The 70490-nt window shown below is 48.0% G+C and overlaps 3 protein-coding genes across 6 annotated transcripts in view; 1 reads left to right on the top strand and 2 right to left on the bottom strand.

Moving 5' to 3' along the window:
• Window positions 1-2961, bottom strand: part of LOC111156080 (hydroxyacylglutathione hydrolase) — a 15845-nt gene extending 12884 nt beyond the window's left edge. The window contains exons 1-3 of one of the 3 annotated variants that reach the window (XM_022516677.1): window positions 2611-2694; window positions 2263-2398; window positions 1-91 (exon numbers count right to left, since the gene is read on the bottom strand). The exon at window positions 1-91 is cut by the window's left edge and continues 85 nt beyond it. In XM_022516677.1, the coding sequence (XP_022372385.1) occupies window positions 1-20 (20 nt within the window). In that variant the 5' untranslated portion in view covers window positions 21-91; window positions 2263-2398; window positions 2611-2694. Of the gene's footprint in view, window positions 92-2262; window positions 2399-2610; window positions 2708-2918 lie in introns of those variants that run through there. The other 2 variants (XM_022516678.1, XM_022516676.1) reach the window with 2 other exon arrangements.
• Window positions 2962-3140: 179 nt separating this feature from the next.
• Window positions 3141-4217, top strand: LOC111156081 (fumarylacetoacetate hydrolase domain containing 1). The gene has a single exon (XM_022516679.1). The coding sequence runs from the start codon at window positions 3181-3183 to the stop codon at window positions 3844-3846; it is 666 nt and encodes a 221-aa protein (XP_022372387.1). The 5' UTR covers window positions 3141-3180; the 3' UTR covers window positions 3847-4217.
• Window positions 4218-12922: 8705 nt separating this feature from the next.
• On the bottom strand, window positions 12923-38939 carry LOC111156172 (meiosis specific with OB domains). Of its 2 annotated transcripts, XM_022516876.1 has the most exons (13): window positions 38871-38939; window positions 36648-36705; window positions 34402-34533; window positions 32418-32490; window positions 29593-29788; window positions 27434-27534; window positions 26522-26574; window positions 26334-26429; window positions 21165-21266; window positions 19878-20031; window positions 17202-17385; window positions 16211-16297; window positions 12923-13272 (listed from the first exon to the last, which is right to left on the bottom strand). In XM_022516876.1, exons 1-13 carry the CDS (start codon window positions 38937-38939, stop codon window positions 13162-13164), a joined length of 1416 nt encoding a protein of 471 aa, XP_022372584.1. In that variant the 3' UTR covers window positions 12923-13161. The 2 variants fall into 2 exon arrangements, with proteins under 2 accessions (XP_022372584.1, XP_022372585.1); XM_022516877.1 differs by lacking the exon at window positions 16211-16297 and having other exon boundaries at window positions 13120-13272.
• Between the last annotated feature and the right edge of the window lie 31551 nt (window positions 38940-70490).

Genomic DNA, 70490 nt, shown 5'->3' with positions numbered 1-70490 from the left:
GGCAGTAACTCAACCTTCATGGTGCCCTGTTCCCCGGCCAAGCTCTTCCTTAAGTCCGTGTGATGGAGAAGGGCTCCCAGCAGGGCTGGGCCTGAAGACAAAGCTTCGGTCAGTGTCCATGGGAGGCCGCCCCAGGCTGAGGCTCAAAGACAAGCCCTCGGCCGGGAGGCCCAGGAGACCCCACGTGCTGGGGACCCAACATCCCGGGGAAAGGACTCGGCCAGCGGCAAAGTGTGAGGCTGGCCGCGACGGGTTTTCTGAGTTCCTTCGGGAAAGAAGAAAATATCCTAATTTACCACATCCGTAAGAAAAACACAGAAAATTCTTCACATGCATATTCACGGAAATCCCTTCTCACACCATGATCCTGATTTTCTTTTTCGCAAGCTCTCAGGGGACGGGGTGCTGGTTTGTGCCTGTGATTCAAACCACAGTCAAAAGTGACCAGTGCCAGTCCTGGGGTGTTCACACCCGACTCAGAAAGACCACGAAGAGAGGAACCCGGAGGGCGAGCGCCTCTGACCCTTCCTAAGTCTCCAGCCAGAGAAGAAAACAATATTCTCTTTCATAGGCAGGAACTCGAAATTTGGACCACGCACTAAACGACCAGGGCCTGACACATGGGAGAGGTGGCCACCTGCTCCAGATCCAAGTGCGCAGGACACAGAATCGCCATACAGTTGAGCCAAAGGACCCGGCAGGGTGTGTCAAGGGTGAGCAAGGGCCGAAGGCATCCCCGACTGAGAAGTCAGGGGCCAAGCCACTTCCAACAACGAAACTCCTCTTCGATCTAAAAATTCACAGAGGCCCAACAATACTTGTCTTGATGTGAAAGAGATGAACACCACGAAAGGTGACAGAAGACAGCCATGAAATTCTGGGGGAGGTGCCAGAATGAGGCCCTCTTCCAAAAGGCATCCAGAAAGCAGGCAGGACCCACTGACTGACAGACCACATCTCCAGGGGCCACCGAGGGCTGAATTCGACCTCATCTGCCACAGCCAGGGAAACTGTCAAGAATACACCGACATATCCAACTCCCCTTTCCCTGGACAACCAGTTGGGCATTTTCCAGGCCCATCTCCTCCCTCATACACGGCAAAACAAACATCTCTGTATGGCCAGGTTTCTGTGACTATCCACCCTCCCTAGGCCCCAGCACTACCCCAGCCCAGGAAGGACTACAGAGCGGAGTGCACCTACTGGGGTTGGGGGAGGGAGGAAAGCGGGATGGAAACAGGACTCTCCTGCGAGTCTGGGAGAGGAACACTGCCCAGGTGAGGGGGCTGTAACCGCAGCGTGTGCTCGGGCTCCTCCAGGTGCTCCGAAGGTTCTCCCAGAGAACCCGGGGAATCAGAGACTTCTGCAGGCACCCCCGAAAGCCGGCTTCCTTTTCCAAACATTACATGCCTGAGAAATGCTTCCAGTGCACCGCTTTGCAGTGTCATCTTTTGTAGGCGCAAAGGGCACGGAACAGCAGCCTATGGTCCCAGCCGAGACCTCAGACCCGTTTTGCTTGGTTTCTCTTGAACCGGGCCCGTCCTTCTACACCGTATCCCGAGGCTGGGACCGGGCTCCCATCTGAAACAGGTGGCCACAATCTTGCCAATTCCCTATAGTCCTACTCATGATCTCTGCCTGACTCTGGAAGCAAAAAAGGCTTAGCCCCGACACTCTGAGGAGTGTCCCCAAATGGAAAAAAGGACAGGCTCTTTCCTTAGTGACGGCAACACCTACCCACTCCAGAACACCGAGTGCTCTCAGTGAGATCTAAAACGGCCAAGGACAGCTTTGCCTCCCTCGCGACTGCTACGTGATCATGTCTCCAACTGCTAACCATCTCCCAAAGACTCGGGTCACCCTACTGCCCCTATTGCCACATTAGCCAGATAAGATATCAGGAAATAAAGAAAAAGAGATTTCAAAATCAAGGTCAAAATATTCCGACAAAGCAGGAGGTAACCCGCAGTGGGACAGGTATCTGGCAGCTGCAAGCGCAGGCCCTGGAAGCCCGCCAGCCCAACGCCGCTCCTTCTAGAGGGAGGGCCAGGGCCCCACAGTCCCCAGGACCCCGTCCTGCTGCAACCCCGGTACTGCCCGGGCCTCCTGCCCTTTGCACTTGTCAGCCGAAGCTCACAGGAGGAGATGGGCAGACAGGCCCCGAGGCGCACACACGCGGGGTCCGCCCGGCCGGGGAAGGGCGCCCCGGGAGGGCCGTGGGCTGACGTGGGCGCGGGGCTGCTACGGCGCGCGTCTCCTTACCGGGCACAAATCCGCCAGCAACCCCCAGCCGACCAGTGACCCCACTGTCTTCAGCCCCGCCAAATCTGACTCAAGTGCCGCGGGGCCTTTCCTCGACCCCAACCCGCGCGCCCGGACGCCGGCGAGGGTTACAAGCCTGTGTCGACAGAAAACAGCGTCAGCCCGCGGCGGCCCGGCGACTCCCGACCGCCCCCAGCGCCGCCGGACCCTTCGCGGGGGCGCGGTCCAACCGCCGCCACCGGGTCACGACGCGGGTGGGCCCCGGGCCCCCCCAGCAGGCCGGGCCCCGCGCCCCCGGCGCCTGTCAGGCGCGCCCCTCCGCGCCGCGGCCGGCGCCGGCCCACCTACCCAGGCCGCGGCGGGCGCAGGCGGCTCCCAGCGCGGCGAGGCTCCGGCGGCCGAGCAGCCCGCGGCCCAGCACCATGACCCGGGACGGCTGGGCGGCGGCGGCGGCGGAGGCGCGAGGGGCGGGCGGGCCGCACACGCCGGCGGCGCGCCGCGGCCAATCGGCACCCGTCGCCCCGCCCTCCAGCCAACCAGCGCACGCCTAGCGCCCCCGCCCCAGACCTCGGCCAATCAGCGCCCGCGTCCAAACCCGTGCCGGCTGCCAGCCGGGCCTCCGCGGACCCGAGTGCCAGAGGGGAGCCGGGAGATACCTGCGGCGGCCGCGGCCGGAGGGCAGCGTCAGTCCTTCCGCCGCTCTCCAGGCACCAGGCTCGTGCCCCGAGGCAGCTGCTGGACAGCGGCTCCCAGGAGTTGAGGCGCCGCGACTGCCGAGCACCCGGTAGGGCGCAGAGCGGCGCGGGCCGTCGCGGACCGGACAGCGCTGCGAGGTAGTTCGTTCTCTCCGGGGCGCCGTCGGCGTCAGGTGACTGGGCCGGGCGGGTCACGTGACTTCCAAGGGCGCCCGGCCGAGCCATGGCGGCGCCCAGGCCGCTGTCCCGCTTCTGGGAGTGGGGTAAGAACATCGTGTGCGTGGGCAGGAACTACGCGGACCACGCCAAGGAGATGCAGAGCGCCGTGCCGAGCGAGCCGCTGCTCTTCCTCAAGCCGTCCACCGCCTACGTGCCCGACGGCTCGGCCATCCTCATGCCGCCCTACAGCCGCAACCTGCACCACGAGCTCGAGCTGGGCGTCGTGATGGGCAGGCGCAGCCGCGCCGTCCCCGAGGCCGCGGCCATGGACTACGTGGCCGGCTATGCCCTGTGTCTGGACATGACCGCCAGAGACGTGCAGGACGAGTGCAAGAAGAAGGGCTTGCCCTGGACGCTGGCCAAGAGCTTCACGGCCTCCTGCCCGGTCAGTGCGTTCGTGCCCAAGGAGAGGATCCCGGACCCTCACAACCTGAAGCTCTGGCTCAGGGTCAACGGCGAACTCAGGCAGGAGGGTGAGACAGCCTCCATGATCTTTTCCATCCCCTACATCATCAGCTACGTTTCTAAAATAATGACCTTGGAAGAAGGAGATATTATCTTGACCGGGACCCCGAAGGGAGTCGGACCCGTGAAGGAAAACGATGAGATCCAGGCTGGCATACACGGGGTCGTTAGTATGAGATTTAAGGTGGAAAAGCCAGAGTACTGAGTCTGTGCAAAGCGCCCTGACTTACTAAGTTTCAGGAGAGAAGGGAGCTGGACAGAAGCAAGCAAAGGTTATTAAATGGGACAATCCTTTAAGAAGAAACTAATTCTTAAATATGATTTAATTGGATTGTTATGACTTAAGGAAAATGGACCCTTAAAGGAAAATGTGATCTAGAAAAGCTGGGCCAGAAATGGAAAGAAGATTGAGTGTATTTTAAGAAACGACCAAATTAAGTTTTTGTAATGCTTCCAAAGCAGATAATTTATCAAACCTAATGTTAAGAAGACTTTCCTTTCCTAAAACTGGAGTGGATAAGACTTTTCATTGGGGGGGTGCCTGGGTGGCTCAGTCCGTTAAGCATCTGTCTTCCTCTCAGGTCATGATCCCTGGGTCCTGGGATTGAGCCCCCAAGTCAAGCTCCCTGCTCAGCGGGAACTCTACTTTTCCCCTCTGCCCCTCCTCCTGGCTCATCCTTTATCTCTCAAATAAATATAAATCTTTTTTTTAAGTTTTTTAAGAAAAGACTTTTCATTGAGACATTCTGAGATCAGTAATTCAAAACTTAAAATATGCAAAAGAGGGGCACCTTGGTGACTCAGAGGGTTAAGCCTCTGCCTTTGGCTCAGGTCCTCAGGATCCTGGGGTCAAGCCCCGAATCAGGTTCTCCCCTCAGCGGGGAGCCTGCTTCACCCTCTCTCTCTGCCTCTCTGCCTACATGTGATCTCTCTCTCTCTCTGTCAAATAAATAAAATCTTTTAAAAAAATACGCAAAATATTTTGAAAATCATGTATCCTAAATTGATCACGATAATCATCAAGAGGTATTTGTAAAAATAAATATTTCCACATCACTTGCCCATACCAAGCCCACTGTATTAATTAGCAGAATTAATCTCCAGCACTCTTCAGTGCTTCTTTTGGAAATGTGGATAAACACTACTCCACACAATTTAAAATTGTATTTAATAAATGAATGATTAATGGCAACCTCACTCATTTGTACCATGGCCTGTAATATTATGAGTTTGGGAGATAATTTTGAAATGATTGTTTTCCAAATAAAAATGCTTTCTTTTATTTGGCCTGAAAGTTTACTTTTATCGCTTCATTAATGGCTAAGAGGCACACTTCCTCACCAAGGGGTTCAGACCTTGGTCACTGACCTTTGGCCTCTAGAGCACTGTGCTCTATTAACAGAGTTAATCAGCATCTCCACCTCCAACCAGAGATGAGGAAGCTGAATGGCCCCGGAGAGCTACTTTTGTTCCTACCTGCTCTCCGTGGACAAAAAGTCTTGGCAGGATGCATAGTGCCCGTGGTACGGTGGTATCCTTCAGGCAGGGGCTCCTGCTGAGATGTAAACAGAAGACATCTGCAGTCCCCTCGCAGAAAGCTGAGGACATCTAATTTAATAACTGGTCCCATTTACTGAGCCCTTCGTACTGCTAGGCACTGGGTCAAGAGCTTTCCGTGTATTATTCAACCTTACCAAAGCTGGGAGTTTGGTATTACTACCGTCCCGGTTAAACATGAACATGTAGATTTAGTATATGTGCTGCCGAAGCGAGCACTGAACAGGTAGATTTCGAGGCTAGCTAGCCTGGCTTTCTGGTCACTCAGCGGAGGAAAGAACCAAGTCACAACCCAGCTTTCTTAAGAGCAGAACATGAGGTCCTGGTGGCAACGCAGGCTGCATCCTGCAGGTAAATACGTAAGAATCAAACATGTAAGTATCAGGCAACCCCCACATCTAATTTATAATTTATTGTGAAGAAGTGCCAGGACTGGACCTGTTTATTAGATGTCATACTACCTTAACTTGTTTTATCTTCTAATCAAGTTTCTTATTTTAATTGCCTAAGCGCTATGTTTATTACAGAGGAGTTCAAGAGTATGAATAAGCAAAAACACCCAAAATTCCATTCACCCAGACACAGCCAAAGTGAAGCATTTAATGTGCCTTCTTCCAAATCTGTGGTTGTAATTGCAATTCTTAGAAGATCTGCCCATAACTCAATTTCCTAACCTTTCCTCAGTGTGTTGTGACTCTGTGGCGGTCGGCACATTGCTGCTGCACTATTTTCAGGGACTGCAAGATTCTGAAATGACTCTTCCATCATTGGCAAATGAAATGGTTTCTAGCCATTTGCTAGTAGAATCCGCATATCTGTAATTACTGCACTGGGCTATGTTCCCTGCGGCGGAAGAGCCGGCTGAAGGGTGCCCATAACTGAGCGTGTATTCGTCTAACCAGCAGACACGAGGTCCAGCTGGGACGAGTCCACCAAGCTGACGGACTTCTGAGTGAGCCAAAACGTGTGAGGCAGGAGCAGGTTCACAGCAGGCCCCTTGGGCAGCACAAACCAGCTCCCATGTAGCTCAGTGTTCTCCACGGTGGTGGCACGAGCTTTGGCACAAACAGGTGACAACAGCATTGCAGGTGTAGCACACAAAGTCCTTGGCTTCAAGAACAAAAATCAGAAACACCAATTCCCACAATTCCTGATCTTGTTAAAAATCACAGTAATCCTAGTGCCCAGGAGCCACATTTTCCCCCAACTTTTTATTCTGAATAAATTTAAACCTGCTAAGAAGTTGAAAGACTAATACAGTGAACTCCACGCACCCTTCAGTAATTGTTAACATTGGTTATGTTTCTTCTCTCTCACTTCACACTCGGTCTCTCTCCACACAGATACGCCTGAACACACTTGGGCTGGAAAACCAGACATGAGTTGCAGAAACACTCGACCCTTCCAGTATGCATCTCCTAAGGATAAGAACCTTCTCCTATATAGATACAATACCATTACCACACTTAAGAAAAAAATTCCATAATATATTAGTTCATGTAGACTGTATGGCTTCATGTGTTCTTCTGCACTTTTTTTTTAAGATATTATTTATTTATTTGGAAGACAGAGATTACAAGTAGGCAGAGAGGCAGGCAGAGAGAGAGAGGGAGGAGGAGGAAGCTGGCTCCCCGCTGAGCAGAAAGCCCGATGCAGGGCTCGATCCCAGGACCCTGGAATCATGACCTGAGCCGAAGGCAGAGGCTTTAACCCACTGAGCCACCCAGGCGTCCCTTCTGCACTTTTCTTTAATGTTCACTGAGCTTTTACAAAAAGTGAGTATACTACATCCAGTTAATATACTGTGAGCACCTTTCCAGGCCAGTAAATAAAGGTTTTCATAATCCTTTTTAATGCTGTGTCCTAGACTGAGTACCCCAGAGGCCAAGCCAAGGTGGGGTCCTTGTCCAGATGGATTACTGACGGAGCACTCTCAGGAGAAAAGTGCAGAGGAAGCAGAAAGGGCAGAGAGCCGACGGAGAAAGAGCGTGGTGGCCTCAGAGCTAGATATGAGCTTCAGTCCACTGACCATCCCAAGGGGAAGTCACTGTCGACATCTGCTCCCCACACCTCCCATAACTTCCCCCAGGTAACTGTCCCCCTCAGAGAAGCTGAGGGATAGTTGTGTGCCTGCAGGGTCAGGGGACCTGGGTGGGGCCCAACATTCCCCTATAGGCCGTACAGCTTTCAAACGCACAGCTTTCAAACGTTGTCCTGTCAGAAACAGTGACATAAGAGACTTCCTCCACTTACATCATGTGACGTTTGTTTTACTTCCCTAGGGAAAGGCATAGACGTGAAATCAGTTAAATGGTCTGCACTTTAAATTATGTATTTGCGGGGCACCTGGGTGGCTCAGTGGGTTAAGCCTCTGCCTTTGGTTCAGGTCATGATCCCGGGGTTCTGGGATCGAACCCCGTATCGGGCTCTCTGCTTTGCGGGGAGCCTGCTTCCCCACCCACCTCTGCCTGCCTCTCTGCCTACTTGTGATCTCTGTCAAATAAATAAATAAAATCTTAAATAAATAAATAAATAATTTGCCAATTTGCCATGGGAAAGTGACACACAAATTTGTACTTGACATGAGTGTGTAAAAATACCTTTTTATGCACACCATACCCAATGCTGGTATTATGGCTATAATCACTTTTTAAAAAGATTTATTTATTTTTAGAGAGAAAGAGAGCATGGGGTTGGGAAAGGGTGGAAGGAGAGGGAGAGACTCTCAAGCAGGCTCCCCGCTGAGCCTGGAGCCAGACAGGGCTCCGTCTCACAACCCTGAGATCAGGACCTGAGCCGAAACCAAGAATCAGACGCTTAAACAACCTGAGCCACCCAGGCTTCCCTATGGCTGTGGTCATTTTAATTTGCATTTCTTTCATTAATAGTGAGGCTAACATCTTTCAATATTTTTGTACTTAGTTATTGTTTTGATGAGACTATTGGGCACATCTGTGGTATTAATGTTGGTATAGTACCCTTGATTTCAGGTAAGTTTTATATTTCTTTTCAATATGATAAATTCAAATATGCTAAAAGCTTTCATATATTTTAAAGGGAAAGAGTAATTGTAACTATAACTCAACTATATGGGTGCCTGGCTGGCCCAGTTGGTAGAACACAGAACACTTTTTTTTACCCCAAGACTTATTTATTTATTTGAGAGCGAGAGAGAGAGACCATATGGGAGAGCATGGGGGAGAGGGGCAGGAGAAGAGGGAGAGAGAATCTCAAGCAGACCCTGTGCTGAGCGCTGAGCCCAACGCAGGCCTTGATCTCAAGATCCTAAGATCATGACCTGAACCAAAACCAGGAGTCGGACGCTCAACTGACTGAGCCACCGAGGGGCCCTGAGCACACAACTCTTAATCTTGGGGTCATGAGTTCAAGCCACACTTTGGGCGTGGAGTCTACTTAAAAAAAAAAAAAAAATCAACTATAGAAAAAAAAAATTAGACTAAAAAACCAGAATAGGATTCACACAACAAAAATATTGCCAGATATGAGTGGCAGTGAAACTGCTCTCCTTCAACATTTACAATAACATACTCCCTGATCATGTCCCGGCATGTGAGTCTAAGCCCTTGACATACATGCATGTGCTCAGTCCTGACAGTCACCAAGAGAAGTTGGTATTGTTATCCCTGTTTACAAAAGGAAACCCAGATGGAGAAGCTCAGAGCCAAAGACCATCCCGGAAGCAGCACATGGAGTGTGAGCCTCCAGTAATACCTGCTCACACAACCACCTCTATTTCAACTCCTGCAGCTGGGCCTTCAGGTCCCATCTGCAAAATGGGCAAACTAACAGTCCTTGTATGAACTGAGTATGAGGGGCCCCTGGGTGGCTCAGTCAGTTAAGCATCTGCCTTTGGCTCAGGTCATGATCCCAGTCCTGAGATCGAGCCCCATGTGGGGTGCCCTGCTCAGTGGGGAGTCTGTTTCTCCCTCTGCTCCTCCCCCTGCTTGTGCTCTCTCTGTCAAATAAATAAAATCTTCCAAAAAATAATAAAATCATAAATTGGGTACTGTAAGTGTCTATTACAGTGTCTGTCCCACGGAAAGCACTCAATTATGTTAGCTATTCATGTTATTATAGCAACTTAATGTCCAGAACTTATCCCAAGGAAATGACTTTTGGGACTTCATCAAGATCAAAAACTTCTGCACAGTAAAGGAAACAGTCAACAAAATGAAGAGGCAACCCACGGAATGGGAGAAGATATTCGCAAACGACACTATAGACAAAGGGCTGATACCCAGGATCTATAAAGAACTCCTCAAACTCAACACACACAACACAGATAATCATGTCAAAAAATTGGCAGAAGACATGAACAGACAATTCTCCAACGAAGACATACTAATGGCCAACAGACACATGAAAAATGTTCATCATCACTAGCCATCAGGGAAATTCAAATCAAAACCATAGTGAGATACCACCTTACACCAGTCAGAATGGCCACAATTAACAAGACCATAAACAATATGTGTTGGAGAGGATGTGGAGAAAGGGGAACCCTCTTACACTGTTGGTGGGAATGCAAGTTGGTGCAGCCACTTTGGAAAACAGTGTGCAGATTCTTTAAGAAATTAAAGATAGAGCTTCCGTGACCCTGCAATTGCACTATTGGGTATTTACCCCAAAGATACAGATGTAGTGAAAAGAAGGGCCACCTGTACCCCAATGTTCATAGCAGCAATGGCCACAGTTGCCAAACTGTGGAAAGAGCCAAGTTGCCCTTCAACAGGCGAATGGGTAAGGAAGATGTGGTCCACATATGCTATGGAGTATTATGCCTCCATCAGAAAGGATGAATACCCAACTTTTGTATCAATGTGGACAGGACCGGAGGAGATTATGCTGAATGAGATAAGTCAAGCAGGGGAAGTCAATTATCATATGGCTTCACTTACTTGTGGAGCATAAGGAATAACACGGAGGACATGGGGAGATGGAGAGAAGGGAGTTGGGGGAAATCGCAGGGAGAGAGGAACCATGAGAGACTGGGGACTCTGAGGAACTAACTGAGGGTTTTGGAGGGGAGCAGGGTGGGAGGTTGGGTGAGCCTGGTGGTGGGTATTATGGAGGGCACGGGTTGCATGGAGCACTGGGTATGCTGTATAAACAATGAATTCTGAAACACTGAAAAGAAATTTTAAAAAACGAATAAAAATTTTAAAAAAGAATGTGTACAAAAATTCAGCTACAGCTGTCATTTCCAATAGTAACAAATGGGGAACATCTTAAATGTCTAACAGCATTGGATTGATTACATTCACTACCCTACATTTATATAATGAATGAAATGATATATAGCCATTAAAGTTAGCTCGAATATTGAATCATGTAAAAAGGTTTATGACAAAGTATTAAGCGTAAACAGATATAGAGTGTCCTGTACTTGCAAACTGTACATTTTAACAAAGAAAGATGAATACATATGACAGGAAAGACACACAAAATTGAGGGCGCTTATAAGCACATGCTCACAGTAGCTGTAATTGGCCAATCACAAGAGCCAAAAGGTGAAGACAGCCCAGATGTCCACAGACAGAAGAGTGGGTGAACAAAGTGTTTGTCCATACGGCAGGAAAGTCCTCAACCACAAGGATGCACTGACAGCTGCTGTGACATGGGTGGACCTCAAACACGTCATGCCAGAGAAAGAAGCCACCACAGAAGGTCATGTCTCACATGAAGTACCCAGAGTCGTCAAGCTCATGGACATGAAGCAGCTCGGAGGTTAGCAGGGGCTGGAGAAGCGGAAATAGAGAGCGATTGTCTAACGGGGACAGAGTGTCAGTTTGGGAAGATGAAAAAGTTCTGGAGATGGATGTGGTGATGGTCGCACAACACTGTGAATGTATTTAAGGCCATTCAATTGTACACCTAAAAATGGTAAAATGATCAATTTTATGTGAAGCGTATCACATATTCTGCCATGTGCACAGCAAAATTAGGAAAGGAGAACCTTACCAAAAGCAACCACGAGTAGATTAGGAAGAATCATCCAGTCAGCACACTATTTACATAAAGCAAAGCAAACCTGCAGATGGGAAGATGCCAGGACAGGAAAAGCAGCTCCTGGAGGGCAGCGGCAAGCGGAGCTGCTGGACAGGAACTCGCACAGTTTGTAGTGATGGAGTGGGATGCTTCTTTCTTTATACCTCTGAGTGCGTGAATTCTGGCTAATCTACAGCCAGATTTTAGAAATCAACCAAAATTTGTCATCTTCATTTCATAAATGTGTGAGTTAATCTTGGGAAGCCCCTTTGATTCAGTGTGGCCTGACACCTAGCCCTGTAGATTCCTATGGTAGCAGATGAAATCAGCAATCGGGGGGCCCTCCAGGTACGCGCATGGGGTTTCCTTGGTTAAATGCTGGTGGACTGAGAGGTCACCAAGGTAGCAGTGAAGAGGCTGTTCAGAGCCCTCCACGGCACTGCTAGGGCCCATAGCTGTGGCTGGGGAACACTGGGTATGACATAAAAGCCTAATTTGAGAATGCCTATATTAGGCATCTGTATTATGCTGCTGAGGCCATCGGGCAACAGAGGCCCCCAGATGGCAGGAGCCCACACAGCTGGTACCAACACCTGTGGTCCAGGCATTGGTGCTTTGGGATCCGCTGGCAGAGGTCAGGGCACCAGGAGGTCTGGCACAGCCATTCCTGACACACACCACCCGGGCCAGATGTCCTCCCTGGTCTCCTCTGCTCTTGGACACCCGCTCTTGCTTAATCAGCAGAGAGTGTGAATGTGACGACCAGGCAGGCCCCCACTTCTCTCTCCTCTGCAGCCCGAACCCTCCCGCTCCACCACTCTGCCACCTTCCTTCTCTTCTGGAGTCACCTTGCTTAGCATACGCATACCCTGCCCCAGGGGAGAGGGAAAGGAAGCTCTTCATGGGGCGCACCCCCATCTGCACACGTAGGTCAAGTCCTGCCTTGCCTCACTCATTACCACAACCGGGACACACTAGGGTCCACTCATGCCCTCTGACACGGCTGCCGATGGTAAAAGCCAGAGACAACACTGCTGACACGTTTATCTCCCAACACCAGCTTTGTGAGAAAGAGTTTCAGATACTTACTTTTTGTTCTTTTCTCCTTTGGTGGGTGCTGGAAACGCCAAACCTGCCAGACTGTGGGCCAGCAGTGACTGCTGGTAAACCCGTGTCCTGCAGCCGGTGACTCGGAACGGTATGGGGCTGAGCACGGTGCTCCGGCATATAGCCAGGACCAGTGCAGCGCGGGGAGCCTGGGGCCGGCATCCTGTTGGAGCAGCCCTGCCCTTCCAGGTCCCAGACTGGCGACACTCCGAGATCTTTTGAGGCTGGTCTCCTCCCAGGTGATTCAGACTCACGCATCTCACCCCTGTCACCCTATGGCAGCCAGTCTTCACAAGCGCTGGGCGGCCGCATGTGTCATCAGAGAAGGCAAGGCTCAGAGAAGCTGTTCAGGGTTCAAAGCTGCTGCCCAGCACTGCCTGCAGCCTTGGGCTTCCGCTGTTCCAACCCTGAGCCACCAAGAAGCCCTTGCCTGTGTCCCAGCAGTTCCTGGAAGGCAGTCTCAGCCACCACCAAGCTCCAGAAAGGTCATTTTAGGAGGTTCTGATCTTTCCCCAGGAAAATAAAGACAAAGAGTAAATGGGCTTAAGAAATCACTGATATCTGTGGGGGAAGGTTAAACGTGTTTATTAATTCCCACACACATTTTCCAACTTGGGAAGAGAGGGCAAAATCAGCCAAAAGGCCTTCTAAGAAAGGAGCTGGGGTGGATGAGAGATTTTAAGACTTACCCCCTAACCAGCTCCAGAAGGATACATAATAACAATTTATAGAAACACTTTTACCACCTTTGAACAAAATACAATTTTATCCATAGTTTTCAAACTCATTTTCCACTCTCAAGAAAATGGAAACTCATATTCTTGTCCAGAGTTTGAAGTATCTTGTTTTAAACTTTTCCTTGCCCAGACAAGCTCCTACTTGCCTCAACAGGGTCTGCCAGCTTACATGAGAGCACACTAATTCTCAATCCGCCCCTCGCTCTGTGTGATAAAAAAAACTGTAGGGAGAAAAGAGAGAGACAGGAGTTAATTTTAAAAATCACTACATATATAAAGTTGAAAACCAGTGACCACAGAAGAGAATGCAGTAGAGAACCACGACGAGCTGTTCTGCAGGTATGAGTGTCAAGTCTAATGACCACTGTAAGACGAGGGAGAGAGTTCACATCGAGGGAGTTTGGGAGGGAAATGACATATCTGGCTCCTGACAGTAATTTTATAAAAACCTGTGTTATTTTTCTCATGACATTTCTCTTTGGTAGGGAAGTTGAAGTTTCAAATCCAATACATACAAAAGAAGGGTATAAAGTGTGTTCAAGGAGACGCTGGCCTAGGCTCCGCTGGAAGACCATGCCACTCTCACTCTCCCGGTCATGAGTTCAAGTCCTGCACTGGGTGTAGAGATGACTTAAATCAACAACTAAATAAGTTATATGTAAAAATAAAATGTGTTCAAACTAGTAGCTGTGACAGTGTTAACCTGTGGTAGTCACCTAAGTCTGACAGGCTCTGGGGATGTGATAATGCAGTTTGTTAAGAACAATGTCTTATTCTTGACATTTAACAAAGCACTTTCACCAATGTTTTATTTAATACAGTGGAAGGACACGTTAGTTGGCCATGCTAGTTTCAAAGACTAACAGGAAAACACAGATGAACGTCAGGAAACACCGAAAGGCTGAGGTGGGCGATGAGGATAAGCGAGCGTCTTTCAGCGGAGCACCCCCGCCCCTACAGTCAGGGTGACCTCATTCTGCAGGGCTCGGCCCCTGTCCTGGCCATGGCTGAGCTGTTCTCCACAGTACGTTGTAGAAAACAGTGATGCAAAGAGCAGTCCTACTCAGGGCAATCCAAAGGAATCCTGTCTGTGTGAAGACACAGTCAGCTCTCCCCGGGGAAGAGGCGGGTTTTGCTATCTACAGAGAACCCCAGTTCAGCACTTCTGTCAGCCTCTGCGTCTACTCTTTCAAATCTTTTTTGAATTCGTTTTTTAAGAACCCCTTCCTAGGGGCACCTGGGTGGCTCAGTGGGTTAAGCCTCTGCCTTTGGCTCAGGTCATGATCCCAAAGTCCTGGGATCGAGCCCCACGTCGGGCTCTCTGCTCAGCAGGGAGCCTGCTTCCCTTCCTCCCTCTGCCTACTTGTGATCTATCTAAGAAATAAATAAAATCTTTTTAAAAAATTCTATAAAAAATAAAACAATTGAAATTGTTAGATTATCATGATCTTTATTTTGTGATAGAATCCTTTTATATACGATTAAAATCTGTTCAATCTGACTTAAACACCTTTTAAACAAGTCCTTTGGAAAGGTACAATGTCCCCCTTTTTGAGAACAATTTCTTTTTATGTTTAGATCAAGTTAGGGAAACTATAAGGAACCTGCCATGGATTTAAACTGATCAAACTCATTAGCACTGGCACCACTTGTCTGGAGGGAAGCGAAATTGGTCAGAGATCTGAGCGTATTCCGCTCTGGGACAGACAGTACGCAGAGGGATCCATGCTAATGGCGGAAGAGATCCAGAATGTTCCTGCAATCCCCCTCCAGCCTAGTAATAAAGAGGCCTCAAACCAATGTGCTAGGAATTATCAGGGAGTCCATGGGTAACTCCATGTCTGCAACCCACTCAGACGTGCTTAAGGCCCCATGGAAAGCAGCGCTGGGAAGTGGGGACCGCGATTTCTGAGGCTTAGCTGGAGCGGGTATGGTGCTCCCCAAGACTATGCAGAGTACCCGAGAGATCACAACTATTTTTGTGATTATACCAAGATGCCGTTTGCCTTTCTCACTCTAGCTCTTGGGAAGAACACACCATGGTTCTCTAGAGGCTGTGGGCATGGGATGACATCACTGCTGACGGTTTATGGAATGTCAGCTCAGGAACAGGTTTTAAATTATTCTCAGTGTCACATTCTAGCGCAGTAAGTCCTGACAGATATAACTCTCTTGAGACTGATAGAAGGAGAGAGAGCGTAGGCTGTAGCCCATCTCACCTGTGACCTGGTGTAAGTAGCAACATTTCTGGATTCCATTTTCTGCATTTGCAAAACAAAGGAGTTTGTCTCCTCCCTTTTCACACCTTTGATCCGAAAGATTCTGTGACCCTCCCACGCTGAAGTGTTGTTAGTGCGGCTCCGACTAGAGATGCAGGATCACAGAGCTCCAAGGGTCGCAGAGGCTGATGAGTGGTAGAGCTGGGACTCAGACCCAGCCTGTCTCTCCCCTGCATCCAGGCATGTGACTCTGCCACCTGATGCTACTCATGGAGATGAGGAGCACTGCTCCATGGGCGTGACAGGGGCGGGACAGGGGTGGGGTACCAGCTTTGACTCTACAGCCCAGGGCCCTCGTTGGACAAAATATAACAGATATTGTCTTTGTTGGTCTTTTTCTTCCCCCCTCCCAAGATTTTATTTTTAAGTAATCTCTACACCGGGCGTGGGGCTTGAACTCACGACCTTGAGATCAAGAGTTACATGCTACCTGAGGGTTGCTGGAGGTTGGGGTGAGGGATAGGGTTAACTGGATGATGGACATTGGGGAGGGGATGTGTTGTGGTGAGCACTGGGGGTTACGTAAGACTGATGAATCACAGACCTGTACCCCTGAAACATATAAGATATTATATATTAATTGATTGCTTTTAAACTTTAAAAATTTTTTTAAAAAGAGTCACATGCTCCACCGAATGAGTCAGCCAGACGCCCATGTTGGTCTATTCTTTTGCTGTCATGTGGAATCCCTTTATAGTACACGAAACAAGCAAACAAACACCTAATTACTTGCATTGTTCCCACATTAGCCAGAGTCTTCTGCATATCTAGGACAGGACATTATTAAAAATAATAAATTCCCTAGTTTATTAGGTCATACTCCAGGATTTTCTTACTACTTGAACATATAGAATAATATAGTACTGTAAAATACACTAACTTTTAAATAAATTTTGCTTCTTTCCAGAAGAAATTGCCACTTCAGTGCTGTTTTCTGTTCATCCGTCATTGCAAGAAACTCATTTACCTGGTTAAAACAGACAAATATTTCCAAAATCCGTGTAAATAACTCCCCTTAACAATGTGAAACTTGGCTTTGTGCACTAAAATGGAATTTTGCTTTTAGTAATTACAGCTCAGTTGTCTTCATGGAAGCAATAAGGTCAGAAAGTCTCCAAGCTGAATCTCTGACACCAGTCAGGTGGCTCAGCCCAGAAAACTCCCCTTAAAAACCTGACATGGGGGGCGCCTGGGTGGCTCAGTGGGTTGAGCCTCTGCCTTCGGCTCGAGTCATGATCTCAGGGTCCTGGGATCGAGTCCCGCATCGGGCTCTCTGCTCGGCGGTGAGCCTGCTTCCCCCTCTCTCTTTGCCTGCCTCTCTGCCTACTTGTGATCTTTCTCTCTGTCAAATAAATAAATCTTTAAAAAAAAAAAAAAAACCTGACACGGGCGGGGCTGGGGGCTCATGGCAAACCGCACGAGCTGGCACTAATAGAAAAGCCGAGAGCCTGTCATCGCGCGCACACACCCTGACGGAGGACGGCATTGTGTGTGTTCTGACTCCCTGCGGGGTGACTTCCTCCAACAGCTGGTGAAGCATCCCCAGACCCTCCTTCTGCCTCAACACATCAGCATCTCCAATGTGCTCTGCACACTGTTACTCGACTATAGAAAACGTCTTCTTTCTGCCCCACGGTCAGCAGCCCCAGCCGCTGTCCCCGACAACAGTATCAGCTGTCATCTGAACACGCGACAAGCAATTATTTGTTCAGGGAAACAACGCGTGTTTAAATCAGGCTTGAGTTTCTTCCCCAGACCTCTTCATGAATGACGTAATTTCTACGAACTGTTCACCGAAATAACCTATCCTTGAGGGGAAGAGAACTCAATTTGGAATTATTTCAAAACATGTCTTCCTTTCTGTCACTTACGGTGCAGCCTAACGTCTCCTCAGCAACCCGTCCCGTGAGACTGCAGGCCTGGAGGGTACCTGTGTGGTCCGTGAGGTCAATCAGCAAGTGGAAGCTGAGAAAAACAGACCGAAATTCCAAAGAATTTTTGTTGCAAGCAGTACAAGTGCTGGATGCTTCATTTACAACATAACCACAGCCTGAGCTGAAAAGAAACAGAGACAAGGATAAAATGACCAACCTGATCCCCAGCAGAAGAACCACGCTCCCTTAAAAGTCTTAATCAGTTATATTGGGGACCTGGGTGGCCCAGTGGGTTAAAGCCTCTACCTTGGGCTCAGGTCATGATCTCGGGGTCCTGGGATCGAGCCCCGCATCGGGCTCACTGCTCAGCAGGAAATTTGCTTCCCCCTCTCTCTGCCTGCCTCTCTGCCTACTTGTGATCTCTCTCTCTCTGTCAAATAAATAAATAAAATCTTTAAAAAAAAAGTCTAAATCAGAGTAACTTCAGAGTGCCCAGCACAGTGCAGGATACCAGACAGGTATACGAAATAAGGAAGAGCACAACGTGCAATCAATCCCATTTTTACCGCCCTGCCTCCCACCCTGCCCCTGCTAAGGCTCCCTTCCTTTACCCCTTCCCAGCTCTAAACAGCATGAGCCCCACCCTTCTATCCTGTGCTGTCCTATTCCTCCCTACTGGGGGTAGGCCTGCCTGGTCTCCCCAGCTCAGGGCTTTGAGGGAAGAATCCTGTCTCGTGCCTAGAAAGCCCAAGTTCCACGAATACTCACTCCATGTTTCTGTGCTAGGCCTTGGGAACCTCAACAGAAAAATCCTAGGGAGGGTCAGGTTCACACCCAGAATGCTCTTGTTCTGCTAGTGACGCAATCTTCTCTCTCTAAACGGTGATGACACGCCATTCCCGGTTTTGAGGCAGGTCTTACTTTACTCAATTTGGACAGAAAGACTAGAGGGTGTGATCTGAAGATAGTGCTTTCCTGTCTGGGCTCAGATCACTTTTAAGGTAAATTTCAGATGTTTTTCCTCAGATATCAATATTAAAGACATAGGAAGAAATTAGGGAGACAATAAGTTTTTCAAAAGTTTTTGAAAAATGTTCTTCAAAAACTAAACACTTGATTTACACAGCAGCCTCCGCTTTGGTCTTTTTCAATTTTATTTTATTTTTTTTTATTAAAGATTTTATTTATTTAATTGACAGAGATCACAAGTAGGCAGAGAGGCAGGCAGAGAGAGAGGAGGGGAAGCAGGCTCCCTGCTGAGCAGAGAGCCCGATGTGGGGCTCGATCCCAGGACCCTGGGATCATGACCTGAGCCGAAGGCAGAGGCCCCAACCCACTGAGCCACCCAGGCGCCCCCTTTTTTTTTTTATTAAAGATTTTATTTATTTAATTGACAGAAATCACAAGTAGGCAGAGAGGCAGGCAGAGAGAGAGGAGGGGAGGTCTTTTTCAATTTTAATAGCAAATCATAAAATATCTTCAAAATCCATAGGTCAGTATCTTGACTATGGTGGTAGATACACAAACCCACACATGTGATAAAACCCTACAGAACCACACACACACACACACACACACACACACACACGTGCACGACTGCAGGTCAATGTGGTGAAATTTTTTGTTTTGTTTTGTTTTTAAAGATTTTATTTATTTATTTAACAGACAGAGATCACAAGTAGGCAGAGAGGCAGGCAGAGAGAGAGGGGGAAGCAGGCTCCCCGCGGAGCAGAGAGCCCGATGCGGGGCTCGATGCAGGGCTCGATCCCAGGACCCTGCGATCACGACCTGAGCCGAAGGCAGAGGCTTAACCCACTGAGCCACCCAGGTGCCCCTAAAAATAGTTGTTTTTAAATGCTGTCCCTTGCATTGCTATAGGACACAGTAACCAAAATAATATTCTAATATATTATAAAACAACAGTTTGTCATCTCACTTAAAACTTCCTGGAAGCAGGGGTGTCTGGGGGGCTCAGTCGGTTATGCTTCTACTTTCAACTCAGGTCATGATCCCAGGGTCCTGGGCTCAAGCCCCAGAGTGGACTCCCTGCTCAGCAGGGAGTCTGCTTCTGCCCTTCCCCCTCTCCCAGCTCATGCTCTCTCTCTCTTTCTCTCTCTCTCTATCTGTAATAAATAAACAAAATCTTAAAAAAAAATAGTTTCTGGCACCATTATATCTTCATATTTTAGGATTACAGAAACACAGCAAATCAAATTTTACTTTGAAAAGTAATTGTAACCTTTGAATCAACATAGTTTGCCTTGGAAACTTCAGTATGGGTTATTTATTTATACATTTATTTAAAATACATAACAACTGGGACGCCTGGGTGGCTCAGTCATTAAGCACCTGCCTTCGGCTCAGGTCATGATCCCAGAGTCCTGGGATCAGCCCACATAGGGCTCCCTGCTCAGCAGGAAGCCTGCTTCTCCCTCTCCCACTCCCCCTGCTTGTGTTCCCTCTCACTGTGTCTCTCTCTGTCAAATAAATAAATAAAAATCTTTGTAAAAATAAAAATTAAAAATTAAAAAAAAAAACAAAATTAAAAATAGCATACATAATAACTGTTATGTCAAAGAACAGCTTTAACTTTTATAGAGATTAACATTTACTAACAATAGTTGGTCTTTATTTCTTACAAGAAGCAGCTTGCTGACGACACGGGCTGCTCACCATTGGTGTCGAGCTACTGTCGTGGCGTCACCGTCAATATTCAGCGTAGAAATGTAAGCATAAAGAATGCCGTAGGAAGGGTCAGCCTTCCCTTCATTCTTCGAAGCTTTTACTTTTAATTGCTCAACTGTGTAGACATCAACTATTGTATTTACTGAAAATAAAAAGAAGTTATCACGGCTCTCTATATATTCTAAAAATTCCAAAGGATTATATCTAAATAGAAAAACTGTAAAGTTCAGGGCTGCCTGGGTGGCTCAGTCATTAAGCGTCTGTCTTTGGCTCAGGTCCTGATCACAGGGTCCTGGGATCAAGCCCCGCATCGGGCTTCCCGCTCTGGGGTAAGCCTGCTTCTCCTTCTCCCACTCCCCTTGCTTGTGTTCCCTCTCTCGCTGTGTCTCTCTCTGTCAAATAAATAAATAAAATCTTTAAAAAAATGAGAACATGTGGGACTCCTGGGTGGCTCAGTTGGTTAAGCAGCTGCCTTCGGCTCAGGTCATGATCCCAGTGTCCTGGGATCGAGTCCCACATCGGGCTCCTTGCTCAGCAGGGAGCCTGCTTCTCCCTCTGCCTCTGCCTGCCATTCTGTCTGCCTGTGCTTGCTCTCTCTCCCTCTCTCTCTCTCTGACAAATAAATAAATAAAATCTTTAAAAAAAATGAGAACATGTAATAGCTTCAGTTAAGTAACAGAAAAATTATTACATTTTCTGTATTAAGACTGATTATATAAATGGACATAACAACCAAAAATAATAAGCAAAAAAAGGGAAAGAATGAGAAATTTATTTCATTTTATGTCAATGGAGACTTTCTGGTCATCAGAAGATGCCATTAAAAGAGTGGGAAGGCAAGCCTCAGTGTGGGAGACAAAGGACTCATATCCAGAATATATAAATAATTCTTAAAAATCAGTAAGAAAAAGGCAGTCAGCTCAATTTTTTTTAACTTCTATTAGATTGGGAAAGGGTTATAGAAACCTCTGAAGATTATTTATTTATTTATCCCAGAGAAAGTGAGAGCGTGTGGGGGCAGAGGGAGGAGCAGAGAATCCTGAGCAGACTCCGTACTGAGTGCAGGGCGCCGCACAGGGCCCAATCCTACAACCCCAAGATCATGACCAAAGCCAAAACCAAGAGTCAACACCCAACTGACTGAGCCACCCAGGTGCCCCAAAACTTCTAAAAGTTTTAAATAACCTTTTAGAAAGTGGAAATATAGCAGTTACAGGAAAAGAATATGGTATCTTCTACTACATGAAACAAAAAAATAATTTAAAGGTCACTTACAATCTACGGATTCTCTCAAGTAACTGTCCATTTCAGCATCCAGAGGATTTGTTTCTTTATTTTCTCTTATAAAATTCAACAGGATGTTAGCTTCTGGGGTATCTTAAATAAAAGATGCATAATATAAGTGAAAAGCAACTGATTACTTTTTTTTTTTTAAAGATTTCTTTATTTGAGAGAGAGCACACATGTAAGCAGTGGGGAGGGGCAGAGGGAGAGAAAGAGAGTCCCAAGCAGACTCCCCGCTAAGTGCAGAGCCCAACACGGGGCTGCATCCGAGGACCCCAATCGTGACCTGAGCTGAAACGGAGAGTCGGCTGCTCAACTGACTGAGCCATCAAGACACCCCAAGATTTTATTTATTTATTTACGTACTTAGAGAGAGACTGTCAGCAGACTCCGCGTTGAGATGGAGCCAGAGGCAGGGCGTGACCTCATGACCCTGAGATTAAGACCTGAGCCGAAATCAAGAGTCAGACACTAGGCGCCCTCCAATATTATTTTTAATGGTAAAAGTGAAGACATATGAAAACACAGTCAAATAGAATATGATGCAGCCAATTAGCAATGTGACACGGTGGTCTACTAAACGAAGAGACACACACCAGCTACTGTTGAAGAGCAGCTTATAGAATGATGTGGTGTAATTTCCTTTCAATTGAAAAGGCATAAATATATACAGGAATGCAAAAGTACCTGGAAGAGAAACGATTCTCTTATAAGATGGTGAGATTATAGGGGCTTGTTGTTTTCCCTTTTTGCTATTACGTATTTTCTGAATTTTTTATGTATTTCTTTTTTAAGCAGGAAAAAAAATTTTTTAAGTGTATTAAAAAGCCTTGCTGCTTGCCTTAGGACACAAGTATTCTCAGGAACAGTCAGATGGTGTGCCCACAGGCAAGAACGTGATTTGGAAAAAGGGCCCCCACCTGACTCTGACATCCTTCAACCGCAAGCCCCCTCAGCCTCCAACACTTAGTGGCCTTTCAGCCTTCCCTCGCCTACTCCAACATTCTACAAACATGCTGCTGCTTGGACCCCTGGCCCCTTGGGTCGCTGACTCCTGGGGCAGAGGCAGGTGCTTCCTCCTCACTCGCATTTAACCCCGAGTCTAACCACTGTTCTTTCACATAACGAGACCAAAGCCCCTCGTGAGCAGGGGCCTCCTCTTCAGCTCGGTAGTTCCAGCAACTGTCCCTGGCCATCTACCCATCGCAGCCTGCCTTGTGCCAGGAAGGACGCATGTTATCTCAGTACTTAGCAAATAAAAGCCATTCAGCAGATATTGGTAAATTAATGAGTGAATGAACGACTGGATGCTTCTGAAACACTGGCGGGAGCGCTGCACACCAGGTAGGAGCCAGCGCTGCAGTGAAGCTGCAGAAATCGAAGCACCAGGCTTCCCTCAAGCACTGCTGTCAAGCACAGCCCTCCTGACGACAGGGCTATCCAGGGCTGCCTGATGGACACTCTCAGGGCAGAGGAAGCCCTAAGGGAAGCTAGGATGAAAGCTTAAGCCATTAGAGGTTTTTAGTTTGTACTTGGTGGGTGCAGACAAAGAAGCAACAAATAAGGCCGATTTAAAGAAGCACACTAAAATTCTCGCACCCTGGAACACCTGGGTGGCTCAGTCAGTTAGGCGTCTGCCTTCAGCTTTACACTCTTTGTAAAGTGCAACCCGCCCTGGACTGTGCTGACCCTGTTCCTCTTTTTCTTCTTCGGCTCAGGTCATGATCCCAGGGTCCTGGGATGGAGTCCCACATTAGGCTCCCTGCTCATGGGGAGCCTGCTTCTCCCTCTGCCTGTTGCTCCCCCTGCTTGTCCTTTCTTTCCACCCTCTTTCTCTAACAAATAAATAAATAAAATCTTTTTTTAAAAATTCACGCACACTTGTAAGCACTCTCCTTTGTCACTTTGAGAAGCAGGCACTTACTCTAGTGCTGTTGGCACTGCCCAAACACTTTGAGATTTCCCTTTCAGGCTGTGTTCAGAACCAAACAGGCAACATCCACTGAATATGTGTTTCATTAACTTAGCCCTGAGTTATTGATACAATTATCCTACCAAGCTTGATAACTTTTTCCAACAGACTTTTATTGTTTTTAAATTTATTTACTTGACAGATATCACAAGTAGTTAGAGCAGCAGAGAGAGAGGGGGAAGCACGCTCCCCATCAAGCAGAGAACCTGATACGGGGCTCAATCCCAGGACCCCGAGATCATGAACTGAGCCAAAGGTAGAGGCTTAACCCACTGAGCCACCCAGGCACCCCCCAAAAGACTTTTAGAATCTAACTTTCTTTTGGGGCACCTGGGTGGCTCAGTGGGTTAAGCCTCTGCCTTCGGCTCAGGTCATGATCTCAGGGTCCGGGGATCGAGTCCCGCATCGGGCTCTCTGCTCAGCGGAGAACCTGCTTCCTCCTCTGTCTCTCTCTCTGCCTGCCTCTCTGCCTACTTGTGATCTCTCTCTGTGAAATAAATAAATAAAATCTTTAAAAAAAAAAAAGAATCTAACTTTCTTTTAAAAATTATCCCAGGCCAAATTTACGCTCAGCAGATGGGGACTTTTAAATCATTGACATTACTCTATATAATACTATAAAACTGTTAATAAGTTATTAAAAATAATAAACCATTGTACACCCTTAAAAAAAAAAAAGGAATTGAAGAGTAGCATTCTTGTCCTAAATGTTGAGAACAGATTGTGGTTGTGTTACCATCAATTTATAACAAAGTAGCTAAAGCGATCCTTTCAGTGCTTAGAAAATGTCACTGCTCTGTTCCAAACTCTTTGCTACAGAATAAAAGCCAACATCCTTTCATTAGCCTTTAAGGCATTCTTGATACACAGGCTTCTCTTCTGACCTTGACCCCTCCTCCTGCCTGTGCTCCACACGCTCCAGCCACACTGGCCTCCTTGCTGTTCTGCCCTCACACAGGCACATGCCAACCACTGGGCCTTTGCACTGGCTGTTCCAGTACTAACAGCCTCACGCTCTTTCCTGTGGTTAACCCCCACTGCCTCAACACGTCTTGCTCAAATGTCACCTTCCCAAGGAGGCCTACCTGACCACCCTCTATAAAGTGCAACCCGCCCTGGACTCTGCTGATCCTGTTCCTCTTTTTCTCCTTCAGTATCATAATTCACAGATGTGTTATCTTTACCATTTATCATCTGTGTCTCTCCTGCTAGAATGTGAGCTTCATGTGCATGGAGATATCTATGTTTTGTCACTGGCCCCCAGGCCAATGCCCTGCACCCAGCACGTCCATGTCAAGTCACCTTCCATGATGCCACCTTCAGGGACTCGGTGTTCGGGAGGATGCACAAAGTCCAGCACACATATGCAGCACAGTCTCATCATCTTATGTCGTATCTCCCAGCACAGCTACTTGAAAATATTCTGATAATGGTTTGGTCAAAGACATAGAATTGCTTTGTAATTCTCAGTCACTGTAGGGGCGCCTGGCCGGCTCAGTCAGTTAAGACTCTGCCTTTGGCTCAGGTCATAATCTCAGGGTCCTGGAATCAAGTCCCATGTCAGGCTCCTTGCTCAGTGGGAAGTCTGCTTCTCCCTCTCCCTCTTCTCCTCTCCCCTGCTCGTGGCCATCTGCTCGCTCTCTATCAAATAAATAAAATCTATACAATACAGTACAGTACAATACTGTACTAGTCACTGTTGGTGCTTTGTTAGCAACCAGCAGAGGGAGCTACTGCCAGAAGTGACCCACTACTACAGTCCCGGCTTCCTGAGTTGGGAGGAACGTTCCATCTTTGGGAATTCTGTACTCTTCCAGGGTGCTGGGCTCACCTCTCTATCCACAGTACAGAGGACTGTGAGGATACTTGAGGGCACCAACTTCTCACCTCTCCCAAGACCCTGCTCCCCGGACTGCATGCTGACATAAGCTGTAACTTCCTTCAACAACCACTCCCGTGGGCCTTCTGGGTGCTTTGTTAGGTGATAAACTAATCATGTGACATGTGTGTTCTGGGCGCTCTAGTACTAAGTTATCTGAATATAGTAAAAGTGAATTTATTTTTAAAATAGTCAATAACTGGGGCGCCTGGGTGGCTCGGTTGGGCGACTGCCTTCAGCTCAGGTCATGATCCCAAGATCCTGGGATCGAGTCCCACATCGGGCTCCCTGCTCAGCGGGTGGCCTGCTTTTCTCTCCGCCTCTGCCTGCCACGCCCCTGCTTGTACTCTCTCTCTCTCTGACAAATTTTTTTAAAACTTAAATAGAATAGTCAATAATTTAGGTGATCCAATCAATTACACTGATCTCTCCAGAATCATCACCAGGAATGATGTTTTAAAAATGAGTCTGGGGGCACTTGGGTGGCTCAGTTGGTTAAGAGTCTGCCTTCAGGTCAGGTCATGATCCCAGGCTTCAGGGATCAAGTCCTGTGTTGGGCTCCGTGTTCAACAGGACTCAGCTTCTCCCTCTGCCTCTGCCCTTTCCCCCTGCTCGTGCTCACTCTTTCTTTCTCTCTCTCAAATAAATAAATAAATACCTTAAAAACATAAACTAAAACTGAGTCTCGTTTTTCACATTTCTTTTCGTCAGTAAGGACATCAAAGATATAGCTCACTGTAAGCTTAAGAAGTATAAATGTAAAGGGACCCTGCAGGGCTCAGTTGGTTTTCCGTCTGCTTCAATTCCAGTCACGATCCCAGGGTCCTGGGATTAAGTCCCACATCAGGCTCCTTGCTCAGCAGGGAGCCCGCTTCTCCCTCTGCCTGCCATTCCCCTGCCTGTGTGCTCTCTCTCTCTCTCTCTCTCTGACAAATAATAAAATCTAAAAAAAAAACCCTAAAGAAATATAAATGTAAAGCATATAAAGCAACTTTCACTTTTAATTCAAATGAAATCAAAGAATTGTTTTCTTTTTTTTTTTTTTTAAGAGAAAGAGTGTGTACACATGCATGTGTAAGTGAGCGGGGAGGGGGAGAGGGAGTGGGGAGAATCCTAAGTAGACTCCAGGCCCAACTGGGGCCAATCCCACAACCCAGAGACCATGACTCTAGGCAAAGAGTCAGATGCCCAACTGACTGAGCCACCCAGGCGCCCCCCCTTATTTTCATTCTTAAATACACTGCACAAACATTGAAATGTGTGACACAGTCATTTCCAAAGGGACACAACACTGCAGATAGCCTGTTACCTGGATTAGTCGTAATAATGGTCTTTGAGATTACAGTTGCCGTCATGCAGTTCCGAAATTTGTCAAAACTTATCCTTACATCTGAGGCAAATATCACTGTTTGGGGGGAAAAAGCCATTTTACAACTTTTATGTGGAAGGGGGTATAAAACACGATAAACAGCGAGTGCAATCATCGCAGTACCGTACCTGTGTTTCGCGGCACCCAGCTCTGTGCAACCAGGATAGATTCATTATCCCAACTGCATATTTTAAAAAGGAAGTAAAAAAAATGAATACATTAGAGAAAACCCGGCAGTGACCACATCGTTTGCCAAAAACAGAATGTCTGAACGGCTGCAGTTAACAACTACCGGGTTGTCAAAGCCACAGTGAAGGACGCTGGCATCTCCTGATTTGCAGGATTCACTGTCTATTACAAAGGGCATTTCATGTTCACGTGTTAAGTCCCTTCCCCGGACACTACTCATCTTTGACCACTTCTGCCCCCTCAGTTCCTTCTTTCCACACTACTTCAGTCGTCGCAGGCTGGCCGAACTGAGGGACTACAAATCTGAAGCTTGTACAGCCACTCTGTCCGACTATTAACAGAGGCCCGCACTGGCTAAACTGTTCAGGACACTTGACGAGTTGAAGGCGTGTTTCAAACTCAGTGTTTTCTTTGGTGCCCAGGCATCTAGAGTCGGAGCAATGCCATGTTCTACCCTGCGGTGCTTCAGGGCACAGCTGGGGACAATACACCTTCCTGTGGCCTGATTCCAGGGCGCTACCCAAGCAATCACACAGAATCTGGCTGGTTTATTACCATGGGACCTAATGAATCACTGACTGCTGTAAAGCAGAGGACAGGAATGAACCAGTCACAGTGGAGTCTGTCCAAATAATCCCGTGCTGTCCACAAAGCTCATTTTAAGGTAATCTTACAGCACAGACTGTAGCACTCAATATATAAGAGCAAGGTTTCCTTTTTAATAATTACTTCTCCTCCATCGTTACTCCTCTCCTATTATGAAATCCATCATCTTTCTCATAAAATAAAAATATTCTGTCCCGGCGCTAACAGCAGGGATTTTACGGTCTGGAGCAGATGTGGGAGGTTACCATATCATTGCAAAAGAAGACTCTGTCTCATCGTAGAGCTTCACCTCACACCTCTGGCCTTTCCTCCGGTCTGAAGTTGTAAAGTGTTTTGGCTCTCCGACCTTAGAAATGGAAGGAAGTCATTATTCCCCACCTACAGTTGTAGAGGTACAAAAATGTTTACTGGTGGAAACATTCAAATATTTACCCTTTAAACAGCAAATTAAAAGAATCAAAATAGCAAGAAACACTAAAAAATATATATATGAAGGTTTTAAAAGCATCTTCTATCTCTAACGTAGGTATATTTAGCTGATGTTGTAAGTTTACACACTGACTGAAGGGAGACGCAGAAACACGTGTTTTGAGTTCAGACTGTGGAGTCTTTTCAACATGTCAAAAACAGTGCTCCACAACAAGCCCGTGCGGCATCTAGGTGGACTGAGGATGGAAAATGTATCTCCAACATCTGGGACGCCCATGGCTCAGCGCAGAGCTTGGCGCGGAGTACACGTGACCGAAACAACTCTGTCTTCCCAGGCCTGCGCGTCCTCAGCCTGCTGACGCAGGTAGGAAAGCAGCACCTTCTTCGCTGCCTCCACGGGGATGAGGTGATGGAGACCAAACGAGGGACATGCTGACGCACCATCTGGCTTGACCCCACTGGGAGTAAGAGGATCGTGGAAGTGGAGGTAAACCCAGGGGCCCTTCTGTCCCTCCAGCAAGTTCTCAGAGGGAAGGGCAGGCCCCTCTGCCAGCCACGCTGGCCACGTAACACTGGCCAAGCACGGACGGTCAGCAGGCTGCCCCCCACGCTGTCGCCTCCACATCTCCTATAGAGCTGAGCTCCAGCAGAAGGAGCTGAAGGAAGACAGGCCGCTGCCAGCATGAGAGCAGGATCTAGGAGGAAAAGTCAGAGGCAAGGACAGCCAGAGTGTGACCGAGGTGTGATTTATCACGGCACACAAGAGAAGTCTATGAAAAGGATTCTACAGTGATGAGAGAGAGGTGAGAAGGAAGAGAAAAAAGGGTAAACAAAAATGTGAAGAAAAGGAAATATAAGAGGGATGGAAATAAAATGGTAGAAGAAAGACACACACGAAAAAGGAACGTCCTCCTATAAAAGAAGGGGCCAGACTCGTGGTGGGAGAAGCGGAAAATGCTGTCCCAGGCTTTTGCTTATACCGAGGTTTAGAAAATTCTTACTACGTTGTAATATAATGGCATTGTATAGAATTGCAGGGAAATTGAGATAATATCCTGCCTTTATGTAAGACTAAACCTAACTAAATAGCCCAGAAAGTGACTTCTCCTAGTTTTCAAGACTGTCACGTAGGGAGTTTACTCCTCCAGCTTGAGTTATAGTGAATGGTCACTGTGTGGCGGGCACTGCACGGGCTGGGGCTAGTGTGGACAACACAGCAATCGTGGCCACCACTGTCACATGCCTGTCAACGGGAAGAGTCAACACTATCATTTAATACAGAAAAGCAACGAGCGATTACCTACAACATTCCGTATGTGTGTATGTGGTCTCTGACAATCCTCACTCCCTAGGAGTTGAGGAACTGGTCCTGCCCCTTTAATTTTCTCCATGTACTTTTCTGTGTGTGTGAAACTGTACTTTTGAGATCTACCTCTGAATGTCTGCCAAATGACCAGCCTGTCCAACAGAGTTTCAAACTCACTGCGGCAACTGCATAAAAGGGAGGTGACAGTGAACCTGAGGGGTACCCCAGGGCCCCACGATGCCTGCACAAGGTCACGCCAGCCACACAGTGGGTATGCCCACCCTCCACCTCAGAACACCTCTGAGCACAGACTGAGCGAACTCCGAGAGTCCTCCAACCTACATCCCCTTGAGAAACTTCATGCAATTCTTCAAGTCCGTGAATTTACTCTTTCCATTAGTGTCTTTGTCTCACCAAAGTATGCAAAGCTCTCACAGTTAGTAGATCATTTAGGAGTGCGATGCATTTAACATTCAAATTTGATTTTATTTTGCTAGTCGTTTCCAGATAAACTGCTCCTCTGACAGTGATGAGAGGTGCCACCATTTTCTTAATTCAACTTACTAGGGATCAAGAAAAGTGATTCTCCTGGTTATTACTTTCCAAACAGAAGTGAAGTGATAGAAGTGCCCACCAAACAGAGGTTGGCTTTTTGAGGCTTTAACTTACCGAGCGCACTGCCGCAAGCACGTTAATAATCCTCCCATCCAGACTGCATCCATTTGCAACAATGTCACCCAATGAATAAAAATCATGAGACTCTTTGACAGGTAAGTATATCAAAGCAAGGAGCTTGGTGTCCACTTGGTAACTGGAACAAACTTTTACCGTGGAGTGATTCTCACTGAGCAATAGCTTACAGCTGCTAAATTGCAAAAACACACAAAAACAGTTAATATCAAGTGACTTTCTAATAGAAAAATACTTCCAGATTCACATTAAATTATCTTTTTGGTTGTAATTTAGTCAACCAACAGTAATTTCTTGTATTTAGAAAATTTATACTTTTTTACTCTGAGAAACACTGAAAAATGTTGTGAAATATTTCTTTGTCTAAAATGTATTTTCATGCCCCTCCTCACCACTCTTCCCCCTTGCAGCGGAGGAGAGAGCCAGAATGGATATTATTTTTTATTAAATATACTATATGTTAATTTAAAAATGTATTTTCATTAAGGGAGGCCTGGGAGGCTCAGTGGATTAAGCATGGGCCTTCAGCTAAGGTCATGATCCCAGAGTCCTGGGATTGAGCCCCACGTAGGGCTCCCCTGCTTCTCCCTCTGCCTGCCGTTCCCCCTGCTTGTGCATGTAATCGCTCTCTCTGACCAAGAAACAAATAAAATCTTTAAAATGTATTTTCATCAAGAAAACGTTTTGAGGACTAATTTGTGCCCGAGTTCTAAGCATACTAGTTTCTGACCGAGCCCCAACTCTGAGCTTCAGTTTTCCTCTCTGTAAAACAGGGGTATAAAAGCCTCTAAAATGTCTGAGCAGGGGTGTCCCGTCATTTCTGTCTCCGTGACACTGACTGCCCTGCCTGCATCAGGACGGCGCTCGACTTCCTTCTGGGATGCTCTCCGTGGGGCAGACACCCAGTATCTACACACTCAACTCCGTCACGGTGCTCTTCCCCCTCCAGCCAATCAACTCCCAAGTCCCCTCAGGGAGCCTCTTTCTAGCCTCGAACCCGGCCCTCCTCCCGTGCCTCCCCCTGCTATCTTGTTAGGTGCTTCCCTCATCACTTCCCACCTAAACTGCTGCCTTGTCTCCTGTGCTTCCTCCCCCTCGCGTTGTTGAAGTGATTATCCTAAACCACAAATATGAACATACTATTCCCCAACTCAAAGACCTTCTGGGCTGGCCACCGGCAAAGAAGGAAGTTGGCGTGCCAGGCAAAGCTGTCTGAGAAGCGTCTCCGCTTCTCTCTCAAGCTTCTCCTTCCACTGCCCTTGCCTTAAAGCCCAGCCATAGCAGACTACTAGATTATGAAAATGACAGTTTTATTTTTTTATTTTTTTTTCAACTTTTTTTAAAAATTTTATTTATTTATTTGACAGAGAGAGATCACAAGCAGACAGAGAGGCAGGCAGAGAGACAGGAGGAAGCAGGCTCCCTGCTGAGCAGAGAGCCCGATGCGGGACTCGATCTCAGGACTCTGAGAACATGACCTGAGCCGAAGGCAGCAGCTCAACCCACTGAGCCACCCAGGCACCCGAAAATGACAGTTTTAGACCAAAAATAGTTAAATGTCAACAGTTTCATATGGTTCAACCTACTGTTAACTGTTCTGGAAAAGGCCAAGAGGTTTCATGTTTGTTCCCTCTGCTAAGAACGTTCCTCACCCCCCCTTCCTTCCTCTCTCCCTCCATCCATTTATCCATTCATTTCATCAATATCTACACGAGCTAGTATGTGCCAGAACCTAGTCTAGGCGCAGGGAATACAGTGGTGCAAGAGACGGACAACACCTTTGATGTCATGGAGTTCACATGTGTGAGAGGCAGACACACAACTGATCAAATAATCTCAGAGAGGAGGTCTTGACGATAATAGGACAGGGCGACATCCTCGTGACGAACTGCAAGGGTCACTACACAGAGAAAATGGAGAAGACCTGAGGAGGTGACATTCAAGGTGACACATCAATGAGGAGAAGGAGCAAACATTCAAAGCAGATGGGAGAAGACTGTTCCGCGCAGAGGGAGTGAGTGTGCAAAAGCTGATAGTGCAGAATGAGCCCTCAGTGTTTGCAGAGTGGAGTCTGTGTGGCTGCACAGAAATGAGACCTGGGGTCTGCTATGACATCCGAACAGTAGATGGGAAGGGGTCAAAATGGGTGCAGGTGTCACTGTAGTGGAGACTGCTGTGCCCACTCAGAGCCCTTTACCAGCGTCCCCTTGCTCTGGAGAGATGCCCTCAGGAAGAAATGCCGGTGGTGGGGAGTGGGCGCCACCGATAACTTGTGAATCCAGGCCACAGTCACCCGGTCCCTTCCTTTCAGGGGGTGCCACTCGTGCTCCAGAGCTCCCTCTGGGGCCAGGCAGGCAGGAGCCAAGCTCCCACCGAACCTGCCTCTCTGCTGTCCCCTGACCTTACCCTTACAGGCTGCTCCGGAGAGCGCTCCCTCAATAGACCACTTGCACAAAAATCTTCCTCTGGGCTCTGTCTCCAGTGAACCTGAACTAAGATAGGAAAGCGTGTAGGCAGAGTTTTACTTGGACGTGATACCTCTATAGGACTTCCAAGATTTACCTTTCTTTCTCATTGTTCAGCTCTAACGTGACTAAATTGAGAATAAAAGTACTAAAAACAGCCATGTTTTCATGCAATCCTATATCAACGTAAATTGTTTGAGGAATAACAAAACTCCTAATTTTCAAATTGACACACATACCGTCAGTGAGCTCTCTGCTACTGTCACACACAGACAGAACAGCGGTCACTTGGCGGTCACTCCAACGCGAAGGCTGTGGGCTTTGTGCTGGATTATTTACCTGGGAGTTGCAGGGCTGAATTTTTCTTCTCTTTCTAATTCCTTTCTTTGAATCAGGGGATTTTCGATGATCACTGCAACAGAAGGAAAAGTAAGATGCTATTACAAAAAAGTAACTAGATACATAAAAACAAGTATACATCACACCGAATGTTACAATGTTATTTCTAGTTTCTGAGTCAGTGTAGCATATCCTTCGCAGTCCTTTCCTTGTGTCATTGAGAAGGAACCTGCGGTACGACCATCAATATGATCCCAGATGTCTTAGGTTTTGTGTTTAAATTCCTACATATGACCTGCATTAATATCGTTTGATTGATTAATTACACTGAACATGGAATCTGGTTATGACCTGGCCTTCCATAGGACATAGACTTTAAATAAACTTCACCCAGTTCATGGTTACCTTTGGAAACAATCGCCACAGGGCAGAAAGAGCCACGCACAACTCGGATCCTGATTTCCGCTCCACAGCTTAACAGCTTATGACTGAACATTTTAGGGGTTCTGTTTCTTTATGGTCTTGTTGGACCTTTTTGTGTCTGTTTTGCTGATTCCTCACACAACTACTCCATGATAACCCCTTTTTATGAATGGAAGAAATTGAAGCTCACAGAGGTTAAATAACTTTCTGGAGGTTTTATATCTAGAAACCAGTAGCGCTAGACTTACAGTTGTTCTGAATCAAAAATCTGTAATCTTTTCACACCAACACACCAAGGTCCTATTTAAATTTATAATTATTGTCAACCTTATGCTTTTAAGACCCCTTACTTCATTCATCCTCACAACCATTAACCTATAGTTTAATACCAAAGTATAACTTTAGCTCCATATAACTAATGCACTGGCATTCATCCAAGGAAAGTTTCTAATTGTACTGGGCCCTGTGGAGTTTACAAAGTTTTCCACCTTCACAATCCATATGTTCAAGTACTTTATTATTCAGTTAGAGAGACACAACGTATTACCCTTCAACTTCATAATATAACATAATAAATACACGAGTAAGTGCTAAGTGATAGGGACGGGTAATAGCTTGCCTAATTGTGCAGTTTTGGAGAGTAGTTTAATTCTGTGCATTACTCTTTCCCTTCTTTTTTCTCCCACAAAAGGGAGCTGGTATCGTGCTTTCCCATTACTTGTAGGAGACGAGCGCTGCCATCCACTGAGGGACAACGACTTACACTTTATACCACGCATACTACCTCCTTTAAGACCCACAGCATCTATAGGGTACTCATTCACAACTGAGGCTCAACAAGGTTAAGCAATTTTCTCAAAGCCATGATGTAAACAAATATTGGAAGTAAGATCTGAACCCACCTCTATCCATTTTCAAAACCCTGGGTTTTTTTTATATGACACTGTACCATCAGAAGGATCCTGGAATGGGTAAAGGTTGCCAAAGATTTGCTATTTTGAAAGTAGAGCTTCTTAAACTCCTATTAAAACTTCAAATTTTTCTTTTATCAAAAGCTACTGGGGCGCCTAGGTGGCTCAGTGGGTTAAAAGCCTCTGCCTTGGGCTCAGGTCATGATCCCAGGGTCCTGGGATCGAGCCCCGCATCCGGCTCTCTGCTCAGCAGGGAGCCTGCTTCCCTTCCTCTCTCTCTGCCTACCTCTCTGCCTACTGTGATCTTTGTCTGTGAAATAAATAAAATCTTTAAAAAAAAAAAAAGCTACTTAGCAGCCTTACTATGGTTACTGAAAGATAAATGGTGACAGCAACAACAGGAATTGATGCAAACTGAAATCTGAAATAAACCAAAGATTGTAAAGCTACCTAGTAAAAATACGTGACTATCACATTTATATGTTTCAAGTAATAAAATGCTAAAGGCTTGTTTTATGCTCTTAATGCATAACTTGTTTCTTGGGAATTATGAATGATGTCTTACTTTGACTCCCTCAGCGTAGTTCCCACAAATATGTCACAGGAATAATACTGCAACAGAAACAGTTCAAGAACCAACGCCGACTTACCGCACTCTCCAACCCTAAAGCTGTCAGAAAGCGACCTGATGTAACCTTCGCTGCCCCAGGATGTCACATTGACAAAATGCGTTGGTGAGTCCCGAATGGTGAAACTGAAAGTGTATCTCTCTGATCCGATATCTAAGGGAAACCAATGCAAATGAAAACTTTTATCTTAGGTTTGAACAAATATGATAACAAACATACTCAAACACATGGTAAAAATATTACTGCGATATAAATTCTAAGATAAGTCATGCTTGAGTCAATCTCCTAGCTGCCAGAGTAGATAACGTACCTCACTATTGATCCCTCTCTTCCCTTTCCCCAGTTATCTGCATATTTGGAGAGAAATGACACGTCGGCTTGAACCATACAGCTTTTAGTTTAGATCTCCATTTCTCTCTGTTACAGTTTCAATCTAAGTCATGCTTCAAATCTAAACTATTTCAAACAGGACGCCTGGGTGGCTCAGTGAGTTAAGCCCCTGCCTTTGGCTCAGGTCATGGTCTCAGGGTTCTGAGCCTGAGACCCTGAGCCCCGCATAGGGCTCTCTGCTCAGCAGGGAGCCTGATTCCCCCTGCCCCTGCCTGCCGCTCTGCCTACTTGTGATCTCTGTCAAATAAATAAATAAAATCTTTTAAAAAAAATAAATTATTTCAAAACAAATAAATGTGTGCTAGTACATGGAGCCACCAGGGGTCAGGCAGGTACATTTTTTTTCCAAAATAAAAATGTCCTTACTGTTTGTTCTTCACTAATTAAGAAAGTACGCAACCTAACATACATATATAAATTACAGATACCTACCAAGCTGTAATTAGCACTTGCCTTTGGGGAGGAGACTAGGCTGGAAAGAGCTGGGGGTTGAATTAAGAATTTCATTTTTCTATTCTATGCCCTTCTGCACTGCTTGAATGTTTTGTGAAAATGTAGTAACATGTGTATAATGTTTTTTTTTTTTTAAGTCAGTAAGGATATCTTCTCGAGAAAAGGTGTTCTGTACATATAATCATAAAAAGTACTCTAACACCACAAGAATCATGTACCTGCACAATCTGTGAGGTGAAAGTTCTATTTCATTGTTGGGATTTCAGCAAATATTTCAAATACTGATAATTTCCTAATTTGTGTATTTTAAGTTATCCTTTCAGAGTTTAGAAAAAAGACATATAGACTTTCTCAAACTATTCAAATGGTAATTCTGATCTAATTAATCATGATGAAGTAAAGTAAAGGCATAAATAAATATTTACATCAAATGTAATAATGGAATATTACATGAAATTAAAATTAAGGTACTGTCACTACACCATGAGACAAAAAACAGAGTCACAATTACTCAGGCAATTCATTTTTTTTTTTTATTTGACAGAGAGAGAGAGATCACAAGTAGGCAGAGAGAGGCAGAGAGAGGAAGGGAAGCAGGCTCCCTGCCTAGCAGAGAGCCCGATGCGGGGCTCGATCCCAGGACCCCGGGATCATGACCTGAGCTGAAGGCAGAGGTTTTAACCCACTGAGCCACCCAGGCGCCCCTACTCAGGCAATTCAAACAAAATTCACGTCTTCTGCCAAAATCATTGTCTGCCTGACTACAACTCTGACTCCCTCAAGAGCTTATACTGTAACCTTTTATAAGTAGTGCTGACGGTTTAAAAGCTATTGGTACTACAATGCTAGTTTTGGCCTTTTATATCTTATCATTGTGTGTCAACTACAGAAGTTTGAAAACTTGTTTTTAAACTTGATCTTAAAAATCTAATTTTAGTTTTGGATTGTTTCCATCGTCCTAAAACTTTTATACAGTTCAAGCCACTCTAAGAGCCACTAAAGGCAGAGTTAACTCTATTTTCCACATATGGACGATTAATTTCTCACTGGTTGTCTGGTTGATACCGCTGCTATACTTCTCTCCTTCCAAGCTCCTCTACCATGACATATCCCTGCTTGAAAACCCTGTTCCTTAACATCTTCTGTCTTAGATTTAGTTGTGTATTTTTATCTCTCAGGCTAAAAGTGATCGTAAACAGTGGAGTCCTTACTTTGGGTCAAACAGCCTCATATGTCATTAAAAATTATTTTATGGTCCACACACATATCGCCCTAAATTGAGTACTTTACCATACAACAGAGCAATGAACACTGCTCTTAAGGAGTTAAACAGGCATGAAAAACTCAATCCCTTAAATACACTTTGTTGTAGTCGTAAGCCACACTTGATGAAAAATGAAGCAAAGAGTTAAATAGAACTCAGCTTTTTCTGTCTGGAAAGCCTTTGACATCTGTTTTCCCAATAACTATACCAATTATTTTCTGAAAAACAAGAAGGTTATAGAACACAAATATTAAATACAGATGTAGATGGTAAATTTAATTTCATGGACTTGTTATATTTTACTGGCTCTAACAAACATTTTTGACTAGGAGCCATTTAAATATATTTACTCCAGACAAACATCTAAAGAACTTCATAAATGTTCAATTCTACAAGGCAAAGTACAAAGTAATAAGACAATTAACGGCTATTACATACACAATCATTTAATACTTAGCACGTTTCTCCTTTATTTTCAATCACTAGGGGGAGCACAGTAACTACCCTATGCTATCAGTTCTTACTGAATTCATTCAAAGCACGGTATATACAATTTAATTTGCCATGGTCTGCAAAGCTTTCTTTAATATAGGATTTTCTAACAATCACATAAAATTGCTTAGCTTCTTAATCCAAACATGCTAAACAGTAATATGAATTGGATTGTAACAAAACTTGTACATCTCTCCTAACAAATCTAAACTCTAAAGTCCTAGATCTGGGGACACCTGGGCGGCTCAGGGGGTTAAGCCTCTGCCTTCGGCTCAGAGGATCGAGCCCCACATCAGGATCTCTGCTCAGCAGGGAGCCTGCTTTCCCCTCTCTCTCTGCCTGCCTCTCTGCCTACCTGTGACCTCTCTCTCTCTCTCTCAAATAAATAAATAAAATCTTTTTAAAAAATAAAATAAATAAAGTCCTAGATCTTAGACCTTAAAGATATTAAACATTTCAATGTTCTATTTAGCAACTACAAGATAAAAACTGAATATTTAAAAAGTACTTTAAAATAAAATTGTATTACAAAAATAACATTTATTATTATATTTATTGTATGTTATATAATAATGTACAATATAATAATATATAATATTATACACATCATACATTTATTATTACACTTATTGTACATTATATAATAATGTATAATTATATATATATAATATTATACATATTATACATTTATTATTACAAAAATAACTACATTTTCCTGAAAGGATAAACCTAAACTTACACTTAACTCTAAAACTAATTTTAACCTTGCAGTAATCTGTTACATTTAAAATATATTCAGGGGTGCCTGGGTGGCTCAGGGGGTTAAAGCCTCTGCCTTCAGCTCAGGTCATGATCTCAGGGTCCTGGGATTGGGCCCCGCATGGGCACTCTGCTCAGCGGGGAGCCTGCTTCCTCCTCTCTCTCTGCCTGCCTCTCTGCCTGCTTGTGATCTCTGTCTGTCAAATAAATAAATAAAAAATCTTTAAAAAAAATAGTTCAAGCACTTAAGATTATCACATCTTAGCTGAGCTATTAATTAATCTTACTACGTTTAGACACACTGCTGTTATTTCTTAAATTCCATATGCATGTTAATCTCACCAAATTTTGTTGGAAAAATATAATGGAAATATTCAGCAAAGCTTTTAACTGAAGAGGAAATTAATAACTTATCTTTTTTTTTTCTGGGCCTCCATCAGAAAAACTTGGGCCCCTATTTTTAACATTAATAAACTTTAATTGCATATTAAGGTTACATATAAATATAGCCCATCTTAAGAAATCTGATTTATAAATGCCAAATGAAAGCAACAGACTGCTTGGGGCAGTTCTTCACCTCATAAGATGATTCCACCTAGATTTTATTTGACTAATAAGTGTCTTGGCATGTTTGAAATGATTGAATCCCCCCACAACCCTTCAGTAAAAAATGGGTTTTCACATAATATTTCAGAAATACATCTTTTGTGTACCTTTATGTTATATAAAGGAACATAGTGGCAAGTATTTAAGTCTGTAACTTATGTATAGTTTGATTAGAGAATAGATATTGCTGAGCAAAAATGTTTTAATTTCACAACGCTAAGTTTGAGCTGTCATTAAATATTTAATGAAAGTGATACAATTAAACTCTTGATCATTTTGAACAACTGCAAGTCATATCTACAAGGTCCTCCTCTAGACAAAAGAGAAAGTAATTTTCAGTTAGATGGCATAAAATCTAAGAAGCTTAGGGGTATCTAATATCAACAGTCCTACTGATGGAGTGAGTAGCTATATACTCGTCAATTACAAGCACGGGTCACATGAACCAATAATGTTGATGTAATATAATATTACCACATAAAGTTTCTCTAGAGAATCACCAAACCGCTATATTATTAAAACTTACCAGATTAGCCATATTTGGATGCAGATCTGAAAGTGTGGTGAAGGTCTTTGATGCAAAGGAGTTTGCCATTCTTTTATCTACATTTTAGAAAATAGAAGTTTGATGAATAAATTAAATAACTGAAAAAAACCATGAAAAATTCCAAGATTAAAAAAAAAAATCATCCGGGGGATGCCTGGGTGCCGGAGTCAGTTCAGAGTCGGACTGGTTTTGGCTCAGGTGGTGGTCTCAGGGTTGTGGGGTCAAGTCCCGTGTGGAGTTCCTCACTGGGGGCAGAGTCTGCTTGGGACTCTTTCTCCTTCTCCCTCTGCTGCCCACGGTGTGCACACACACACACACACACCCTCAAATAAATAAATAAATAAATAAATAAACAAATCTTTAATAAAATTATCTAGGGGGCGCCTGGGTGACTCAGTGGTTAAAGCCTCTGCCTTCCGCTCAGGTCATGATCCCAGATCCTAGGATCCAGCCCCTGCATCGGGCTCTGCTCGGCAGGGAGCCTGCTTCTCTTCCTCTCTCTCTCTCTGCCTGCCTCTCTGCCTACTTGTGATCTCTGTCAAATAAATAAATAAAATCTTAAAAAAATATATCTAGGAAAGCATCAGATATGTTACTCACTCTCAGGGAAAAGTTTTTATTATAACAGTGACAGGTAAGTACAGATCAAATCTGTAGAAAACATGGTTCAAAATGTCCTTTTACAATTTTGAATGGTACAGTTAGGTTCCAATTTTTAACTTTCACTTTCCAAAAAATGTGTAAGTTAGCAATTTTTTTTAATCCTTCAGTATTTCTGATTCCAGGAGGCATCTTACATGTAATGACATTTTAGTTTCAGTAAAACACAGAATATGAGTTTTTTTTTTTTTAAAGATTGATTGATTTAGTCTGGGGGAGAGGGACGGAGGGAAAAGAAGAGAGTCTTAGGCAGGCTCCCCGAGCAGCACCTGTCATGACCCTGAGTTCAGGACCAGAGTGAAAACCCCAGAGTCAGACACGACGGACGGCACCCCCCAGGGACCTCGCTAATCTAGCAGTTCTTGTGCACCCCGTAAATTTAGAGTTTCAGGTGGGAGAAGATTCAACGGGACTGAAACATTTATTAGCGCAAAGCCTACTTTCAGAAATAGAGCAAACCTCGGGGGCCCCCGGGTGGCTCCGACGAGTGCTCAGTGGGGAGTCAGCTTGGGGCGCTCTCGTTCCCTCCCCGTCCACCCCGGCCCCCGCTGGAGCGCACGTGCCCTCTCCGTCTCTCAAATGGGTGAGTAAATCATAAGGAAAAAAAAAAAAGAAAGAAAGAAAGAAAAGAAAAGAAATACAGGGGCGCCTGGGTGGCTCGGTCAGTTAAGCGCCTGCCTCCCGCTCGGGTCACGATCCCAGGGTCCCGGATCGCGCCCGCATCAGTCCCCGGCTCTGCCGGGAGCCCGCTTCCCGCTCTCGCCCAGCCCGCTCGCTCCGTCAAACAAACTAGAACAGCAGCAACAGCCACGCTCGGCTCGGGTTACGCCGCGCGCGGGGATGGCCGCGATCTGAAGCCACGTCCTGAGCAGCGCGGAGGCGGGCTCAGAGGGTCCCCGGGTGCCCGTCGGGGCTGTCTCGTGCCCGGAAGGCGCTCGACACCACAGAGGCGACACGGAAGCATCAAACGCGGCCGGCCCTCCGTACGGCCCCCGTCGGGGTTCCAGGGCGTGACCTGCCGGCTCCTCCAAACCCGCACCCGGACCGTTTCCGTCACCCACAGCCCGGACGACGTCACGCAGTGGCTTCGCCGCGGGAGGGCTCTGAGGGGGCGCCGCGCCCGCGCTCTGGGTCTCCGAACCCCCTCACCCCCCCGCCCGGCGTCCTCCTCTCCCCGCCCCGCGCCGGGCGCCCTCCTCGCGCCGTTAAAGGGCACCGCCGGGGCGTCCGCGGCTGCGCGGGGAGCACGCAACTCGGTCCCGGGCGGCAAGCTCGAGCACACCCGGTGTAGACAGCACCGGACAGAGACGGGGCCGACTCCCCCGAAGGAGCATCTCTAACAATCGCAGGAACCAGGCGTGTGGCAGGGTGTGCCGTCCCCACAGCCCGGCGCTGGGGCCGCGGAGCGCGAGGACGAGGCGCGCGCGGCTGCCTGCTCTGACCCGGCGCCCGGCCCGCGGCCCACACCGCCGGGTGCTCCCCGGGCCGGCGGCGGGAGCGGACCGAGGCCGAGCGCGCTGCCGGCACCGACGCCCCCACCCCCCGCGGGCCCCTCCCCCGCAGCTGCGCACCGGCGCGCGCTCCTCGGCTCCCGGCCCGGCCCTGCTCTGCCCGCGGGGAGCACCCGCCGGTCGTCCGCCGTTCTGCCGGGAGCCGCCTCCGTGCGCTCGACCGCGGCGGTCCCTGCCGCACACCGGCCCCGCCGGCCACACCCCTCGTGGCCCGCCCCCGCGGAACCCGGCGTCCCCGCGCGCCAGGGGCGAACCCCACTTCGGGACGCCGCGCCCCGAGACGGCAGCAAGGGAAAGGACAGCCGCGTGACCGGCTTCCCAACTCGACCCGCACCGCCAGCGCCGCAGTCCCCCTCGCGCGCCCGCGCCTCACAGAACGCGCCGCCCGGGCCAGGCCGTCACCTCAGCCGCCGCTCCTCGAGCCCGCCGGGCCTGGCGCTCCACAGCCTCTCTGCAGCCCGCCGCGCGACCGTTAGCGCAGGCCCCGCCCCCATCACGCCCCACCCCTCGCCCCACCCTTCTCTCCGCCTCACCTCCGCGCTCCTCCCGGCGCTCTGGCTCCACCCCCGTCCTCACCGAGCCTTCCCCCGCCCCAACTTTGACCGCGCCTCACACTCCGATCCCGCCCCCAGCGCCCTTCGCCCCGCCTTCGCTCTGGCCCCGCCCCCACCCTCGACTTTCCCCTAGCCTCGACTCCGCCCTAGCCCCCTCCTCTTCCCTACGGCCCACCTTCCGCCCCCAGCCTCGCCAGCCCTTCGTCCCTGGCTCCGTCCTCGCCCCACCCTTCTCTCTGCCTCACCCTCCTCTCCGACCTCGCCCCGACTCCGACTCTGCCTTCTCCCTGTCTTCGCTCTACCTATTGCCCCGCTCCACACGCCAACCCCGTCCTCGCCCCGCCCTCGCCCCGCCCTCGCTCCGCCGCTCACCCCCACCGCCCCTCCTCTTGTCCCGCCCTTCACTCCGCCCCCAGCTCTCTCCCCGCCCACCTATCCTCTGCCTCCGCCCCTATCCCCGCCCCTCCCTCTGACTCCGCCCCTGAGTTCCCGCCCTTCAGAGGAGAAACTCGGGGACATCAGAGCGGCAGCGGTCCCAGGCTCTTCCTTTCCCCGCGGGCCTGAGCATGAGGCCCAGACCCTCCGCGGTCCGGGACGGCCGGTGGGCCAGGTGTGCAGGGTCTGGCGTGGCGCGCGGCCCCGTGACTGCCCGCGGCTCCCGGAGCAAGGCCGCCCCCCGGGGAGGGAGAGCCGCAGAGCCCGCTGGCCCGCGGGGGGACGCTCGGTGGTTGCAGGAGCGGACGGGGACAGTGACCTGCGCCGGCTTGCCTGTGTCTCCTTACCGCCTCTGGGAAATCCTTTTAGTCGAAGGACTTAGAAATTAACCTGTGTCACCAGAGGACTAGTCAGGGCCGGATGCGTCATGATCCAGTAGCTAAATCCGTGACCTCTGTGCCCAGCAGCCGCGCGCAGGTAGCATCACTCAGCACCACGGGGCTTCTCCCTCAGAAGCACGTACACCCTCGGTACTTAGCGTACAGTCGTCTGTTGAAACAGAAATACAACCTCAGAGGCAGGTTTTATGCTCTCGTCCCAACACAACTCTCACTCTTCCTCTTGCGTTAGTTTTTTAACTCCCAAGTAATAATCAAAAGCCAAATAAAACACTTGCGTTCCTACCACTTTGAATTTAATAGAGAAAGCTTTTCTAAAATTTTCCATATTCCGTTCCAGGCTTTGTCTACAAAAGAAGACAGAAGAACATATCCTGATCTTTCCAAAAGAATGAGCTGACATTTTAAGTTAATTTTAAAAGGGAGGGAAAAGGTATAAACATAGTTTGCATGCATTTCTTTTTTTTTTAAGATTTTATTTATTTACTTGACAGAGATCACAAGTAGACAGAGAGACAGGCAGAGAGGGAGGAGGAAGCAGGCTCCCCGCTGAGCAGAGAGCCGGACGCCGGGCTTGATCCCAGGACCCTGAGATCATGACCTGAGCCGAAGGCAGAGGCTTAACCCACTGAGCCACCCAGGCGCCCCATTTTGCATGCATTTCTTATTTGTACCTCAGTAGGGGAGTAATCTTTAAAATTTTTGTTTGTAGTATCTTTTCATATTTTAGTAAATTAATTTTCGCTGAAAGCTACTGAAGATTAAGCAAGCAGAATCAGCCTCACTAGGACACAAAAGGCTTTTCATAAGAGGCAGCTTGGAAACACAAGCCTTAAGGAACGGGCTGGTTTGATGTCAACACTCTTGTTGCGAAAATAATTCATTTCTTCCATTTTTTATAGCAAGTCTGTGAACTTGGTCTGTTCTTAACAGTAGAATTGACTTGTCGATACATTTTGGATCTGAACAGAAACCAGGGCAGGAAAGCCTAGGCCTGCGACTTGATGAAGTCAAGGGTGAATGAACAAAGGTCAGAGGTAAAACAGCTTGCGTGTCTGGCTAAAGAAATGGTATGAGGCTATGCCTGTCACCTCCCCAGAGCATGCCAGCTGTCAGGCCGTCTAAGAGCATGTCACAAAGGAGTGACAGGAAAAATACATAGTAATTAACTTTACACTTACTAATCAGGAGGAAAAGATTGACAATCATTTTAATGAAACACAAGACCACCTTTTATTTCTTTAATAATAAAGCAACTTTTCTGAAGTCAGTCCTGTGATTACAGTCTCCCTTTCAGGAGTGGAAATGCTTGATCAATTACTAGTCTCACTCTCCACTCCTGTCCGTCCAGGGGACCACCCAGCAATTAAACAGATCGTAGCTCTGTTACCATTTACAGATATTTGTGTACATTTTTGCACAAGTTATCTGGAGAAGAGGAGTGAGGTAACCCATGAGTGGGGCAGGAAGAACTAGATGGGGTTCAGGGGCGATATGAAGGGACTATCAGGGCAAACAAAGGGAGAGAGAGAAGAGAGTGAAAGTGCATTTCGGGGGAGCTGGATTCAGGAAAGTTTGAAGCAGCAGCAGAAAGGAGAGAGTTCATGAAAAAAACAAAGCAGTAGCAACTGCAGAGCGGCCTGAGCCCCAGGAGCCCAGGAATGTTCTGGAAAATTCTGAGGATACTCCATGCAAACTGCTGAGACAGAATCTCCGGGGGGGGGGGGCGGTGTGGGAAGAACAGGTCCCTTCTCAAGTCTGGGTGCCAAGCTAGGAAGAACGTGTTCTACCAGCAAAGAGAGGAGACACAGAAACATTGGCACCTGCCTGGAAGCGATGGGAATCGAAGCGGGAACTCCAGGTAAAACAGGAGAGCCTACCAGAGCCGAGGTAAGCGCTCCTCTGTAGTAAGCCAAAGTGAGCCATGAGCGGGCTTGGAACCCTGTAGCATCTACAGTCCATGAACAGGAACACATCTGCTCCACGTGCCTAAAGTCCTCTGGGCTGAAGACATCGTGCTGAGGGAGGAGACAGCAGGGAAGAAGAAGACAGTCACCAGCACACAAGACACCTGTGGCCCTCAGAGCAACTGGCTACACTCCAGCCACCCCCACTGGAAAGTTACTCATGTGACATTAGGAAGGGCCCGCCTCTTTGCAGGGCTGTCCTGGGCCACTCTCCATCACTGTTTCTATCAGACGTATGTAACTGGTTCAAACCTTTCTCGATCACTGCAGCATACCATTACCAGGGGCACTGCAGTGAATGCAGCCCGGCTCCAGCCGCGCATCTCCAGCCATGGCAGGCGGTTCACACACTTGTGGGAGCCCAGTATCTAAAACCAAAGTCAGCCGCTCACCCCGGGCTGGCTGCTCCTGTCCCAGTTGTCGTAACCATGCAGCTGGTAACCTGAGCACCCAGCTTCAAAGGTAGACTTGAATCTGCCTTTCTGTTCTGCTTTTATCTAACTGGATGTCAGGTTCTGTTTTTCCCTGGCACAGCTCTGAACCTGTCCTTGTCTCCCTGTATTTATTGCGGCCACCTTCATTAGGGCTCTGGTGGCATTATATCTGACGACACTTACCTCTCCCTGCTCTAGCCCATCCCACGCCCTCCTGCCGGACTGAGATTCTCACAGCTTCCTTCCATCACAGCTCCCCCCTGGTCGGGAACCTTCAATATCGCTTATCATAGAATGCACCCACATTCTTCTGTAAGAGAGTATAAATTTAAAGGGCTCTGTGGGTCTCTTGAAATGACTCAGATCTACCCTGAGAGTGAAAAAAACACCCATAGACAATACCGGGACAAATGGGCGTATCCGGGTCCCAATAAAACTTTATTTACAAAACAAGCAGTGGGCCAAATTTGGCCTGGGAGCCACAGTTCGCAGACCCCTGGATTAAAGTCGCAATTCATTAGTTGGGCATTCATCACTTTCTAGAATTTGGACTCTATTTAAAACCCTTGCCCTTTTTCCCACCATGTCTCTAAAACACAATACCCATTTCCCCGAGACTTCCATGTAAGTCATGTGTTTACGTCTAGAAATGAATTTCATGCGCTGCAAGGGTACAAATGTTTTTAAAGATAGGTAACAGCTGGTGACCCTGTGACAGCGATGTCCTTATTTCCATCTCCTCCATTTCATCATCCATGACACTCGCCACTTCATTAGTACTCCTAGAAAACATTTTCAAGAGCTTCCTCGACTGAAACCACTACACCACTTTGAATGACAGCGGCTCCTGGATTTGCCTGGCGTGGGGTCCACAACGACCCCAAGGCAGAACACAGGCTCTGAGAAAGGCAGAGATTCCCGTGTGTGACCCCCTGCTACCTCCCCTCTGGGTCTGGACCCCCGGCTGTGTTCTTCACTGGGTTTGGTTACACATTCAGTAATTTGCTCAGAGCACAAAAACTTATCCATCATGTTCACCATTTTGGCACACACTAAAGGAAGGGACAGAAAACCCCAATGACAGAAGACACCTTACATTTTAAAATTATTACTCTGAGAAAAAGACCATAGATATTTCTCAATGTGCTGAGTTTCAATATGCATTCACGAGCGCTCTCTTATCTGAGCAGGTCTAACGCGCGCTTGTCTGAGACGAGAAAACACGTGGAGTTTGGGGGGTCTTGCATGAATCATAGTAAAAGTCAAGTCATCTGGTCAAATTTCAGCTTTGCCCCTCATTAGCTGTGTCGGTCAAAACCTTCTGAGCTTTGTTTTCCTTACCTGTCAGAGAAAAGGTCTGGACCAGTGCAGTAGGACAGAGATGAGCATGAAGGTACAAACCCTGGGAGGGAAACGCAGGGGATTTATCTGGGTCTATCTCGCTGTCTTCTGCATCAAAGTTTTTCGAAAGCTTGGTCATCTCAGGATGCCTTGCGTGTGGCTGGTGCTTGCTGGCATGAGGCCCTAGATCCTCGAAAGTCAATAGTCGTGACTAGTATCAGCCTCTAGTCTGTGGCAAAGCGGTGGAAAATGGGAGGGCAGTCACTGGGCTGCGTGCAGGCTGTAGGGGGAGACGTGGGGAGACCAGCAGGTTTGCACTGTAGGGCTGCTTCCAGATCTAGCCTGAGACTGAATTTGCTTTATGACCTTAGAAGAGTTACTCGGCTCTGTGTAAATCGTAAGTGAACATGACCCTCCCCTGACTGGTTTTTACACCCCTGAGGGTCCTCCTAGCTGGTGTAGTCATCCCTGGGAGGTAAGGGAGGGGGAGATGCAGCAGGAAAACAGGAGGCATTTTATGGTAGCTAGGATTCACATTGTATTTGACCCCAAAATGAAATGTTATTCAAGTTGGGCGCCTGGGTGGCTCAGTCATTATTAAGCGTCGGCCTTCGGCTCAGGTCATGATCCAAGGATCCTGAAATCGAGCCCCATATCAGGCTCCCTATTCCCTAGGAAGCCTACTTCTCCCTCACCCACTCCCCCCAGCTTGTGTTCCTACGGTCTCTCTCTCTCTGTCAAACAAATAAATAAAGACAATCTTTAAAAAAAAAAAAAAAAGGAAATGTCATTCAAGTTGTACAAGAGGATATGTCACGTGGCCCCTTTCATTGCTCTGAACAAAATCACTGTTTTTTTCTTCACGTTTTAATGTGTACACATGGTGACTTTAGCTTCAAAAGGATATATGGTTGAATTCCAGGACCTTCACCTTTTTTGGGGGGGGGGGCCAGTTTTTTTTTTTTTTTTTTTTTTTAAGATGTTATTTATTCATTTTTAGAGAGAAAGATCCGGCAAGAGCAGGGGCAGGGGTGGAGGGGCAGACGGGGACGGAGAGAAAAATCTCGAGCAGACTCTGCACTAAGCTTGGAATCTAAGGCAGGGCTCGATCTCACGACCCTGAGATCACAACCTGAGCTGAAACCGAGAGCCTGATTGATGCCTAACCGACTGAACCACCCGGGTCTGCGTTCTTAAAGATAACAGTTGACTGTGTTTGATTATTTAAGGGTAGCTTATGATTTCAGACAATACTTGTATCAGTTTTCCCACTCGGGTTTAGAACAGAAGCACTGGGAAGCCGTTCGCTCTCTCTGTTGGCCTTACAGCCAAGCAGAAAATAAGTCAATATAATCATTAATATATCATAAAATATTCTTCCTCTTGATCAGTCATTTTACGACCCCAAGGCCACGGCTATTTCAAAATTTTATTGTGGCTTGACAAACTCTCTGTGTCAACTCAATATTACAAGATCTTTCAGTTCTTTGAACAACTGGAAATGGATTCCACCTGTGCTCCCTTATTTATTACGTCAAGAAAGTCCATTCTAATGACATCATGCTGTTGGAAAACGGCATGCCAGGGAAGCGACAGACTCTTTGGGGGTCACACAATACCAACCATGGGCCAAATTATTTCAAACGCTTACGCCACGGAGTAATAGAAAAAAACAGACTTTCCATATCACATTTTTTCGTTTGTATTTTGCGAGGCTCTCAAATAGGTAGGATGTATTTGTTCTATCAGTCTCTATATTTGTAAGTGGAAAACCCTGAAAACAATGACGTTCTTTGAAGCGGAACTGTAGAGAAAACATGTTCACGTTTACAACATCGATTCTATATAGATCCACTTTTAAATAATTAATTTATGGGAGGAGATTCAGAGTATATCTTGCATTTATAAGTTTTGATCTAATTTTTTTATTTAGAACCCACTGAGCAGAATAGTCCAGTGTTACAGGGAGTTAGAAATTAGGAATGATAGGTGCGAATTCTAGTTCCCAGATGCATCTTAGGTGATCAGTATCTGAAAATCCCCTACCTACCTCGAGTTCTGGCCGGAGTGTATATTTGCCCTTACAGGGCTGGGGAAGGAACCAGCCTCCGAAGACCAAAAGTTTCGTAACTGGATCAAATTTATCATTGTGTCCATGTTCTTTGTTATAATTTTTAATTAATTAATGATTAAGAGAATACATGCACTTGAGCGGGGGAGGGAGGGGCAGAGGGAGAGAGAATCTTTTTTTTTTAAGATTTTATTTATTTATTTGACAGAGAGATCGCAAGTAGGCGGAGAGGCAGGCAGAGAGAGAGGGGGGGAAGCAGGCTCCCCGCTGAGCAGAGAGCCCGATGCAGGGCTCAATCCCAGGACCCTGAGACCATGACCTGAGCCGAAGGTAGGGCTTCCACTGAGTCACCCAGGCACCCCAAGGGAGAGAGACTCTTAAGCTGACTCTACATTGAGCACGGAGCCCGACACGGGGCTCGATCTCAGAGCCTTGAGAACATGACCTGAGCCGAAATCAAGAGTCAGACGCTCAACCGACTGACCCACCCAGGCGCCCCTGCTGTAATTTTTAAATCTTAGAGGATAAAAGATGGAATTCTGTTCGGGGTGATGAAAAGGTTCTGGATTTAATGCCGCTGCCTTGTACACGGAGAAGTGCTTATGATGGTTAATATGGTATTATGTGTCTTTAACCACATGCCCCCCCAATAAAGATTGAATCGTGCCAGCCCTGCGAATTACACCAACTCGAGGTTACACATTTTAGAGAAGCCAAAATCATAGTGTTTCCCAGTTTCCTACACGCCCAAGGTTGGCAGAAATGGTTGCTTACTAAAGTCTTGATGAAGACTGTTTAGCTGTTCACAGCACTGATCTCTCGTCCTGGGCATCTCTGAGCGTACTTCCTCCAGACCTACAGCCAAACAGATTCTTTCTGACCCTGTGATCCAGAAGCTGCCCAGGCCCTACAAGGCGTCCTGGTCACTTCACCACATATGATTTGCGGTGTTAAAGTCATCCCCAAACGGCAACACCACCACCTAAAACACCAAAACCCCGCAAAGATCATGGTCCCGAGAAGCTTCAGTAAGATAGCCCTGTGAAGGCGACCCTTCGTTTGAGAAAACTCCATGGAGTAGCTAGGGCTTTTGTCACTGCAAGGGACAGAAGATACAGTTCAACCAGCTTTAGAGAAGACGACAGTGGTGCTGGTGGTGCTGTTTACTGGCTCTAGCGACTGGAAAGTCAGGGTAGACTGAGACAAAACTCAGTCCAGAGGCGGAAACCATGCCTTCGAGTCCTAGCTTCTCCGCATTCCTCAGAAACTCATCTTCCCTCCAGACGAAATACAAATTCTGGGTCTGAGCGTCATTGGCTGGAAGTGGGTCACTGTCCCCATCCTGAGTCCATCCCTACGACCAGGGGATGGAAAGCATTGATTGTCTTGGACGTGTTTCAAATGCCCAGTCCTGGAGCTGGGGTGGGGTCACACTCTGCCAAACTCCTGAATTTAAAGGGAATTGGATGTCCTTCTAACAGAAAGGCCAGTGGACACCAAGAGGCCAAGATAACCCATGTCCCTTACACATCAGGCACAAAAGGTTGATCTTGGAAGCAGATCACTCAGAGAATGGCTGTCCGGGAATCAAGAAGAGTGCGGGCATCACAGTCACACACTATATCATTTGGGATTAGATCCAGCTGCAAACAGAACCTGCTACATGATTCTGGGGGCCCAGTGCACAGTGAAAACACAGAGCTCCTTGTTCAAATATTAGTGACAATTCCAAGATGGTGACAGCAGATAGTAAACCAAGTGTGGGGCCCTTCCAAGTGGGGAACTCCGTACATCACAGTCAACAAGTAACAGAAACATAACCTCGAGAGAAGTCTATTTCTTTCTCATGTGTAACTCCAAAGACGTATACATCTACACTCTAGATCACTGGGCAAAGCTATCAGGGACCCAGGCTCTTTCCAGCTCACCGCTCTGCCAACCCCTCTAGTGTGGCCCTGTCCTTATGGTCCAAGCTGTTCTGTCTGTGTTCCAGGAATGGAGGAATGGCCAGGGTGCTGGTGTGCAGGGAGCGAGGGGGGCATGGAGCCTCTGAAGGCCTTAGGGGGAATCTGTCTTACTCCTTCCAGCTTTTTGTGTTCACGGACAATCTTCGGTATTGCTGGACTTACAGACTCCTTGGCTCTCATCCCTGTAGCTTAACATCAGCTACTTGCTTACGTCCAAATTTCCCCTTTGTATGAGAATACCGGTCACACTGGATGAAGGATCACCCCAATGACCTTATCTTAACCTGGTAAAGGTGACATCCTGAGGTCCCGGGGGGTTAGGACTGAGACACACATTTGGAGACATGCTACAACCCGTAAAAAGAGGAGAGGGTAAAGACCTGACAGGAAGGGCTGTGGAATGAGGTGGAGAGTTGAGCGTGGTTTTCTCCATCGACATGAATGACCAGAATGGGCAAATGCATAGAGGCAGAAATTAGATCAGAGGTTTCCAGAAGCTGGAGGTGGGAGGAAACAGGGAGTGACTGCTAATGAGCACAGGGAGTCTTTTTTTTTTTTTTTAAGATTTTACTTATTTATTTGACAGAGAGCTCACAAGTAGGCAGAGAGGCAGGCAGAGAGAGAGGAGGAAGCAGGTTCCCTGCTGAGCAGAGAGCCCGATGCGGGGCTCGATCCCAGGAACCCGGGATCATGACCTGAGCCGAAGGTAGGGGCTTAACCCACTGAGCCACCCAGGTGCCCAAGCACACAGAGTCTTTTTTACACAATAGAAATGCTCTCTAGTTGGAGTGTAGAGGTGGTTACACAACTCTGTGAATATTCTAGAAACTGCTGGGCTGTATGCATACTGTAAAAGAGTGAATTTTATGTAGTGTATGAGTTATACCTCAAGGATAATAATTTTAAAAGATCAACCCCAGGACTGTGTTTATAAACGTCTCAAGAGTGAAACTGCATGCTTAAAAAAAGGGGAGGGATAACGGAATAGTATATTCAACCTATTAAAGGAAAATAATTTCAAACTCAGAATTTTATACCCAAACATCTTTCATATATGAGGTCATGATAAAAAATATTTTTAAGAAAAACACTTTTGAGGGGAGCCCAGGGGGGGGGTCACATTTGGTTAAGCATCTGCCTTCAGCTCAGGTCATGATCCTAGGGTCCTGGGATCGAGTCCCACGTCAGGCTCCCTCTGCTGCTCCCCCTGCTTGTGCTCTCTCTCTCTGTGCCAAATAAATAAATTTTTTTTTTTAAAAAAGGGAAGAAATAAACTTTGAGACACAAGACCCATGCAAAACTATTCAGGATCAAGTATTTAAATAAGAAGAGAAGCCACAAGAGATATAGGAAGTAAAGGTGTTACAATTCCTTGAAAAATATAATATTGTCCTTAAGAAATCTCTGATACCAGATGAGAGAAAATATATTCATTGTAGGGCTGAACTAAAAGTTACCAGCATAACGGAATGAGAGGACCAGGGGATGAGAGGATGCTAAATTCTTATTTTATTAATGGGGGAAGTATGCATATCAATTTTTTTTAAAGATTTTATTTATTTATTTATTTATTTGACAGAGAGATCACAAGTAGGCAGAGAAGCAGGCAGAGAGAGAGGAGGAAGCAGGCTCCCTGCTGAGCAGAGAACCCAATGTGGGGCTCGATCCCAGGACCCTGAGATCATGACCTGAGCCGAATGCAGAGGCTTAACCCACTGAGCCACCCAGGAGCCCCGCATATCAATTTTTTTAAATAAGGATTAAAAGGAAACAGAAAATATGGGACAAACTGAAATGATAGTAGGAACGGGTCCAAGCTTGTCAATAATGACAATTATTGCAAATGGACCAAATTCACCTTCTAAAATAAACCCACGAAGATTGACAGATGGCATTTTTTCAGTCCACATAAAAGAATGGATAGGGGCGCCTGGGTGGCTCAGTGGGTTAAAGCCTCTGCCTTCGGCTGAGGTCATGATCTCAGGGTCCTGGGATCGAGCCCCGCATCAGATTCTCTGCTCCGCGGGCAGCCTGCTTCCCCCTCTCTCTCTCTGCCTGCCTCTCTGCCTACTTGTGATCTCTGTCAAATAAATAAATAAAATCTTTTAAAAAAAAAAAACGAATGTATAAAAGGAATTGTTGGATATTTGCACCTTCTGCAAAGATGTAATTGTGCAATCCAGCTCTGACAGGCATTGAAAACATCCAGCCCCTGAAGGAAGAGTTTTTGGAGCTGGAGCATGAAATGTACTCTCTCCATCGGGGGTTAGCAAACAAGGGCTGTAGACTAAATCTGGCCGCCACCTGCTATACGACTGGTGAGCCAGACACGACGGTTTTTACATTTTTTTCATGGCTGAGGAAATCAAAAGAAGAACATTTCACGACATGTGGAAATGATATGAAATGCAAATTTAAGTGTCCATAAAGCTTTAATGGGGTACTGCCACACCCACTGGCCCTCCCAGACTCTAGAGCTGCTTTGGCAATGGCAGAGTTGAATCGTTTCACAGACACCACATGCCCCACTAAACCTAAAATATTTTTTATCTGGCTTTCTTTAAAAATATATATATATATATATATATATATTAACCTCTCTTCTAGATACTCTCTAGGTGTAAAGAGATTCCTATGGGCATAGGGTTGAGCAAGGTGGCTGTGTCAGGTGGAAACCTTACTTAGTGAGTGTGTAAAACACGGGTGTAGGGACGCCTGGGTGGCTCAGTTGGTTAAGCGGCTGCCTTCGGCTCAGGTCATGGTCCCAGCGTCCTGGGATCGAGTCCCACATCGGGCTCCTTGCTTGGTGGGGAGCCTGCTTCTCCCTCTGCCTCTGCTGCCGCTCTGCCTGTGCTCGTGCTCTCTCTCTCTAACAAATAAATAAATAAAATCTTTAAAAAAATAAATAAATAAAATAAAATAAAACACGGGTGTATCTCAGTAAGTCGAAACTCAGCCACCAGTAAGTACAATTTGCCCCGCCAGGGAATCTTTTCCGAAAATGACATTTATGGTTGGATCCTGGACACCAGTGGGGGTCTGTGTAGGAATTACCTTGCAGTCAACATGACAGCAAAGCATCCACTCTACGAAGACAAGGTGAACTGCCCTGAAGGGGATCCATGGGCAGCCACTGTGTCGAAAGCCTGGGCTCTTGCTGTCCCAGCGTCTTACCAGGGATACCGTGGCTCTGGGCATTTGCGAAGCAACGTGAACGTGCTTTTCTAAAGTCTTGAGAGCATTCAATTAAAAAAAAAAAAAGTAGTAAGTGTCAATAAAAAAAGAGGAAATTGTCCCCTATCTAAAGTTTAAGACACCTAGGCATTCCTGGTGTTTCATTCCCTGGTGACACGCCCTTGAACGTTAGCGGCTGCACCAATGCAGAGATGGGAGGACTAAGGGACCTACAAAGTGTGAAGCTCACAACACGATCGATCACGCCCACGTCTGTGACTCCGCGCTGAGAGGTCTCAGGTTGTGTCCTTCTCTGATTTTAATCGCACTTTTTCTTTTCAAATTTCCTGCACTTTTTCTTAAACACTGGGTGTAACCGGACAGCAACTTTGCTTCTCACCCCGTTAGGCTGTTTCCGTGAAACAGACGCACTGCCGTGTGCCCCACCCCCGCTATCGCAGGGGGGCTGTCCTGCCTAGCCATTGAGAAACCGTTCAGTTTCCTCCGTAGCCCTTTTCCCAGTGTTTCTCCTTCTTGACCAACTCTGGTATCAAGTTTCTTATGACGCTCACAACAGCGTAAGAGTCGACCCTGTTTGTGTAAAGGGAAGGCATCTGTGTCCCCTACTGCTACGTAACAAACCTCCACAAGACTTAGCCTAGATCATGCTGCAGTCATCACCGTTTCTGTGGGGCAGGAATGTGCACGTGGCTAGGCTGAGTCCCCTGCGCAGGGTCTCCCATGGACTGTCTTGGGCCGAGGTCTCATCTGAAGGCTCAGCGGAAAAGATTCTCCCTCTGGGCTCATGTAGCTGGCAACACAGCTGGATCATTTGGGGTCTGTTAGATTGAGGGCCTCAGCGGCAGGTCACGGGACTCCCCATCCCGGCACTTGCTTCATCTAAACTGGAAAGTTCAGAAGGAACGGGGTGGCTAGCATGACGCAGGCTTGCGCGATCTAATCATGGGAGCAGCGCGTCTCCCACTAGTCTCCCCCACACTCAAGAGGAGACAGGGCATGGCCCCCAGGAGCCAGCAGTGACAGGAGGCATCTCAGAAGCTCTGCCCCCCCGAGAGGACATGTGTATTTATTTTCTTGATCACCTATAGAAAACTCCTGATAGAGCACAGAATAACGTGTTAGGAATCGTCGGTAGCCATCACCTCCGGAACTAAGACGCGGGGACTAGAGACAGTGGGAACTCAGTCTTTCAGGTTTTACTGTATACACTTCTTCTTCCTTTTCTTTTTTTTTTTAAAGATCTATCTCATTATCTATCAGTGGGGGGGGCATGCTCATGAGTCGGGAGACAGGGAGAGAGAATCTCCAGCAGACTCCCCACTGAACACAGAGCCCACATGGGCCTCAACCTCAGGACCCTGAGATCATGACCTGAGCCAAAATCAAGAGTCAGATGCTCAACCAACTGAGCCCCCCAGGCGCCCCTGCTGTATGCTCTTCTCTACCACTTTACTTCTCTTGTACCATATACGCATGGATTATTTTTATTTTAAAAGGAAAAACGACACTCAAAGCTACTTTCCAGTAACTGTCATCTTTTTTAAAGTAGTCTAGACCCAAAGAATTAAAATTAGTAAAGCCAATTCACTTCTGTGCAAAAATTAGTTAAAAAGTATAGAAAAGGAAGTCGATATTTTAGCAGTAGTGATTTTATAACGTCGTAAAATCAGATCGTCTTCTCCAACTATCGAAAAAGGGAAACACGCCTTCCAGCATGTTTGCTTCCTTCACAAACACGTCACTGCATTCGATCTGCACTCGAGAGCTCAGAGCCGGACGGAGCTCAAGTCCCTTCTGGAGACTGCCCCTGACCTTCCCGTGTTCCCGGTCAGCATCAGCGGCTGCTTTGGCTTCCTCGGGCGCCTCAGTTCAGGGTCCGATTTCTCCCAAGCCGAGACCTTTCCCCAACAGCCATCGTACTCCCTCAGTGCTGCCAGAGAAAATATAGGATGCCCAGTATGGCCCATGTAACATTTGGGTCATACTTATGCTAAAAAAGTATTCATTGCTTTTTTTTTTTTTTTTTAAGATTTTATTTATGGGGCACCTGGGTGGCTCGGTGGGTTAAGCCGCTGCCTTCGGCTCAGGTCGTGGTCTCAGGGTCCTGGGATCGAGCCCCGCATCAGGCTCTCTGCTCAGCGGGGAGCCTGCTTCCTCCTCTCTCTCTGCCTGCCTCTCTGCCTGCTTGTGATCTCTTGTCTGTCAAATAAATAAATAAAATCTTTAAAAAAAAAGATTTTATTTATTTATTTGACAGACAGAGATCACAAGTAGGCAGAGAGGCAGGCAGAGAGAGAAAGAGGAGGAAGCAGGCTCCCTACAGAGCAGAGAGCCCGATGCGGGGCTCCATCCCAGGACCCTGGATCATGACCCGAGCCGAAGGCAGAGGCTTTAACCCACTGAGCCACCCAGGCGCCCCGCTTTTTTTTTTTTTAAGATTTTATTTATTTGACAGAGAAAGATCACAAGGAGGCAAAGAGGCAGCCAGAGAGAGAGGGGGGAAGCAGGCTCCCCGCTGAGCAGAGAACCCGATGCGGGGCTCGATCCCAGGACCCCAAGATCATGACCCGAGCCGAAGGCAGTGGCTTAACCCCCTGATCCACCCAGATGCCCCAAAGTATTCGTTGCTTAACTGAGATGCAACTTCAACCAGGTGACCTGTAGCTTTCCTTGCTAGACCTGGCCCTGCCCTCGAAGATGGCCTACTCAGTGGCGTGAGTCTTGACGGGAGGGTGGTGAGTCTGTCCCCCAAGGGGAAACACTTAGATGCGTTCTGAGAGCTCACGCTTGTTTCTCCTCACCCAGCTCCCCTCGAGGTCAGGGCAAATCTCAAGCAACTTCAAGAATTCGTGGGTAGAAAGTGATTTAAGGGACCTGACAAGGACTGTAATTACCTTTTTTCCTTTTTTCATTAATAAAGAGATTTTACTAATACCATTGTCCAGAACATTTCACTGTGGTTAATGTTCCTGGAGAGAATCGATTCAAAATTTGCTGATAACACAAATAGAGGGGAGAGGGGGTCCCAGGAGCATCTCATAATTCACAAAGTAATTTGTTCAAGATTAACACCATTTCCTATGGGAGCTCACATTGCTTTTACCCATAATGCACACAGTGTAGACAAGAATTTCATACACTTGTTATACTGCTTCTTTAAAAAAAAAGCCCATTACAATTATTTAAGAAAGTTTCCCTGATAAAATATTTTTTAAGGTTTTTATTTTATTTTACTTATTTATTTGACAGAGAGAGAGATCATAAGCAAGCAGAGAGGCAGGCAGAGAGAGAGAAGGAAGCAGGCTCCCCGCTGAGCAGAGAGCCTGATGTGGGGCTCGATCCCAGAACCCTGAGATCATGACCTGAGCCGAAGGCAGAGGCTTTACCCACTGAGCCACCCAGGCGCCCCACCCTGGTAAAATGTTAACCTGCCAGGTAGATGAAAGCCACTCTGCAAGGCACAAAAAGCGTTGTATTTATACCACATGCTATTGTTCCTGGTGAAATCCTATAAAATTTATACCTCGGACGGGAGGACAGCAGAGCTGAAATGAGGGCACCCAAGAGTGAAGTCATCTTCCCAGTGAGACCAGTGGCAAGAAAAGCAAGATGCTGTCAAGGTGTTCATTTTGTCGTTGTTGTCCAGCAGTCGCAGAGCTGGGAGCGGATGGTGAGAGACGGCAATGAGTGATTCTGCTGGCTTCTCATTTAGGATTCAGCATTCATAACCGTGTGCCTTACTCAGGTGTTAGAACGCCTTTTTAAAGATCCAAGCACACATTTAACAAGGAAAATGATGGGGGTGCCTGCTTGTGATCTCTGACAAATAAATAAAAATCTTTAAAAAAAAGAAAAAGAAAATGACGGAGAATCTACTAATCCAGAACTCCGGCAATTGAAGGTCCACTCTCCCCCGTTTCAACCTCAATAATCTCTCAAACCAAAGTGATTTTTAGTTTAAGAATTCTGCCTTGATGGGACGCCTGGGTGGCTCAGTGGGTTGGACCGCTGCCTTCGGCTCAGGTCATGATCTCAAGAGTCCTGGGATCGAGCCCCACATCGGGCTCTCTGCGCAGCAGGGAGCCTGCTTCCTCCTCTCTCTCTGCCTGCCTCTCTGCCTACTTGTGATCTCTCTGTCATATAAATAAATAAAATCTTTAAAAAAAAAAAAAAAAGAATTCTGCCTTGATTTTATTTGCATGGAGGGTGGGGAGACAATAAGAGTCTTAAGCCTGTAATGACCAAGTTCGCAGGGAAACTGGTAGCTCTGGCTGAGCTGGAGCGGAAAGTGGCTGTGTGCCCTTGGGCAAGTTGCTTAACCTCTCTGTGCCTTAGTTTGCTCCACTATAAAAAGGGGCTAAAACTAGAAGCTAGTCACAGAGTTCTTCTGAACAGCAAACAAGTTAGTTCCCAGCATCTAAGGCTGCAATCAGTTCTCATTAGAGGCTCTTGAATACTTTTATTAGTGTTCCGTGTGGGTGGGAAAGCAAACAGACCAGCCCCAGGGAGAGGAATGGGGACAGCAGGAGGTAGGGCCTAGGTAACAGGGAGGGACTGCGGGGGGACACGTGGATCTTCACGGCCTGACACTGAATGTCACCGCGTTGTTCATATTAATATGGTTACGTGCACACTACGTGAATTCCACATCAATAAAGACAAATCCTGGCTGGAAAAAAAAATAACCTGGGACATGTATCCTTGCTGCATCAAATCCTCCAGAAGCTTCCGAAAGCAAATCCAAACCCCCACGCCTCCTGCCCACAAACCGGCAGCCTGCACACACCTGCTCAAGGAGAGGCCCAGAGGAGGGAGGGGGACACGGACAAGACAGAATATGAAATTAAACGTCTTCTGAGTGGATATCATGGCGGAGGCAGGATGGGGACACTTCCCCACACAGAAAATACCATCATTCAATATTTTAAACTTGGAGTCCTTTGGCGGGAAGACATCATAATTCTTTCAGTTCTCAGAGCTAGAGTTGCCAGATTTAGCAAATAAAAATACAGGACGTCTGTTAAATTTCAGATAGACAATGAATCATTTTTTTTTAATTGTCCCAAATATTGCATGGGACGTACTTCTACTAAAAACTTCTGAGACCTCTATTTTATCTGGCTCTGGGCCTTACCCCAACAAGGCTTCTGGTAACCCCACAAACCCTTCCCCACCTGGCTTCTTCTCACTTCGTCCCCAACTCCCCAAGCCTTCATCCTGGGGAGGGGTGGGGGTTCTAATGCTGGGGACAATTTAAGCTCTTGCCTGCCCCAGGTCCTTTGCACTGGACCTGCTATATTCCTGGAACTCTCCTTCTCCCTGTGCCTGGCTCTGTCTCATCCTCACCAATGAGTCTCACCTTAAATGTCTCGCCGTAAAGAGGCCTCTCCTGGCCAATCTGATTCTCTCGCGGGTCTCCCTGTTATTTTGTATCTCAGCCCCCTACTCAATTCCTTCTTAACATTCATTCCATTCGTCATCGTTTTGTTTGCTGACTTTTTCTTTTCTTTACGTATTATTCATTTAGCCCGTTGCCCCCCATCTGGATAGCAGCAAGACTGACTTATCTCGTTCTCCATATCTAGTGTTTCCTGTGTTCATTCAAGAAATACACAGTTCCAACTGTACGCCAGGCATGGTTGCAGGTGCCGTCGATGAAGCCCCCGCTTCTTGTGAAAATAGACCTGAAGGTCTGGGCTTGGCCCTGGTTCCACCTGCCGTAGCTCGAAGCGGTGGCTTGTGCAGGAGGTAGGAAGGGCAAAGCTGAGTCTCCGGGACATGGGGCGTCTATCCCCTGCTTGGTGGACCTGCTCTAGCCCCTGTGGACACCTAGTCCATGCCCTGGGGCCACGGTCACAAAGCACCCCAAATTGGGAGGCCGGAAACGGTAGAAATTTATTCTCCAGGGTTGTGGAGGCCAAGAGCCTCAGCGAGGGCGTCTGCAGACCACATTCCTTCCGGAGGCTCTAGGGCAGAATCCTCTCCTGTCTGCCAGCTTCGGGGAGCTGCTGGCCATCCTTGACATTCCTTGGGTGGCCGCCGCGTCCTTCCAGTGTGTTCCCACGGTCACACAGAGCTCTCCCTCTATGTGCAACCGCGTCTTCATGTGGCCTTCTGGTAAGGACACCAGCCACTGGGCTGAGAGCCGACCCTAACCCAGGGCGACCGCATGTAAATTCTACCCTCAAAGCCCACATTCCCACATAAGGTCACAGTTTGAGGGGCTTGTTTGACGTGAATTTAGCAGCGGGAGACCATTCAACCTAGTACACGGGTATTTTCATTACAGCTTTTAACCTAACTCGCCAACGGATGCTTCTCTCCCAGATCATTAAAACAGGAAGCTTCCCACCGACAGTCCTCATCGGAGCTGCAGAAGGACCTCAGGACTGCAAGTGTTAGCTCCTCATTTACAGTGAGGATCAGAGGCTCGGGAGGCTGTCACCTGCTCCCAGGCCCCTAGCAAAGGATGAGTGAAGACAGATTCATGTGCCAACGCTTTGGTCCTGCCGCCCCCCTCCCCTGCATCTCCAGCAGCCAGTCCCCTGCCCCCCCCAACACACCGAGGCACACCATGGGGGTCGCACGCCCACCCACACTCTGGCGCTGTCAGTCTGCCCTGAGCTCATGGCAGAGCTGCTGTCCAAGGTGGAGGGAAGAGCCCCAGGACCCTGGCATGCCCTGTGAGGCAGCCTTCCCCCAGAGTTCCGATCTCTGAAAGTGTCCCTGCCTCGAAGGTACACGACTTATTCATTTTCATTTTCATTCCTTTTCATTCCATTTCATTCTGGTCCCATTAAATGGGACCCATGCTTTGTCTACAAGCCCCTGGATTCTGTTTACCATTTTTTAGAGGTATTAGGTTCTACTGCATTCTGTTTTTCTTTTAAGATTTATTCATTTGTGAGAGAGAGCATACGAGTTGCGGGGAGGGGCAGAGAGAGAAACAGGCTTCCTGCCCCGGGGCTGGATCCCAGGACCCCGGGATCACGACCTGAGCCAAAGGCAGACACTTAACAGACTGAGCCCCCCAGGCGCCCCTCTACTGCATTCTTAAAATTAAGTTATGTTCTAATCATATTTTCTGAGATTTCCATAACCTTCCAACATGAATCCACCTAAGAGACACCTAAGCAGGCTGTTCCCGGGAGCCTCCTGCTTTGCCGAAAGCTTAACTTTCAGCTGCCTTCTTAGCTTTAACACATAACTTTCTTCCTTCGTCCGCATTGAAATCTCTGTAGAATAACACAGGTTCTGTCTGAGATGCTCTCGTTGCAAGAGAATTCACCTTTCTTGTGGAAGGTCAAAGCTCTGCATGTGCACACAGCATGGGGCCAGGCTGCCGGCCACAGTGAGAAGGGGAGCCGGTGATCTGTCCAAATCAGAGCTGCCTGGACGGGGTTTGGATCCGAAATTCCCAAGGGCATCCTAGAGATGTAAAAAGTTGGAGATGCCAACGTGCAGTAGCACACGATTCATACATAATTCGCATAAATTGCACAGACTGAATTTGGTCTCGGACTTTTACAAACACTGCTCATTGGGGCGCCTGGGTGGCTCAGTGGGTTGAAGCCTCTGTCTTCGGCTCAGGTCATGCCTATCTGCCTACTTGTGATCTCTGTCTGTCAAATAAATAAATAAAATCTTTTAAAATATAGCTTCCTTTTCTTCAGTAAACTAATTTTTATCAGCATTATTATTTTTTTTAAGATTTTATTTATTTATTTGACTGACAGAGATCACAAGTAGGCAGAGAGACAGGCAGAGAGAGAGGGGGAAGCAGGCTCCCCGCCGAGCAGAGAACCCAATGTGGGGCTCAATCCCAGGACCCTGGGATCACGACCTGAGCCGAAGGCAGAGGCTTTAACCCGCTGAGCCATCCAGGCACCCCTATTATTATTTTTTTATTATTGAACTATAGCTGACCTACGTAGGCACTTTTTAATGACCCAGATTTTATAGGTCTTTGCTAGAAAGAGATCTTGCTGAGTCCTTCTGAAACATAGGTTCAGTTTTCTGTCACAGGGGCTGCATTTATCTGCAGTCTGGATGCTGGTGCCCTTGAGAGGAGGGGGGGATGACTGAACCTGGGAGTGACCATAAACACACACCCAAAGGACGGAAACCCTACAGCTGCTCATGCCATCACTCTTCAAAAACACTAGCGCGGGACGCCAGGGTGGCTCAGTGGGTTGAGCCTCTGCCTTCCGCTAGAGTCGTGATCTCAGGATCCTGGGATCAAGTCCCGCATCGGGCTCTCTGCTCGGCCGGGAGCCTGCTTCCCCCTCTCTCTCTGCCTGCCTCTCTGCCTACTTGTGGTCTCTGTCTGTCAAATAAATAAATGAAATAAAATAAAAAATTAAAAAAAAAAAAAACACTACCGTCTCCCCTAGATTACAAAACCTCCCCAGCGCATCTTGGGAGCACCTGGCCTGCATCTCCCTTTGAGGCTGAGCACATAACTGGGCCGTTCTGAACACTAGACTCATCAGATTTTAGGACAATCGAAACTTCTGCTCCTGCAGACACGGGGTTTCAGAGAAACGGCTCAGGGAAACTCAGTGTGCTCCATTCTACTGAAGGGGTCCCAACAACAAGGCGAGCGACCCACAGGTTTTCCCTCCCACCCATTCCCCCGTCTTTGAGAAACGTATTTTCCACCAGCAGGAAAACCGACACCTGCTCACTTTCATAAACCCACTCACGTGTCACACGCTTTGGGAGCCTTCCCACCCGCAGGCCCTGTCCTGATCTTCAAGGGACAGGGCGCGAGGGGGGCGTCCGCCAGGCAAAGAAGCTCTCCCACCCGCTGAGCCGAATTCCCCGCTTCCTCGCTTCTGGTTGGGCAGCAATGACAGCAACAGAGCAAAAACGGGCTTGCCTGGCGCCATTCCCAATTTGCTACACTTATTTTCCCTAATCATCCAGTTAAAAAAAAAAAAAAAATCAACCTTCTAAAATTATTCAGCATTCAAATTCCAGACTCCCTCTCCACAAAAATGCTTCTTTTCCAAGGCGTGGTCCATCGGTTCTCATTATTCCCAGATCCCGTGTTTGGGAAATCGTCTGCTTAATAAAACTGACCTGTAACCCCTAGAGTGCCGGACACTTCCGCAGGCGTTCCCAGACACGTGTGCGGAGCAGCAAACACGCGGAGCCTCCGCCTCCCTGTCTCCCCTACTCCCCCGCGCAGAGACGTCTTTTGACTGACACATTTTTCTCTCGTTTGTATGTATTTGTGGATGAGTCTGCCGCGTGGGACGGCATTCCCAAGCGGGAACACTGTGCTGTCTCCTAACTGCCTGGAGGCCACCATGGGCTCAGCCTGTGAGTTCAGCGCCCACGCGCCTACCGACCGCATCGAGTCCTGTACCTTTAAGCAGAGGCTCTGGGAAAACTGGTTACATACTGATCGGTGGACAAAAACTTCGTGATCAGGGGCTCGAGGGAATCTAAGCCCGCATGTCCCCGGGGTGGCAGGGGGGAGATGCTTCAGTGTTTGCTAATTCAAGGTTCAAGGTGACTTCCTTAGCTCAGGAGTGGGAGTAAGGAGAGGGGGCATGTCTTTAACAGTCCGCGGGATGCACAGTTCATTATACTTCTTATCGCACAGGAAAGGAGCACAGAGGGCAGTATCAGAGTCAAGGGCGGAAATAAGCAATTCCTAGTGATCAGTTAAGAACTGATTTTCTCGGGGCGCCTGCGGGGTTCAGTCATTAGGCGTCTGCTCTGCTTTCGGCTCAGGTCATGATCGCAGGGTCCTGGGATCCAGCCCCGCATTGGGCTCCCTGCTCAACCAGGAGCCTGCTTCTCCCTCTCTCACTCCCCCTGCTTGGGTTCCTGCTCTTACCGTGTCTCTCTGCCAAATAAATGATTAAAATCTTTAAAAAAAGAAAAAAAAGGAACTGATTTTCTTTTTTATACTGGTTAGCCCACTCCCCCAGGCGCCAAACGCTGACGCAGCCCGCACACCGAGACACAGAGAGGAGGAAGGTATCATTTCCACGGAGGAATAAGGCTGGGGAGACCCAGGGCACCAGCTTGGGTGCCCCGCCTGCCCCTTGCTTGGGCCAGGAAGGTAATGCTCCTTGGACTCGCACACACAGACTTGAAAACCAAGGAGACAAGATCTGCAGATACAATCACCGCACCAGCTGGCAGGAGACCCCTGGCAAGCCGGACTATCCCGTCCTGTTAAATTTCGGTTCTCGTTGTCCATTTTCTAAAGCCACACGTCTTGAACCTTACGTGCAGATGAGTTCCCCCACGGCTCTGGTTAGCAGGAAGGTTCTGATTCAGGACCTCTGGGGGAAGCCAAGGTCCTGCACTCCCACGAGCTCCCCACTGAGGTCAGTGCTGACGCCCCAAACCCCCTTGGTGCTGAAATGTATGCATACTGCGTTTCCTCTCACTTGCGCCCAGAAGATCCCAGCTACGATGTCCAGGAACATCAGCTGGTTCTTTCCCACCCTCTTGTCCTGTGCCTTTCCTCAGGTCCTCCTCTCTGCTTGCAAGGCTCATGGCCCCTCCTCCAGGAAGCCCTCCCTGCCTGCCTGCTTCCCGCCCTGCCCTGGAATCTCAGGAGCACAGGTAGAGGGGCAGGCCCCCCCAGCATTGGTTCTCAGCCTTGGCTGCCGACTAGGCTCACCTGGGAGATTTGAAACCACCTAACGCCCAGGCCACACGCCAGACCGATCAGACCGGGATTTCTATGGGTGGGACCCAACATCCCTTACCCAAGCACCAGGTCTCAGGTGTGTGCTTTGTCCAATGCGTATAGTTTCAGGAGCATCTCACCAGCTTTCTGAACCTGTTGGCAAAGTTCAATGCTGAAGTTCATTCAGCACACCGAGAGTCACTGAGCCTGCAAACGGAAAGAGGGTCTGACACGTGGTGCCACATGGTTTCTGCACCCTTGAGCCTAGCGCCGTGGCCAGAGAGACACAATACGGTCCTTGGCCACAACTGGGGCAGATAATGTACCCCCCTTCTGAAGCCCAAGTTTGGTGCTCAGGACCGAGAGATAAGGGAGCATCCTCCAGGGGGAGAGATGGTGCAGGGGAGGCCCACAGCATTGCCTCCCACCCGCCCCCCCCGCCCTGACCACTGGCAGGCTGGGTGCCACACCTGACTGCCCAGACCACTGTCAACTGGACAGCCACTGTGGTGGGTGGGAGTCCCGTCTCCTCCAGGACCTCCGTCTCCGATGCTCTAAGTACAGAACTCTGGCTGTGATGGCTCCACACTGGGAAAGTTTAGAAGTGTTTGCTGGTACCTGAATAGGGCCATCGCCACTTAAAACTCCCCATGAGAGGCGCCTGGGTGGCCCAGTCGGCTGAGCATCCAACTCGTGATTTCAGCTCAGATCACCATGTCAGGGTCCTAGGATCGAGCCCTACATCGGGCTCCGTGCTGAGCAGGGAGCCTGCCTCTCCCTCTCCTGCCCCTCCCCTGTGCATGTTCGCTCACTCACTCTCTCCAAAATAAATAAATCAACCTTTAGAAAACTAAATAAACACCAGCATGAAAACATTGGGAAAACAAACGTGCTTGGTTAGAATTCAACCTTGGCTGAAGAGCCTTTAAAACCGGGCTCCAACAGTCTGATGGGAGCACGATCCCAATGTGGTACAGTCAACACCTGGCCATGGGCCACCTCGCCCACCCCTCCTCCAGTCTCCTGAACAGTCACAGGTCGCTCTCATGCCTGGACCTATCCCATCCTGCCACCCAGATCCTTATACGATCCAGCCGTCGTGCCACCAAATTACTCAGTCCCCGGGGAAAATCTAACACTAGCCTGGAAATAACGTTACTTCTCAGACGTATCTTGGATAATTCAGAGTTAACATCCCCCAAGACTACCTCTTGCGCACGTATGTCCGGAGGAAGTCAGCATCCGGGTAACAGAGCTGGACGATCTCCGTGTGCAAGGAGGTCACGTGTCGGTCTTGCCAGAAGGTCAGGAGGTAAAGGGACGTCTCAGCTGACAGAAGGGTTTGTCACGTGTCTGACACCTCTGTGGCATTTGACTTCCTCGCTGAAAAGATGCAGAAGCTTCTGTCAGAAACGTGTGACGAGCAGATTGGACTCGACTGTTACCTGAAGGCGAGGACGACTTCATAAGACAACATGTCGTGCGTTAAACACTTCTGATCAGAGCGTCCCCGCGGTTTACCGTTATTCAACTCGTGTTTGCGTTTCCAACATGCCGAGAGCCAGTGTGCCCTCATTCTGATCTTTAGCGGTTTTCCAAAATAAACTTTCTATTTTGGAATCGGTTTCGTTTTATAGAGAAAAGACAGCACAGCGAGCCCCGCGTATGCCTCCCCCGACCTCGCCCTTGCAAACGTCTTCCATAACCGCAGCATCTTTGTCACTACTAACCAGATTCCAGGCTTGACCTGGATTCCACCAGCTGTCCCGTTGATGTCATCTTTGTTTCCCTGGAGCCCACCCAGGGACCACACTGCACTCGGTGGTCAGGCCCCCCCACCTCCTCTGGCCTCCAGTCTGTCCCTGTGTTTCTTGACCCTGACAGTCTCGGGAAGGACTGCCTGGATGTTGTGTCGAATGTCCCCCAATCTGGGTTCGACGGGTGTTTCCATTACACCGGGGTTATGGGTTTTGGGGAATAGCCTCAACGAGGTGAGGCCCCCTCTCACCACGTCATAGCAGGGACACCTGATGTTCCTCCAACTCATTCCCCTTGATCACCAGGTCAAGGCCAATCTGCCAGTTTTCTCAGCTGTAAAGTTTGTTTTTTCCTTCTCCAGACTCTTTTTTATTTGAAGATTTTATTTACTTATTTAGTTAGTTACTTACTTACTTATTTAGGGAGTGCAAGCATGGGGAGGGGCAGAGGGAGTGGGAGAAAGAAAATCTTAAGCAGGCTCCCCGCTGAGCGCAGAGCCTGATGAGGGGCTCAATCCTGGGACCCAGGGATCACAACCTGAGCTGAAATACAGAGTCAGACGCTCGACCCTGCTGAGCCCCCCAGGCGTGACCCACACCAGACTCCTTACTTTGAAATGATTCAGTCCTGCCCGCCCTGGAGGGGGGAGAGGGTGGGAACTGCCCCCATCACCCCGGAGGGGCACATCGATGAGTATCCCTTCCCCCACTAGCTGGTTGGGTGAGGGGAGGACACACAGGAACTCTTCTGCCGTAATTAGATAGTTACCCCTGGCAGGACCACAGACCAGTTGCATTTCTTACTGTTCAACCCAATCGAAGAGGTGAAAAGCACATTTTAAAAGGGGTCAGAAGGGGCGCCCGGGTGGCCCAGTCGGTTAAGGGGTCAACTCTTGATTTCGGCTCAGGTCATGGTCTCAGGGTCATGGGATCAAACCCCACATCGGGCTCTGGGATCCATGGGGAGTCTGCTGGAAGATTCTCTCTCCCTCTCACTGTCCCCCCCACCCCAACTTGCACTCTTTCTCTAAAATAAATGAATCTCAGATAAACAAATGAGAAGGGTCAGAAGATGGGACGTGATTCAGCCACGAGAAGCAAGGAGATTTGGACACGCGTTGCGGCCCGGATTTACTCAGAGGACACGACACGCGGGGAAATAAGTCCGTCATGAAAGCACAGCTAGTGCACGATCCCACTTACATGAGGTCACCAGGATCCTCTAATTCAAAGGGACAGCAGGTAGGCAGTGGGCGCCAGGCCGGGGGCGGGGCGGCGGGGGTCAGCCAGGGTGTCACGGGGCAGAGTTTCAGTGGGGGAAGAGGACGAGAGTTCTGGGACCGAGGGGAGGGATGTTCGCCTGACACTGTGACTGTGCTTCATGCCACTGGACTAAACACTGAAAATGGTCAAAATAAAATTTTTTTTGAAGATTTATGTGTTTCCTTTAGTGAGCGAGCATGAGTGGGAGGGGCAGAGGGAGAGGGAGAGAGAATCCCAAGCAGACCCCACACTGAGCACAGATCCTGAAGCGGGGCTCGACCACAGGACCCTGAGATCATGACCTAAGGCAAAAGCAGGAGTCAAGTGCTCCCCCGACAGAGTGACCCCTCCCCCAGATCCTCTCTAAGGCCCTGGCTTTCCACAAGAGTTGTGACACAGATGAACGCACGGATCAAACCCCTTTAGGAAATAACTCCGTCCTGTTTCCTGTATCTCTCGCTTCCCTGGGAGCACGGAGCCTCTGTCGGCTGACAAGGGAATCCGGCAGCCGCAATCTCAGAATGTCTAGTGGGCCTCAAACGTGCCTAATTCGAGCATTCTCTAGGCCGGAGATTCTCATTGGGAGATGTACGTCAGCGCAACCCATAAAATTTTATAAGAAGAGAGATGTCTACCCCAGACTTACCGAATCTCTCTACTTGATGTGGTCGGGTTAAAAAAAAAACAAAAAATAACAAACAAACAAAAAAGATTATGCCTCAGAATAATTATAAGTTCTATGTTGAGATTTTTGTCCTTTATAAAAATTATGTCCATCCACTCTCATGAATCAGAGGCAATAATACTGACTGCCTCGGGGCGCCTGGGTGGCTCAGTGGGTTAAAGCCTCTGCCTTCGGCTCAGGTCATGATCTCAGGGTCCTGGGATCGAGCCCCACATCGGGCTCTCTGCTTGGCAGGGATCCTGCTTCCCTCTCTCTCTGCCTGCCTCTCTGCCTCCTTGTGATCTCTGTCTGTAAAATAAATGGATAAAATCTTAAAATAATAATAATAATAATACTGACTGCCTCAAGACAGGTTTGATCATTAGCCTCACCGACATTCTGTCTACACGAATTTTTGGAATGGTTTTACTACCTCGTTGGTGTGCCCCGGAGACAAGCAGATTTCCCAGGAAGTTCCCTTATTCTGACTGTGAGCCCTCATCAGACCGTTCAGACCTGAGAACTCCCAGTAACAATGTCAGCAGGGCCGCTAACCCGTGGTGGGGACAGCCAGCCCGTTCCGCCCGCTGGAGCCGGCTCTGAGCCCCAGGCCGGCAGGGACTCCTGCGGCCTCCGCCGCCAGGAAGAGGCCTAGAGGCTCTGGGGATCCTTGACACCTCCCAGAAGAAACCGTTGGGAACAGACTTCTGAGCTCAGACAGCTTTCAGGGCTGAGGGCCAGCGAGACACATCATCTCACTTAGGACAAACAGGAGTAGCGGGAACGTCACTGTGCGTGTGCATCTGGGCTATGCTGGATGTCCTGCTAGCATCCTACGTCCGGGATACACGAGGAAGCCCCATCTCTTGCAAAGCCATCTAGTAAACTGTGAAGCCATTTAGTAAAACTACTTTCAGAAGCTGAAGTTAAACATTTAAAAACGTGTATGATTTTCATCGAGCCCCGAGAATCCAGAAACTCTTACTTTTCATGGCAAAATACTGAAATGTGCGGGTTCAATAAACACCTGTTTTACTTTTCCCCAGGGTGCAATTGGACACGTTGATTGTGTGTCTGGGGCTGCCCTAGAGGGTCACCTGGGAGACCCCGTTCAGGGAATCAGGCAGGACCAGCCACTCCAAGGAAGAAAAGTTGCTTTTAGTTACAAATCCCCAGCCACCAAGCCCTCCCAGGGAAAAAGCCCAGGCCTCACAGGGACAAGGAAGGGCGGCCCGGGGGATCAGGAAATTTGGAAGACCTTGAGGAGCAAGCAATTTCCCCAAATTTGTAGGTGCTCTGGGGCAAAGTTCTTCTTGGGCTTGGCTTCGATGCCTCCAGAAACAGACGTGTCTGAAGGCCAATCAGAGACTCCCAGAGACATCCAGCAATGCAGACTCGGGAGGGCCTGCACGGTGAACGTGAACGGACGTTCCAGCCACACCCAATCTCAGGAGACCATCCTTGCCAGGCCCAGGGGTATCTTTCCTGGGGATTATTCACACCCCAGGGAGCAGGGAGGACAAAGGGAAGGGCACAGAGACCCCTGCGAGTCCTGACTAAGACCCTGGGGGCAGGGTTAGGGAGCTCCGCTCTCCTTCATGGCTGATCTGCTCTGAGCTCTGTCAAACGTAGAACCAACTGGGTGGCTCAGTGGGTTAAGCCTCTGCCTCCGGCTCAGGTCATGATCTCAGGGTCCTGGATGCAGCCCTGCATCTGGCTCTCTGCTCAGCTGGGAACCTGCTTCTCCCTCTCTCTCTGCCTGCCTCTCTGCCTACTTGTGATCTCTCTCTCTCTCTCTCTCTGTCAAATAAATAAATAAAATATTTAAAAAACAAAAAACACGTAGAACCGATTACGCACACAAACTCCCTGCTCCTGCCAGCCCTTAATGATAGCCCGCCGTTTGCGGAGGGCCCCAATGTCTTGGAGTCCTGGCCACACAGCCTCTACTGACTCCCCAGACAACAGAACCTTCCAGAACTTCCCTGGGTTGCCCCAACACCCAGACCATGATTCTCCATGGATCCACAGTCTTCCAGAACTAGACCCAAATCCAGAACAAGTTCTGACTCCTGAGCCTTTATCTCACAGAGAACCACAGAGCATTATGCGACCTCAGAATTATTCCTCTTCGAAGTGTGTCCCTTCCCATCCTTTCATGAGCACTGAGGTGACCGAGGCCTGGGGGTGAAGATTACAGAGGACGGGGACCCTTCTACCCCCTATGAATGTCAGGAAAGCCATGTAGCCCTTCCAGGACGGGCTCGCCAGCCTATGACTCAACCACATAGGAAGGGGGAATTTGCTGCAGTGGGACAGCCGAGGAGAGAGGGCCACATGCCCTAGCGGTGGGACAGAAGTCGGAGAAGGATGCTGTCCTTCTCTCCGGCACAGAGTCCCAGAGGGCCCCGTGCAGGGATCTCATCTCCTTTGGGTCACGGGCTGTCTCCCTGACTTCCAGGCGCTGAGCATTTAGCACCCTCTGTATACCACTTCCTAGTTTCTAGAAAAGCTTTCCCTGCCTTGCCTCTGGGGAAGGGAGCTCCTGGCGGCCAGGTCTCCTTGACTGCCGGGAGCAGGGCCCACCACGGGGCTGAGCATGATGGGGGTGAGGACACGGACACCCGGCTGCGGGTACCAGAGCCGGGAGCCTGCTGTTTAGTCGTTTCAACGAGGCAGGGGAGTAAGAACCCCCTTCTCCACGAGACAGAGGAACAAACAGAAG

Source organism: Enhydra lutris, unplaced genomic scaffold, assembly GCF_002288905.1.
Source record: "Enhydra lutris kenyoni isolate GAN:26980312 unplaced genomic scaffold, ASM228890v2 scaffoldscaffold45, whole genome shotgun sequence".
NCBI classification, from domain to species: Eukaryota; Metazoa; Chordata; class Mammalia; order Carnivora; family Mustelidae; genus Enhydra; species Enhydra lutris.
Note: the sequence above shows the minus strand (reverse complement) of the source record. Positions and strands in the feature narration are given on the sequence as shown.

Excerpts from the sequence above, each read along its gene's own strand:
- LOC111156081 (XM_022516679.1), top strand. The coding sequence starts at position 3,181 with ATGGCGGCGCCCAGGCCGCTGTCCCGCTTCTGGGAGTGGGGTAAGAAC.
- LOC111156172 (XM_022516876.1), bottom strand. The coding sequence starts at position 38,939 with ATGGCAAACTCCTTTGCATCAAAGACCTTCACCACACTTTCAGATCTG. Across the intron at positions 36,706-38,870 it reads ATCCAAATATGGCTAATCTG|AAAATAATTGGTATAGTTAT; the intron begins GTAAGTTTTAAT and ends CTTGTTTTTCAG. Across the intron at positions 29,789-32,417 it reads TTCAGCCCTGCAACTCCCAG|CAGCTGTAAGCTATTGCTCA; the intron begins GTAAATAATCCA and ends TTTGCAATTTAG.